This window comes from Amblyraja radiata, chromosome 30 (genome assembly GCF_010909765.2).
Source record: "Amblyraja radiata isolate CabotCenter1 chromosome 30, sAmbRad1.1.pri, whole genome shotgun sequence".
NCBI lineage: Eukaryota > Metazoa > Chordata > Chondrichthyes > Rajiformes > Rajidae > Amblyraja > Amblyraja radiata.
Genome location: NC_045985.1, coordinates 5,650,256 through 5,722,344, shown reverse-complemented (window position 1 = coordinate 5,722,344; position 72,089 = coordinate 5,650,256). Strand labels below are relative to the sequence as shown.

General features: G+C 46.8%; 1 protein-coding gene across 1 annotated transcript; it reads left to right on the top strand.

Annotated features, from left to right (window-relative positions):
• The first annotated feature begins 15,389 nt into the window (after positions 1-15,389).
• On the top strand, positions 15,390-63,707 carry LOC116989925 (nuclear factor 7, brain-like). Its single transcript, XM_033047480.1, has 8 exons — positions 15,390-15,477; positions 45,577-46,118; positions 46,202-46,297; positions 46,796-47,029; positions 48,779-48,801; positions 48,897-49,015; positions 58,428-58,492; positions 63,603-63,707. Exons 1-8 carry the CDS (start codon positions 15,390-15,392, stop codon positions 63,705-63,707), a joined length of 1,272 nt encoding a protein of 423 aa, XP_032903371.1.
• The last annotated feature ends 8,382 nt before the right edge of the window (positions 63,708-72,089 follow it).

The window sequence follows — 72,089 nt, the reverse complement described above, 5'->3', positions numbered from 1 at the left end:
GTCAACCACAATGAAGCTATGTTCAAAAAAGCACCGCAGTGCCCGTACTTCCTCAGAAGACTAAGGAAGTCCGGATTGTCCCCAACGACTCTAACCAGCATCTACAGTCTTGGGAACAGCTCTGCACCAAGTCCGCAAGAAACTGCTGAGAGTTGTGTATGTAGCCCAGTCCATCACACAGACCAGCCCCCCCAGCCACTGACCCATCTACACTTTTGGTCTCCTAATCTGAGGAAAGACATTCTTGCCATAGAGGGAGTACAGAGAAGGTTCACCAGACTGATTCCTGGGATGTCAGGACTTTCATATGAAGAAAGACTGGATAGACTCGGCTTGTACTCACTAGAATTTAGAAGATTGAGGGGGGATCTTATAGAAACTTACAAAATTCTTAAGGGGTTGGACAGGCTAGATGCAGGAAGATTATTCCACATGTTGGGGAAGTCCAGAACTAGGGGTCACAGTTTAAGGATAAGAGGGAAGTCTTTTAGGACCGAGATGAGAAAATCATTTTTTACACAGAGAGTGGTGAATCTGTGGAATTCTCTGCCACAGAAGGTAGTTGAGGCCAGTTCATTGGCTATATTTAAGAGGGAGTTAGATGTGGCCCTTGTGGCTAAATGGATCAGGGGGTATGGAGAGAAGGCAGGGATGGGATACTGAGTTGGATGATCAGCCATGATCATATCGAATGGCGGTGCAGGCTCGAAGGGCCGAATGGCCTACTCCTGCAACTATTTTCTATGTTTCTATGTTTCTCGCTGCCGTGGGAAATTAGCCCAACATAATCAAAGACCATTCCTACCCTGGTCATTCCCTCATCTCTGCTATCCCATCGGGCAAGAGATGCATAACCCGTGATAGCATCTAGATCGGACTTCTTCCCCGGCTGTTATCATTCACGATCACAATCACAATAATACTTTATTAGCCAAGAATGTTTTCCAACCTACGAGGAATTTCATTAGCCAAGTCATTCATACAAATAAAAAGCAACGGAATACACAAAATACATTTTAACATAAACATCCACGACATTGACCCATCCACGATCCTCATTGTGATGGTAGGTGAACAAATAGTGCAAATCTGTTCCCTTCTTTGCTCTCGGGGGCTTCCAGCCTTCCGTTGACGGGATGATCTTGACTCCAGTTTGGGCCCTCCACATCGGGGTGATCAGCTCCTGCATCGGGGGGGGATGTCAGCTCCCCCACACCAGCGATCGGACCCCCCGTCAGGACTGGTCGAGCCTCTGATCAAGAGAATGAAGAATTTAATAATGTTTATATGTTTCTATAAGAAACCCTCTCATCCTTCTAAATTCCAGTCAACACCAGACTAGTCGACCCATTCTTTCATCAGAGGACAGTCCCGCCATTCCGGGAATTAACCTGGTGAACCATATTCGGGTTTTCTGATGAAAGATACGAAATGCTGGCCCATCTCAACTGGTCAGGTGGCATTCCTGGACAACATGGTTGGGTGACGTTTTGGGTGGTGACCCATCTTCAGACTCGAGTCAGATGAAAGATCCTGACCTGAAAGGTCACCCATCCATGTTGTCCAGATATGCTGCCTGACATGCTGGGGAACACCAGCATTTTGTGTCATACATGTCGTGCTTGCGAATGGCTCGATTGTACTTTTGTATACTATGAGTTGATTTAATCAGATAACACACAAAAAAGAAAGCTGATCTCTAAATGCTGGTGCATGTGACAATAGTAAACCAATATCAAACTGAACTAAACAGATGTCAAAACAGTCATGTTTACACCTTGCTGTGAGCAGATCATAGAAACATAGAAACATAGAAAATAGGTGCAGGAGTAGGCCATTCGGCCCTTCGAGTCTGCACCGCCATTCAATATGATCGTGGCTGATCATCCAACTCAGTATCCTGTACCTGTCTTCTCTCCATACCCCCTGATCCCTTTAGCCACAAGGGCCACATCTAACTCCCTCTTAAATATAGCCAATGAACTGGCCTCAACTACCTTCTGTGACAGAGAATTCCAGAGATTCACCACTCTCTGTGTAAAAAATGATTTTCTCATCTCGGTCCTAAAAGATTTCCCTCTTATCCTTAAACTGTGACCCCTTGTTCTGGACTTCCCCAACGTCGGGAACAATCTTCCTGCATCTAGCCTGTCCAACCCCTTAAGAATTTTGTACGTTTCTATAAGATCCCCCCTCAATCTTCTAAATTCTAGCGAGTACAAGCCGAGTCTATCCAGTCTTTCTTCATATGAAAGTCCTGCCATCCCAGTAATCAGTCTGGTGAACCTTCTCTGTACTCCCTCTATGGCAAGAATGTCTTTCCTCAGATCCCATGTCAGATCCCACAGATCTCCATGTTTTAAAGCATTCAGGGGGAACCTTGTGGTCTGAGGCAGAAAATGGCTGATCGCTGCTTAGCCTCCCTTCATGTCCCTCGTTGACGATGGCAAGAAATCACACCCAGACACAAAATGCTGACGTAACTCAGCGGGACAGGCAGCATCTCTGGAGAGAAGGAATGGGCGACGTTTCAGGTCGAGACCCTTCTTCAGACTGATGTCAGGGGATTGGGAGATACAGAGATAAGGAAATGTAAGGTGTGAAAGCAGGGCAAAGGGAATGGAGACCAAAGAAAATGTAGGATAGATCATTGTTAGTTGGGAGAACGTGACAACAAAGCAATCAGAGATAAAATGTAGTCGGAGACAGTAAGACTGGTCGGATGAACTAGGAAGGGGGATGGAGAGGACAAGAGTACAAGAAGGATGGAGAGAGAGGGAAAGCAAGAGTTACTTGAAGGTAGAGAAGTCAATGTTCATACTGAAGGCAAAAAATGCCTCCCCAGCCTGTCTGAATGACTACCGTCCGGTGGCCCTTACCTCGGTAGTCATGAAATGCTTTGAGAGGCTGGTGAAGAAACACATCTGCGCCTTCCTCCCTCGGAACATGGACCCGTTGCAGTTCGCATATCGTCCGAACAGATCCACGGACGATGCGGTCTCCCAGGTCTTGCACACCGCTCTCTCCCATCTGGACAGCCAGAAGGGGGGCTACGTGAGGATGCTGTTCATAGACTACAGTTCAGCCTTCAACACGATAGTCCCCACCAGACTGGCCGGGAAGCTACTGGAATTGGGGCTCAACACCTCCCTGAGTGCCTGGGTCCTGGACTTTCTCACCGCCAGGCCCCAGGTAGTCAAGATGGGAGGGAATACATCGAAGTCCCTCACCCTGAGCACAGGATCGCCCCAGGGTTGCGTCCTCAGCCCCCTATTGTACTCCCTGTACACACATGACTGTGTGGCTAGGTTCAGCTCCAACTCAATAATTAAGTTTGCTGATGACACTGTGGTGGTGGGCCTGATCTCAGACAACGACGAGAAGGCCTACCGGGAGGAGGTGGCTGGTCTAGCACTCTGGTGCCAGGATAACAGCCTCCTCTTGAACATCAAAAAAACGAAGGAGCTGATCATGGACTTTAGGAGGGCACATCATCTGAGGACGTACACTCCATTGAGGATAAATGGGGATCCTGTGGATAGGGTGAACTGTTTTAAATATCTGGGAGTCCACATCTCCGAGGATATGACATGGGCATCACACGCCTCAGCACTCGTGAGTAAGGCAAGGCAGCGCCTTTACCCAGCCGCCGAAAGGACTCTCCCGACGCCGGGGCAAGACCACCCGGTGAGAACGGCCAGGGACATCGGGCCTCCGTAGAGGCAATTGCGGTGGCCTCAATAGGCCTGACTTTGGGGTGAACATGGGGTGGGGCCTGGACATTGTGCCTTCCTCCACAGTGCTACCCACTGTGGGGGGATGATTTGTTTGTCTAATTGTAGTCCTGTAGGTCTGTGTCCAAGATGGCTGCCGTGAAGAGAGAGTGGACGCTGGCGCGCTTTGGCTGCCGCTGCTCTCTCTTTACACTGTGTTTTTGATTTTCTGTTTTTGGATTGAATTCTGTCCCCATTAAAGGCGCCCATTAAATAAAATTTATTATTATTATTATTACCACCTCAGGCAATTGAGGAAATTCAGAGTGTCTCCGAGGATCCTCCAGTGCTTCTACGCAGCGGCGGTGGAAAGCATCTTGTCCGGGAACATTACCATCTGGTTTGGGAATTGCTCTGCCAAGGACAAGAAGGCTCTGCAGAGAGTAGTGCGTTCGGCCGAACGCACTATGGGAACTTCACTTGCCCCCCTGCAGGAACTATACATCAGGAGGTGCAACTCCAGAGCCAACAATATCATGAGAGACCCCTTCCACCCCTGCAACGGACTGTTCCAGCTGCTACGGTCAGGCAAACGCCTCCGTTGCCATGCGGTGAGAACGGAGAGGTTGAGAAGGAGTTTCTTCCCAGAGGCCATTCGGACTGTAAACGCCTATCTCACCAGGGACTAACTCTACTGAACGTTTTTCCTTCCATTATTTATTATGTAAAAGAATATATGTGTGTTTATGATTGTGTTTATAGTTTGTTTGGTTGTTTGTCTGTTTGTCTTTTTGCACAAATGTCCGTGAGCATTGCCACTTTCATTTCACTGCCCATCTCGTATGTGTATGTGACAAATAAACTTGACTTGACTTGACTTGAAGGTTGACACAAAATGCTGAAGTGACTCAGCAGGTGAGGCAGCAACTCTGGAGAGAAGGAATGGGCGACGTTTCGGGTCGAGACCCTTCTTCAGACTGATCTGAAGAAGGGTCTTCACCCGAAACGTCACCCATTCCTTCTCTGCAGAGATGCTGCCTGTCCCGCTGAGTTACTCCAGCATTTTGTGTCTATCTTGTAACCTCATCGAATCCATGATGCTGCCAGATTTAGGATGGCCATTCTCTGTCAGATGGCTAACGAGACGGCGAGGTGGAGAAATGTAGAACAAATGAATGAAAGATATGCTAAAAATTACTATGATTGCGTAATCTGGGGATGGTTTGATTGTAATCGCGTCTAGTCTTTCCACTGACTGGATAGCTGGTAATTAAAAAGCTTTTCACTGTACCTCGGTACACGGGACAATAAACTAAACTAAACTCAACTAAATCTTGGAGATCAGTCTGAAGAAGGGTCTTGACCCGAAACGTCACCCATTTCTTCTCTCCAGAGATGCTGCCTGTCCCGCTGAGTTACTCTAACATTTTGTGTCTATCTTCGGTTGAAACCAGCATCTGAGGGCCCTTCCTACACATTCGGCTGAGGTCATCCCTGACTGTGCAGCGGATGCAAGAGAGGAAGGAAGAGAAGGCAGCCACAATATCTGCCCCAGTATCAGATGGTATCTTTCAGGGATTTTGACCTGACCACAATTTCTCGTTTTGACAGCTGGAACACTTGATCACACCACGCTTGGTAATTAATAGCCTCACGAGTGAACACCATACATCATGTTGCTGCAATACTGTCGTGACTATTCACAGGACGATTGCCAAAACACAATCACCCCGCACAGTAATTCAATCCCTGCACACTCGGGACAACTTTAAGGGCCTGTCCCACTTAGGCGACTTTTTTGGCAACAGCCGGAAATAGGCTGGCAACACGTGGTCGCGGGCCTTTCCTGGATTGCAACCTTGACATGAAGGGGAGGCTTGTGTACTGCACTGATCCTGAGAGCTACGTCGGATTTAAAAAACAATTATTATCAAAAAATGTATTCAATTATTTTAAAAATATATAATAATATTTACACGACAATAAAACAAGCCAGAACCCAGCACCATAATACAATACAAACATATATCCATAGTAAACTACTATACAACTATGATACAATCCATTTGAGGATACATTCAACACCCTGCGGAGCCCAGCGGTCCCGGAACTCCCTCAGGGTGCCCGTGTACAGGGCATATTCCCTTTCTAACCCCACCCGGGCACGGACGTAACCCCGGAAAAGGGGCAGACAGCCGGCTCGGGTAGAGCCCTCCACCGCCTGGTGCCTTGCCCAGGAGCAACCCAAACAAGACATCTTCAGCCCTACCCTCTCCCCTACGCACAGGGTGTCCTAAGATGAGGATGGTGGGTGAAAAGTGCAGCCAGAAGGCAAGGAGCAGCCCCTTTAGGTATTCAAACAGTGGCTGCAGCCTCACGCACTCCATGTACACATGGTACACAGACTCTTCCAGCCCGCAACAGTGGCAGGCGACTGGCGAGTCTGTGAACCGCGAGAGAAACAGGTTGCAGGGAACACCTCGGTGCAGTACCCTCCACCCCAGGTCCCCAATGTAGAGGGGGAGAATCCCTGCGTAGAGGGACCCCCACTGGGGGCCCCCCTCGCAACTGGAAGGCAACACCGACTGCCACTTGGTGTCTGGACGCGGACCAGGGTGAACGTCGGATGGGGATTGGCATCCTTGGCAGGGTCAACCAAACCGGACATCTAAATGGTGTCAAGTTGCGAAAAGGGGAAGTACAACGGGATCTGGGGGTCCTTTTTCATCAGTGGATGAAAGTAAAGGGCCTGTCCCATTGTACGAGGTAATTCAAGAGTTCTCCCAAATTCTCCCCTGATTCGAGCTCATGTAATGTACGTAGCGGGTACGTAGGAGATCGTGGGTGTCACGTAGCGGCTCGTACGAGTAACGGTAGGTACTCGGGAAATCTGGTAAACTCCTGACGTTTTTTCAACACTGTGAAAAATGTCCACGAGCATATCAGAACATAGCACAAACTTCACGATAAGTCAGACACTTTCTTGACTACAGTCTAATAAATGCGAAAAAATGTATACTAAAATTTTGGAAAGAACCCGTAGCCCCCACAATTAACATGTGGATTACAGAAATGACTGAGACGTTGCATTTGGAAAAAATAAGATTTGTCTTAATTGACAAACCAGAATTATTTGTTAGAATATGTTTTCCATTTATTGAATTTTTGAAAGAGTGAATTGGTTTAGCACAGAATCAGTGTTGAAACATGAGTTTGGGATCGGATGAATAGTTGTACTCAACATTTCCTGGATCTATCTCCACAATCTTGTTATCGATAGTTTCCTTTTGAGTCTCCTTTTTTTCTCTATTAGTTTCTCTCATATTTTCTCTCTCTTTATCTTTATTCTTTAAAAGAATTCTTAAAAAAAAAGAAGCTATGTAAGAAATCTGTAATTAATTTGTCGTTTACTATTATTTGTATACATGCATCTTATAAAAATATTTTAAAAAAATAAAAAATGTCCACAAGTAAAGAAATACTCTTGATTAAAAAATTGTTATTTTTTACTCGGACGAGCCCCTACGTACCTGCTACGTACATTACACGAGATCGTATCAGGGGAGATCTCGGGTGAACTCCTGAATTACCTCGTACAGTGGGACAGGCCCTTAAGCATACAGGTACATCAGGCAGTGAAGAAAGTTAATGGCATGTTGGCCTTCATAACAAGAGGTGTTGAGTACAGGAGCAAAGAGGTCCTTCTGCAGTTGTTCAGGGCCCTAGTGAGACCACACCTGGAGTATTGGGTGCAGTTTTGGCCTGTTGGCCTTCATAACAAGATGAGTTGAGTATAGGAGCAAAGAGGTCCTTCTGCAATTGAACAGGGCCCTAGTGAGACCACACCTGGAGTATTGTGTGCAGTTTTGGTCCCCTAATTTGAGGAAGGACATTCTTGCTATTGAGGGAGTGCAGCGTAGGTTTACAAGGTTAATTCCCGGGATGGCTTGACTGTCATATGCAGAGAGAATGGAACGGCTGGGCTTGTATATTCTGGAATTTAGAAGGATGAGAGGGCATCTTATTCAAACATATCAGATTATTAAGGGTTTGGACACGCTAGAGGCAGGAAACATGTTCCCGATGTTGGGGGAGTATAGAACCAGGTGCCACAGTTTTTTTTTTTAAGAATAAGGGGTTAGCTATTTAGAATGGAGATGAGGAAACACTTTTTCACACAGAGAGTTGTGAGCCCTCTTGTTATGAAGGCCAACATGCCGTTCGCTTTCTTCACTGCCTGCTGTACCCGCATGCTTACTTTCATCGACTGATGAACAAGGACCCCCAGATCCCGTTGTACTTCCCCTTATCTCAACTTGACACCATATTTTTTTCACACAGAGAGTTGTGAGTCTGTGGAATTCTCTGCCTCAGATGGCAGTGGAGGCCGGTTCTCTGGATACCTTCAAGAGAGAGCTCTTAAAGATAGCGGAGTCAGGGGATATGGGGAGAAGGCAGGAACGGGGTAATGATTGTGGATGATCAGCCATGATCACATTGAATGGCGGTGCTGGCTCGAAGGTCCGAATGGCCTACTACTGCTCCTATGGTCTATTGTCTATTGTCTCGGGTGAGGAGGCAGATGAAGGAGTCCTTGGTCCTCCAGGTTGGGGGTTGGGCGTGAGGTTGACTATCCCACCCTGGAAAAAATGTGGATTACAGAAAGATTGATGAATGAAAACCAAATGATACACTTGGTCGAAGAAGGTGCCCCAGCGATGGGGAACATGACGCTTCCCAGCCAAACCCGCAAGAGCGCTGGGAAGCTGACACACACCTTCTGACGCCAAAGAAATCCATCCTTGTGGGGACATGGAACATCCCAACCATCTTCCAGGCCGGTAAGGTTGCCCCAATTGCCAACAAAATGGTGAGCTACAATCTCTTTGTCCTTCCGCCTGGCTGAGACAAGATGGACACAGTCAGAGGACATCAAATTGCTCAGCGGGCAGTCCATTATCTACTCCGGACAGGAAGAGGAGACAATGGAGTTGGGTTGGACGCACCCTCAGGAAACCTGCCACAAACATCACCCGGCCAGCCCTGAAATGGAACCCCCAAAGACAAAGGAACTAGAGGTGGCCCCAGGAACAGCTGGAGAAGAGGTGTCCAGACAGAAATGTCTGAGAGTGGCTCAACTGGGGAGATCTCGATAGAATTGCCAATGACCGAGTGAGGTGGAGGACATTTGTCAATGGCCTCTCCTCCCTAGAGGAGCAAAGGGCTTAAAGGAAGATGAAGACATGGTCTCGGCGTGCCGCCTGTATTGATGTGAGCTCTTGCCTCAAGTGTCGTGGCCTTTGTCTTGTCGCCGCTTGGTTTTGAAATGCTCAAAACCTCTCGGCGACAGCTAGCTTAACATTGCGTGACTTCTCCTGGCGTAGGTGCCATCGCCAGGATGTCGCCAGGCTGATGCCATCTGACATTGCCCGTTGCCAGGTGCTGACTTCGGTGAATGAAGCCGACATCATGCCACGTCAACCAGCAACAGTATCGGCGTCACGAGAAGTCACGTTGTGTCATTTGAAAAAAAAGTCCACTGCTCCATCTGTCATCAGTTGACGCCGTCAGTGTCAATAGGCAATAGACAATAGACAATTGGTGCAGGAGTAGGCCATTCGGCCCTTTGAGCCAGCACCGCCATTCAATGTGATCATGGCTGATCATCCCCAATCAGTACCCCGTTCCTGCCTTCTCCCCATATCCCCTGACTCCGCTATCTTTAAGAGCTCTATCTAGCTCTCTCTTGAAAGTATCCAGAGAACCGGCCTCCACCGCCATAGTCAGAGGGTGGTGAATCTGTGGAATTCTTTGCCACAGACGGCGGTGGAGGCCAAGTCAGTGGATATTTTTAAGGCTGAGATTGATAGGTTCTTGACTAGTACGGGTGTCAGGGGCTATGGGGAGGAGGTTGGAGAACCTGGGTTGGGAGGAAATGAGAGATCAGCCATGATTGAATGGTGGAGTAGACGTGATGGGCCGAATGGCCTAATTCAGCACATATCATTTATGAACTTTTGAGTTTAGAGTTTGGAGATACAGCGTGAAAACAGGCCCTTCTGCCCACCGAGTTCACACTGACAAGCGATCCCCGCACACTAACAATATCCTACACAAGGGACAATCTACAATCTTTTTACCTCAGCCAATTAACCTATCCACATGTCTATGGAGTGTGGGAGGAAACCGGTGATCCCAGGGAAAACCCAGGCAAGTCACGGGGAGAACGTACCAACTCTGTGCAGGCAGCACCCGTAGTCAGGATCGAACCCGTGTCTCTGGCGCTGCGAGACAGCAACTCTACCGCTGCACCACCGTGCTGCGGCAACTTATGAACTTATAGCAAAGCCATGCCTTGGGATGGGAATATGCAGGGTCTGTTGGGAATGCGATGGAGAATGCAAGGGGCCGGGACTGGAGATGAGCTGGCAGATGGTGCAGGAGGTCACACAGCGAGGGAGGAATGTACCGAACAGTGAAAGGCTCGGACAGAGTGGATGTGGAGAGGATGTTTCCACTAGTGGGAGAGTCTTGGACTAGAGGGCACAGCCTCAGAAATTTAAGGGCGTTCCTTTAGGTAGGAGATGAGAAGGAATTTCTTTAGTCAGAGGGTGGTGAATCTGTGGAATTCTTTGCCACAGAAGACTGTGGAGGCCAAGTCAATGGATATTTTTAAAACAGAGACAGATAGATTCTTGATTAGTATGGGTGTCAGGGGTTATTGGGAGATGGCAGGAGAATGGGGTTAGATAGAAGAGATATGATTGAATGGTGGAGTAGACTTGATGGGCCGAATGGCCGAATTCTACTCCTATCCCCAATGTCCAAGGGTGGTGGGTATATGGAAAAGCTGCTGGGAGAGGTAGTTGATACAGGTATTATCACTACATTATAAAAACAATTGACTAGGTACATGGATAGAATAAATATAATTTAGTTTATGTCATCTGTACCAAGATACAGTGAAAGGCGTTTTTTTATTGGATCCAATCCAAACGGGAGAAATTATTATTACAGTCAAGCCGTCCAAAGTTTACAGAAACAGGATAAAGAAATAACATTTAGTGCAAGATAAAGTCCGATTAGAGATAGTCCGCAGGCCTCCAATGAGGTAGATGGGAGGTCAGGACTGTTCTCTAGTTGGTGATAGGATGGTTCAGTTGCCTGATAACAGCCGGGAAGAAACTGTCCCTGAATCAGGAGGTGGGCGTTTTCACACTTCTGTACCCCTTGCTGATGGGATCGGGGAGAAGATTTCAAATCATATCATATATCGTTGTGAATTTTCTTTGACTTAGTAAAGGGCCTGTCCCACTGTCACGACTTAATTCAAAACTTCTGCCGAGTTTAAAGGACCTAAATTTAAAAAATCAAGATCGTACTAATCTACGAACTCCTACGACCTTCCACGACTATGTTCACGAGTCTGTCTACGAATTCCCACGACTATTTCGATGCCCTCCTTACGAGTAAAAAGTTGCAATTTCTTTCATCCCGACCATTTTCTTTACTCGTGGACATTTTTTACCGGGCTGGAAAAAACGTCCCGACTTACCTGATGCCACGAGTACCCACGGCTGGCATGACGGGCCTCTACGATATATCTACGGACTCCTACGACCTCCTACGGACTCGTTACGAACATTCTGCGAGTTTGAATCAAGGGGAAAACTCGTGAATGAATTCGTGAATGACTCGTGAAAGTGGGACAGGCCCTCATTCATCTGAAAAGGTGGATGATTTCGGGTTTGTGATGAATGACATCTTCGATTAAATTCAATACAATTTGGGCAGCGCAGGTCAGTAACAGACGGGTGTAATGAATGTGACCAGATAGACGATGCCTCTCTGTCCCACTGCCTTCCCTGTCCATTGTTCGATTTAAATCTTTTTATTTGAATTTCACAGCAATTTGCATACTTACAATGATAACAGACAGTGACAGTCAAGGCATAATTGTGCAACAGTATGTAAGCAGACCCTCAAAGCCCTTACCCTTACCCACCTTCAACCCACCCGAATCAGGTCGGAACCAAACGGGGACAAACAACACTCACATACATACACATCCACACAAATATGGTAAGGTAAACGAAACAAAAAGCACAATTTTTTAAAATAAATAAATAAATACATAAATAAATAGATAGATAGATAAATGAATAAATAAATAAAGGGGGTCACTAATAACAGTAAATAAGTAAGTAATTAATTAAATAAGTGTGGGGAGGGCGTTTAATGGAACCGGGAACCCCCCCGGGCGATGTTACAACTGTCCCGCGGCTCAAACACCGCGGCCCGGGGTGGTCGAAGCTGCCGCTCACCAGTCCTGCTGACGCAGCCGCTGGCCCGCGGCCGAACCCCGGACTCAGGCCACCGCCGCCAGAACACCGTGCAAGCCACCGGAGCATCGTTCCAGCCCCGAGGGTATCGCCTCAGCGCAGAAGGAGAAGAGGAGGGAAGAGACTGGAGACCTAAGACTTTTGCCTCCATCACAGTGAGGAGATGTTGGGTGGACTCACTGTGGTGGATGTTAATATGTGTTTATTGTTGTTTTTTATTGTATTGTATTGTATGTATGACTGCTTCAATTTCGTTCAGACTTCGGTCTGAATGACAATAAAGGCTATCTAATCTAATCTAATCTAATTAAGGGGAGAGCAGCTGCAGTAGAGCAGAACAATGGTGGAGAGCACTCAGTCCTCTTCCGAGTCCGGGGACAAGTTGAGAGAGTTAACAAGTTCCAAGAAAGGGTTCCATGTATCTAGGAATGTCTTGGTAGAGCCTTTGAGAGAGAACCTAAGTTTTTCAAGCTTTAAATTGTAAAGCACCTCCTTAATCCAGCGGGCGTGTGTCCCTGTCCATTGTTAACCGATCCACTCCCTCTAGTTAACCTGGTGGAATGTTCAGCTGCCAGCCTCTGTGCCAAACAGAGGAATTATCAGCTATCGAAGAACTGGGTGAAACATTAACTCAAACAACTCTTAACCTGATTCTGGACACAAAGGAAAGGCCAATTCCTTACGGGCTATCTCCGTCTCCTTGGCAACTGTGAGGAGGAAAGGAAAACCACAGGGAAATTTATTTCCCTAAGCCGTAAGGACAGAGTGAGCAAGGTTAAACACCGTTTCCAAAGCCAATTCTTTATTCCTCCAGGGTTTGGTTCATAATCATAATAATACTTTATTAGCCAAGTATGTTTTGCAACATACGAGGAATTTAATTTGCCATACAGTCATACCAATAAAAAGCAACAGAACACCCAAAATACATTTTAACATGAACATCCACTACAGTGACTCCTCCACATTCCTCACTGTGATGGAAGGCGAAAGTAAATGCAATCTCTTCCCTTGATTGTTCTCCCGGGGTTGGGACGATCTTTCTCCCGTAGCCGGAGGCAGGCATCCTCGTGGGGGCGAGCAAGATCCTGCATCGGGGGGGGGGGGAATCTCAGCTCCCCCGCGCCGGGCGGTCTAACCCGGGTCGGGGCAAGTCAAAACGAGACTGCGAGCTCCTCGATGGTGAAATCCGCGGACGTCAATCCCAGGCAAGGGATCGGCTCCGATGGTAAGCCAACATCCACGCAGTGGCGCTCAGACTCAGTCACGAGCGAGGCCTCCAGCTCCACGATGTTAGGCCGCAGAGCGACCGGAGATACGACCCAGATAACAATCGCAAGCCGGCAATGTAAGAGATTGGAAAAAAGTTTCTCATTGTGATACTTCTGATTGTTCTCTGGATGCTTTCAAGAGAGAGCTTGATAAGGCTCTTAAAGATAGTGGAGTCAGGGGATATGGGGAGAAGGCAGGAACGGGGTACTGATTGTGGATGATCAGCCATGATCACATTGAATGGCGGTGCTGGCTCGAAGGGCCGAATGGCCTACTCCTGCACCTATTGTCTATTTTCTACTGAGTCTGAAAACCGTGTCCACCAAGTTCAAGAACAGCTTCTTCTCAACAACTATCAGGCTCTGGAACACGATGAAACACTGCCTAAACAATGAACTGTGCAGGAAGGAGCTGCAGATGCTGGTTTAAACCGAAGATAGACACAAACAGCAGGAGTAACTCAGCGGGACAGGCAGCATCTCTGGAGAGAAGGAATGGTGACGATTCGGGACGAGACCCTTCTTCTGACTGAAAGTCACGGGAAAGGGAAATGAAAGATATGGATGATGATATAGAAAATAGACAATAGACAACAGTTGCAAGAGTAGGCCATTCGGCCCTTCGAGCCAGCACCGCCATTTAATGTGATCATGGCTGATCATCCACAATCAGTACCTCGTTCCTGCCTTCACCCCATATCTCCTGACTCCGCTATCTTTAAGAGCCCTATCTAACTCTCTCTTGAAAGCATCCAGAGAATTGGCCTCCACGGCTGAGGCAGTGAATTCCACAGACTCAGAACTCTGGGTGAAAAAGGTTTTCCTCATCTCCGTTCGAAATGGACTACCCCTACTTCTTAAACTGTGACCCCTGGTTCTGGACTCCCCCAACATCGGGAACAAGTTTCCTGCCTCTTGCGTGTCCAAACCCTTAAAAATCTTATATGTTTCAATAAGATAGCCTCTCATCCTTCTAAATTCCAGTGTATACAAGCCCAGCCGTTCCATTATCTTAACATAGATAGATACAAGAACAATGAATGAAAGAATTAATGAATTAAGAACTGTGTATGTCTTTGGTTGCACTAAAGGGCCTGTCCCACTTGGCAATTTTTTTGGTGACTGCCTGCATCATTGGCTGACGTATCAGGTCACCGAAAAATTTGTGGCGTGATGCGGCGTGATGACGTGTTGATGCGTGTTGTTGTTTCAATACGCTGGATTTTGAAATGTTCAAATTCTTTTGGCGACGCTGATATGACGCCGGCAGTCGCCGAAATAAATCGCCAAGTGGAACAGGCCCTGAAACTTTGGGCTTAATTACGCTAGCTTTAGAAAATGAAAAACTTTTGATTCTTGAACCCAGCCCGATGGAATTTCCCATTAGTTGCTTGTCTTGAGGTTTTCCCATTTCCACACTCCCAGGAGTCTTTCATTCTCATTGTGATTAGTCAATTTCTTGTTTTGATGACCAAATTAAGTCATTTGCAGCAACCTTCGATAACATCACTGTAAATGGTATCATGGAAACAACACAGGAACTGTGAACTTGCTGAGAGAATGGAGCAGCTGGGCTTGTATACTCTGGACTCTGGAAGGGCGGGAGGGGATTTTATTGAAATGTATAAGATTATTAAGGGTTTGGTCAAGCTAGAGGCAGGAAACATGTTCCCGATGTTGGGGGAGTCCAGAACCAGGGGCCACACATTTTAAGAATAAGGGGTAAGCCATTTAGAACGGAGACGAGGAATCACCTTTTCACACAGAGAGTTGTGAGTCTGTGGAGTTCTCTGCCCCAGGGGGTGGTGGAGGCTGGTTCTCTGGATGCTTTCAAGAGAGAGTTAGATAGAGCTCTCATGGATAGCGGTGTTTAGGGATATGGAGAGAAGGCAGGAACGGGGTACTGATTGTGGATGATCAGCCATGAATGGCAGTGTTGGCTTGAAGGGCCCAATGGCCTACTCCTGCACCTATTGTCTATTGTCTATAGTTATACGGTAAGTTTCTATGAGATTGCCCCTCATCCAGAGCCACCGATTCTTCCTCCCACCCTTCCTGGCTCAATGCCTTGCCCCGAGCGCAGGCTACAAGATGCCAGCTTTGAAATGGGCATCGATTACGACGGGCAATTTTCCACCAAACACTTTCATCGTAGGCCAGGCCTAACCTCATGATTCACAATCACGATCACAACCACAATAATACTTTATTAGCCAAGTAGGTTTTGCAACATACGAGGAATTTCATTAGCCAGGTCAGTCAAACAAATAAAAAGCAACAGAACACACAAAATACATTTTAACATAAACATCCACCACAGTGACTCCTCCACATTCCTCACTGTGATGGAAGGAGAAAAAAAGTTCAATCTCTTCCCTTCTTTGTTCTCCCGTGGTCGTGGGCCTCGAGCCCTCCGTTGATGGGATGATCTTGAGTCCCGTAGCCGGCGGCGTTTGGGGCCTCCGCGTCGGGGCGATCAGCTCGTGCATCGGGAGGTGGGGGGATGTCAGCTCCCCCGCGCTGGGCGATCTCACCCCGGGGCGGGGCTGCTCGAGATTCTGCATCGTTGGAGCTCCCGACTCGGCCTCTCCCGAGACTGCGAGCTCTCGATGGTAAAGTCCGCAGGCCACGGTTGGAGCGTCGATCCCAGGCAAGGGATCGGCTCCGATATTAAGTCCACGCCCCGCGGTGGGCCTCATAGTAAGTCCGAGGAGGCCTCCAGCTCCATCGATGTTAGGCCGCAGAGCGACCGGAGATACGACCGGAAAAACATCGCATCTCCGGCAAGGTAAGAGATTGAAAAAAAAGTTTCCCCGGTCCCCGATCCCCACCCCCTCCCCCCACATAAAAAAAACGGGGAACATTTCCACAAACTTTTGAAACACACTAAAAAATAAAAATAAAAGATGAAAAAACAGAAGACAGACTGTTGGCGGGGCAGCCAATCCTGCAGCGCAGATGCTGCAAATCCGAAATAAAATCCGGTGGATAAAGATGTGACCTGATGCCTCTACTGATCACTGAGGGTGACATAGGCTGTGTTGTTTGTATTTTCACCAGCGTGTGTTATTATAATTTATCACCCATTGAGTTCCTTATAACCATATAACCATATAACAATTACAGCACGGAAACAGGCCATCTCGACCCTTCTAGTCCGTGCCGAACACGTATTCTCCCCTAGTCCCGTATACCTGCGCTCAGACCATAACGCTCCATTCCTTTCCCGTCCATATAACTATCCAATTTATTTTTAAATGATAAAAACGAACCTGCCTCCACCACCTTCACTGGAAGCTCATTCCACACAGCCACCACTCTCTGAGTAAAGAAGTTCCCCCTCATATAACCATATAACCATATAACAATTAACAATTACAGCACGGAAACAGGCCATCTCGGCCCTACAAGTCCGTGCCGAACAATTTTTTCCCTTAGTCCCACCTGCCTGCACTCATACCATGTTACCCCTAAACCTCTGTCCCTTAATTCTCAAGTCATGTCCCCTTGTTTGAATCTTCCCTACTCTCAGTGGGAAAAGCTTATCCACGTCAACTCTGTCTATCCCTCTCATCATTTTAAAGACCTCTATCAAGTCCCCCCTTAACCTTCTGCGCTCCAAAGAATAAAGCCCTAACTTGTTCAACCTTTCTCTGTAACTTAGTTGCTGAAACCCAGGCAACATTGTTCCCTATTTATGCACTGATGGTTCTCTCTCTTTGCTCAGTGAAGCATTTCCACATGTTGAGCCTTGTTCACTTAATTATCAGGAATCGAGTCATAGTTTTTTTGTGTTCTTGAAGGCAGTGCGGTGGTGCAGCAGTAGTTTTGCAGCCTTGCATTGGCAGAGACCTGGGTTCGATCCTGACTACTGATGCTGTCTGAACAGAGTTTGTACGTTCCACCCGTGACTGGGTGAGTTTTCTTTGGGTTTGTAGGTTAATTGTAGGGTTTGCGGAACCGTGGCGGTGGCAGCGGAGACCCGACTCGGCCTCGGAGCTGTGGCGGCGGCAGCGACCACCCGCGGAGTTTGACCATTCTTCCTGTCCCGCTGAGTTACTCTAGCTTCTGATCGGGGTTCAAATGTAAACTTTTTTACAAGATATGGGTTTGGTGTGGAAAGGGTTGAGTAGTTCGCAAAAAATGTCTAATTTGTAAATATCTAAAAAAATGTGAGTTAGGTAAATTAGGAAAATAGACTATAAACAATAGACAGTAGGTGCCATTCGGCCCTTCGAGCCTGCACCGCCATTCACTGTGATCATGGCTGATCATCCACATTCAGTACCCCGTTCTTGCCTTCTCCTCATTTCCCCTGACTGCTATCTTTAAGAGCCCTATCTAACTCTCTCTTGAAAGCATCCAGAGAATTGGCCTCCACCGCCCTCTGAGGCAGAGAATTCCACAGATTCACAATTCTCTGGGTGAAAAAGTTTTTCCTCATCCCCATTCTAAATGGCCTACACCTTATTCTTAAACTATGGCCCCTGGTCCTGGACTCCCCCAACATCGGGAACATGTTTCCTGCCTCTAGCGTGTCAAATCGCTTTAATAAACTTAAATGCTTCAATAAGATCTCCTCTCATCCTTCTAAATTCCAGTGTGTACAAGCCCAGCCGCTCCATTCTATCAACATATGACAGTCCCGCCATCCCTGGGATTAACCTTGTAAACCTACGCTGGGCTCCCTCAAGAGCAAGAATGTCCTTCCTCAAATTTGGTGAGCAAAACTGCACACAATACTCCAGGTGTGGTCTCACTCGGGCCCTGTACAAGTGCAGAAAGACTTAGTTGTGTCTATCTTCGGTTTAAACCAGCATCTGCAGTTCCTTCTTGCACAAATAATGATATCAGTCTTTGTAACACGAGGGTTTGACTGCAGGGATGAGGAAGTTGTATTGTAATCATAGAGAGTAGAGAGGAAACCACACCCAGAGTGTTGTGAGCGGACTTCACTCCTTGCCTTATACAGGATGCTGCTACCTTAGAGGAAGTGCAAAAGTTCACTGGCCTAGCTGCAGTGTGGGCAGGTTCGCTGTAAGTGAAGACTGTGAATTGCCGCTCTAGTGGGCCGAGAACGGATGTGTAAGTGAGATAACACAGAACCAGTGTGAATGGGTGATTGGTGCCGGCTGAAGCGTCTGTTTCCATGTGGTATTTCTAAACTAAACTAAAACTGAATGGAGTCAGGCAGAAGAAGAGGAGATAGACACAAAAAGCTGGAGCAACTCAGAGGGACCGGCAGCATCTCTGGAGGGAAGGAATGGGTGGCGTTCATGGTCGAGAGCCTTCTTCAGACAGGAAGAAGGGTCTCGTCCCGAAACGTCACCATTTGTGTGATGCTGGTTTATACAATAATAATAATAATAAATTTTATATTTAATGGGCGCCTTTCATACAAAATCTCAAGGACACCTTACATAGTAAAACATATAATCAGAATAAAATAAGTAATAAAGACATCACAGAGACACAAATTAAAAACAGAATTCATTCCAAAAACAGAAAATCAAAAACACAGTGTGAAGAGAGAGCAGCGGCAACCAATTCGTGCCAGCGTCCACTCTCTCTTCACGGCAGCCATCTTGGACACAGACTTACAGGATTACATTAGACAAAAAAATCATCCCCCCACAATGGATACCACTGTGGAGGAAGGCACAATGTCCAGTCCCCATCCCCAGTTCACCCCAAAGTCAGGCCTATTGAGGCCACCGCAATTGCCTCTACGGAGGCCCGATGTTCCTGGCCGTTCTCACCGGGTGGTCTTGCCCCGGCGTCGGGAGAGTCCTCTCGGCGGCTGGGCCACCTGGAACGGCCGCTTCCTAGCTTGAGACCGCGGCTTCCGGAGCCGACAAGGACGCACCGAGTTGGAGCACCTAGGCTCCCGATGTTAAAGCCGGCGCCGCCCTCTCCGCTCCGCAGACCCGCAGCCCGGGGATGTTGCTCTCGCCGGTCCAGCTCACCAGAGCTCCAGCGCGTCGCTCCAGCGCGGCGACCCAGGCAAGGCATCGCCCGCTCCACTCCGCTCCGCGATAGCGCTCCAGCACTGTGCCGCCACCGAGGCCAAGCTGCTGGGCGGTGCCCGCCAGGAAACGGCGCTCCAAGCCCGCTGGTAGGCCACGAGGACGGGTCAGCGGGCAGCCCGGAGAAAAAGCTGCCACACCGACCAGGTAGGGACCTAGAAATAAAGTTGAGACCTACCCCCCACATTAAAAAGTCCATATCCCCTACAAACGAAAAACAGGACTCACTAAAAACTATAAAAAAAACGAATTAAAACGGACGGCTGCTGGCTAGCAGCCGTTCACCAAGATGGCTCCTCCTCCTCCAATAGACCAGTGGTTCTTAACCTGGGGGTCATGACCCCCTATGTGGGTTGTTTGGGGCTTTGGCGGGGGTCATGAACGGGACACAAATAACACATCAATTTGTTGAGCCCATGTTTAGGAACCTAACAAAGGTACACACCACATACAGTACTTTGTTCGCGTATGCGCGTACTAGGGCCAAAACAGCTAAGAACCACTGCAATAGACCATAGACAATAGGTGCAGGAGTAGGCCATACGGCCCTTCGAGCCAGCACCGCCATTCAATGTGATCATGGCTGACAATCCACAATCCAAAATCCTGCCATCTTCCCATATCCCCTGACTCCACAATTTTCTAGCTCTCTCTTGAAAGTCTCCAGAGAACCGGCCTCCACCGCCCTCTGAGGCAGAGAATTACACAGACTCACAACTCTCTGTGTGACAAACTGCTTCCTCATCACCATTCTATACGGCTTACCCCTTATTCTTAAACTGTGGCCCCAGGTTCTGGACTCCCCCTACATCGGGAACATATTTCCTGCCTCTAGCGTGTCCAAACTCTGAATAAACTTAAATGCTTCAATAAGTTCCCCTCTCATCCTTCTAAATTCCAGAGTATACAAGCCCAGCCGCTCCATTCTCTCAGCAGTGGACCTACGCTGCACTCCCTCAATAGCAAGAATGTCCTTTCTCAAATTTGGGGACCAAAACTGCACACAATACTCCAGGAGTGGTCTCACTAGGGCCATGTACAACTGCAGAATGACTTCTTTGCTGCAACTCCCCTCGTTATGAAGGCCAACATGCCATTCGCTTTCTTCACTGCCTGCTGTACCTGCATGCTTACTTTCATTGACTGATCAAAAAGGACCACCAGATCCCGTTGTACTTCCCCTTTCCCCAACTTGACACTATCTTTTTCACAGAGAGTTGTGAGTCTGTGGAATTCTCTGCCTCAGATAGTGGTGGAGGCCGGTTCTCTGGATACTTTCAAGAGTGAGCTAGATAGGGCTCTTAAAGATAGCGGTGTCAGGGGATATGGGGAGAAGGTAGACACGGGGTACTGATTGGGGATGATCAGCCATGATCACATTGAATGGCGGTGCTGGCTCAAAGGGCTGAATGGCCTACTCCTGCACCTATTGTCTATTGTCTATTGTCTATTTAGATGTCAAACTGGAAGTCAGTGTAAAGACCTCAAAACTGGAGTGATGTGATCCACTTTCTTGGTCTTAGAGAGGACTCGTGCTGGTTTAAGGTGTTTTACCTACAGGGAGATGTTGAAAATACTATTTTTCTCTAAAACGCTGGGGGTTGTGGGGAGCTCAGGTAGAAGTATATAAAGCTGGCAGAGGCATCAGTCGGGTGCATGGTCAGAAACTTTTTTCCAAGGGTGGAAAATAAAATTCTTGAGGGCACAGCACTAAATATAAATCCCATTATCCTGTGATATACACACTGTGGATGGCCTCATTGTAATACTCATACTCATGCTTACTTTATTAGCCAAGTATGGATTGCAACACACGAGGAATCTGATTTGTCACACAGTCATACTAATAAAAAAGCAACAGAACACCCAAAATACATTTTAACATAAACATCCACCACAGTGACTCCTCCACATTCCTCACTAACCATATAACCATATAACCATATAACAATTACAGCACGGAAACAGGCCATCTCGACCCCTCTAGTCCGTGCCGAACACATAATCTCCCCTAGTCCCATATACCTGCGCTCAGACCATAACCCTCCATTCCTTTCCCATCCATATAACTATCCAATTTATTTTTAAATGATAAAAACGAACCTGCCTCCACCACCTTCACTGGAAGCTCATTCCACACAGCTACCACTCTCTGAGTAAAGAAGTTCCCCCTCATGTTACCCCTAAACTTCAGTCCCTTAATTCTCAAGTCATGTCCCCTTGTTTGAATCTTCCCTACTCTCAGTGGGAAAAGCTTTTCCACGTCAACTCTGTCTATCCCTCTCATCATTTAAAAAACCTCTATCAAGTCCCCCCTTAACCTTCTGCGCTCCAAAGAATAAAGCCCTAACCTGTTCAACCTTTCTCTGTAACTTAGTTGCTGAAACCCAGGCAACATTCTAGTAAATCTCCTCTGTACTCTCTCTATTTTGTTGACATCCTTCCTATAATTAGGCGACCAAAATTGTACACCATACTCCAGAATTGGCCTCACCAATGCCTTGTACAATTTTAACATTACATCCCAACTTCTATACTCAATGCTCTGATTTATAAAGGCCAGCACACCAAAAGCTTTCTTTACCACCCTATCTACATGAGATTCCACTTTCATGGAACTGTGCACAGTTATTCCCAGATCCCTCTGTTCCCCTACATTCTTCAATTCCCTACCATTTACCATGTACGTCCTATTTTGATTTGTCCTGCCAAGATGTAGCACCTCACACTTATCAGCATTAAACTCCATCTGCCATCTTTCAGCCCACTCTTCCAACTGGCACAAATCTCTCTGTAGACTTTGAAACTCTACTTCATTACCCGCTACCCCACCTATCTTAGTATCATCTGCATACTTACTAATCCAATTTACCACACCATCGTCCAGATCATTGATGTACATGACAAACAACAGTGGACCCAACACAGATCCCTGTGGCACCCCACTCGTCACTGGCCTCCAACCTGACAAACAACCATCCACCATTACTCTCTGGCATCTCCCATTCAGCCACTGTTGAATCCATCTTGCTACTCCACCATTAATACCCAACCATTGAACCTTCTTAACCAACCTTCCATGAGGAACCTTGTCAAAGGCCTTACTGAAGTCCATATACACAACATCCACTGCTTTACCCTCATCAATTTCCCGAGTAACATCTTCAAAAAATTCAAGAAGATTAGTTAAACATGACCTTCCAGGCACAAATCCATGTTGACTGTTCCTAATCAGACCCTGTTTATCCAGATGCTTATATATATTATCTCTAAGTATTCTTTCCATTAATTTGCCCACCACTGACGTCAAAGTAACAGGTCTATAATTGCTAGGTTTACTCTTAGACCCCTTTTTAAACAATGGAACAACATGCGCAGTACGCCAATCCTCCGGCACTATTCCCGTTTCTAATGACATTTGAAATATTTCTGCCATAGCCCCTGCTATTTCTACACTAACTTCCCTCAATGTCCTAGGGAATATCCTGTCCGGACCTGGAGACTTATCCACTTTTATATTTCTCAAAAGTGTCAGTACTTCCTCTTCTTTAATCCTCATAGTTTCCATAGCTACTCTACTTGTTTCCCTTACCTCACATAATTCAATATCCTTCTCCTTGGTGAATACCGAAGAAAAGAAACTGTTCAATATCTCCCCCATCTCTTTTGGCTCTGCAGATAGTTGGCCACTCTGACTCTCTAATGGACCAATTTTATCCCTCGTTATCCTTTTGCTATTAATATAGCGGTAGAAACCCTTCGGATTTACTTTTACCTTACTTGCCAAAGCAACCTCATATCTTCTTTTAGCTTTTCTAATTTCTTTCTTAAGATTCTTTTTACATTCTTTATACTCCTCAAGCACCTCATTTACTCCATGCTGCCTATAACTATTGTAGATCTCCCTCTTTTTCCGAACCAAGTGTCCAATTTCCCTAGTAAACCATGGCTCTTTACAATTTTTACGATTTCCTTTCAACCGAACAGGGACATAAAGATTCTGTACTCTTAAAATTTCACCTTTAAATGTACTCCATTTCTCTTCCACATCTTTCCCATAAAACAAACTGTCCCAATTTACTCCTTTTAAATCCTTTCGCATCTCCTCAAAGTTAGCCTTTCTCCAATCAAAAATCTCAACCCTAGGTCCAGTTTTGTCCCTCTCCATAATTATATTGAAACTAATGGTATTGTGATCACTGGACCCGAACTGTTCCCCAACGCATACCTCTGCCACCTGACCCATCTCATTTCCTAACAGGAGGTCCAGTACCGCCCCTTCTCTAGTAGGTACTTCTATGTATTGTTGCAAAAAACTATCCTGCACACATTTTACAAACTCCAACCCATCCAGCCCATTTACAGAATGTGTTTCCCAGTCTATGTGTGGAAAATTGAAATCTCCCACAATCACTACCTTGTGCTTACTACTAATATCTGCAATCTCCTTACATATTTGCTCTTCCAATTCTCGCTCCCCATTTGGCGGTCTATAATACACCCCTATAAGTGTTGCTACCCCTTTCCCATTTCTCAGTTCCACCCAAATAGCCTCCCTAGACGAGCCCTCTAATCTATCCTGCCAAAGCACTGCTGTAATATCTTCCCTGATAAGCAATGCAACACCTCCACCTCTTGCCCCTCCAATTCTATCACACCTGAAGCAATGAAATCCTGGAATATTTAGTTTCCAATCACAGCCCTCCTGCAACCATGTTTCACTGATCGCCACAACATCATACTTCCAGGTGTCAATCCAGGCTCTAAGTTCATCCACTTTTCTTACAATGCTCCTAGCATTAAAATATACACATTTAAGAAACCCACCCTCTCTTATTCTCTGATTATTTTCTTTTTCTTCTCTCTCCCCTACATTTTGGGTCAGAGTGCTACCATTCTCTGCCCCCTGCTTCACACACTGACTGCTAGCTTTCCCAATTTGAGTCCCTCCCCCCAACCATACTAGTTTAAAGTCTCCCCAGTAGCCTTTGCAAATCTCCCCGCCAGGATATTGGTCCCCCTTGAGTTCAAGTGCAACCCGTCCTTTCTGTACAGTTCGCACCTTCCCCAAAAGAGGTCCCAATGATCCAGAAACTTGAATCCATACCCACTGCACCAGTCTCTCATCCACGCATTTATCCTCCACCTCGCTCCATTCCTACTCTCACTGTCGCGTGGCACAGGCAGTAATCCTGAGATTGTTACCTTTCCAGTCCTTCTCCTTAACTCTCTACCTAACTCCCTAAATTCTTCTTTCAGGACCTCTTCTCTTTTTTTACCTATGTCGTTGGTACCTATATGCACCACAACCTCAGGCTCCTCTCCCTCCCATTTCAGGATTTCTTGGACACATTCAGACACATCCCTGACCTCACTGTGACTGAAGGCGAAAAAAAGGTTCAATCTCTTCCCTTCTTTGTTCTGGGGCCTCGAGCCTTCCGTTGACGGGATGATCTTGGTTCCCGTAGCCAGCGCTTTGGCCCTCTGCGTCGGGGCGATCCAGCTCGGGGGGGATGTCAGCTCCCCCGCGCTGGGCGATCAAAACCCGGGTCGGGGCTTGTCGAACGCCGTGCGGTTTAGGGGCTCCCGACTCGGTCTCTACCCTAGGCTGCGAGCTCCTTGATGCTAAAGCCCGCCAGCCACGGTTGGAGCGCCGATCCCGGGCAAGGGATCGCAGGCTCCGATGGTAAGTCCACGTCCCCGCGGGTGGGGCTCAAAGTCAGTCCCGAGCGAGGATGCCAGCTCCACCATGTTAGGCCGCAGAGCGACCGGAGATACGATCCGGAAAACAATCGCATCTCCGGCAAGGTAAGAGACGGAGAAAATGTTTCCCCCCCGACCCACCCCCCACATAAAACAAAGCAGAGAATATTCACACAAACACAAAAATAACAAAAAAAAGACAAAAGCACAGACAGACTGGTGGCGAGGCTGCCATCGCGGCTCCACCTGGTGGGGTAAATGTATAGTCTTTCCGCTGACCTAGCACGCTATTCACTGTACCTCGGTAAACGTGCAATAATAATGAACTACACATCACTTTAAGTTGAGAGGGGCAAACTTTACAAGAGATATGCAGGGCAAGTTTGGCTGGTGATCAAGGTGGATATGATAGTGGCATTCAAGAGATTTTGGATAGACCTATGGATAGCCATTCAATGGAGGGTCATGGATTATGTGCAGGTATATAAAAGCTGATCGGCATCATTTTCGACCGCCAATGTGGGCTGAAGGGCTCGAAGGGCCGAATGGCCTACTCCTGCACCTATTATCTATTGTCTATTGTTCTTGTGCTGCACTGTTCTAGCTTCATGTTCGATATTCCCCATCTTCCCCTGGTCCATTTCCCTCTTTGCTTCATCTCCTCCCGCCCCAACCCCCCCCCCCCCCCTCCCATCTTCATAACAAGAGGAGTTGAGTATAGGAGCAAAGAGGTCCTCCTGCAGTTGTACAGGGCCCTAGTGTGACCACACCTGGAGTATTGTGTGCAGGTTTGGTCTCCAAATTTGAGGAAGGACATTCTTGCAATTGAGGGAGCCCAGCGTAGGTTCACCAGGTTAATACCCGGGATGGCGGGACTGTCATATGCTGAGAAAATGGAGCGGCTGGGCTTGTATACTCCGGAGTTTAGAAGGATGAGAGGGCATCTTATTGAAACATATAAGATTATTAAGGGTTACACACTAGAGGCAGGAAACATGTTCCCGATGTTGGGGGAGCCCAGAACCAGTGGCCACACAGTTTAAGAATAAGGGGTAAGCCATTTAGAACGGAGATGAGGAAACACTTTTTCACACAGAGAGTTGCGAGTCTGCGGAATTCTCTGCCTCAGAGGGCGGTGGAGGCTGGTTCACTGGATACTTTCAAGAGAGAGTTAGATAGCAGGAACGGGGGACTGATTGTGGATGATCAGCCATCCAGTGTTCAGTGTTAGCTGTGAGGAGGATGCTCGGAGGCTGCAAGGTGACGGATAGGCTGGGTGAGTGGGCAAATGCTTGGCAGATGCAGTATAAAGTGGATAAATGTGAGGTTATCCACTTTGGTGACAAAAACAGGAAAGTAGACTATTATCTGAATGGTGCCCGATTAGGAAAAGGGGAGATGCAATGAGACCTGGGTGTCATGGTACACCAGTCATTAAAAGTAGGCATGCAGGTGCAGCAGGCAGTGAAGAAGGCGAATGGTATGTTAGCATTCATAGCAAAAGGATTTGAGTATAGGAGCAGGGAGGTTCTACTGCAGTTGTACAGGGTCTTGGTGAGACCACACCTGGAGTATTGCGTACAGTTTTGGTCTCCTAATCTGAGGAAAGACATTCTTGCCATAGAGGGAGTACAGAGAAGGTTCACCAGACTGATTCCTGGGATGTCAGGACTTTCATATGAAGAAAGACTGGATAGACTCGGTTTGTACTCGTTAGAATTTAGAAGATTGAGAGGGGATCTTATAGAAACGTACAAAATTCTTAAGTGGTTGGACAGGCTAGATGCAGGAAGATTGTTCCCGGTGTTGGGGAAGTCCAGAATAAGGGGTCACAGTTTAAGGATAAGGGGGAAATCTTTTAGGACCGAGATGAGGAAAACATTTTTCACACAGAGAGTGGTGAATCTCTGGAATTCTCTGCCACAGAAGGTAGTTGAGGCCAGTTCATTGGCTATATTTAAGAGGGAGTTAGATGTGGCCCTTGTGGCTAAAGGGATCAGGGGGTATGGAGAGAAGGCAGGGATGGGATACTGAGTTGGATGATCAGCCATGATCGTATTGAATGGCGGTGCAGGCTCGAAGGGCCGAATGGCCTACTCCTGCACCTATTTTCTATGTTTCTATGTTTCTATGATCACATTGAATGGTGGTGCTGGTCGAAGGGCCGAATGGTCTACTCCTGCACCTATTGTCTATTGTTTATTGTCTATTGTCTATCTCTTCTTGGCCATCTCCATCCCTCCATCCCCATCCACTCCCACTCCTCTGCATGCACTCTCTCTCACTTGGGCCATTCACAACGGCCAATGCATAGATTACACAAGTGTGCCCGAATTAATAATTTCCAGGGTTATGTTAATGTCCTGGCATCACATCACTCCAGTCCTCAAACAACTTCACTGGCTTCCCATCTCCCACCGGATCACCTACAAAATCCTGATCCTCACCTACAAAGCCCTCCAACATCTGGCCCCCCCATATCTCACTGGCCTCCTCTCCCCCTACCAACCCTCACGGTCCCTCAGATCCACATCAGCCGGTCTCCTCTCCATCCACAAGTCCAACCTCCACAGTTTTGGGGACAGAGCCTTCTCCAGGGCAGCTCCCAGGCTCTGGAACTCCCTCCCCCAACTGATCCGCAATTCCGTGTCCCTCACCATCTTCCAGTCCCGCCTCAAGACCCATCTCTTCACCTCTGCCTATCCTTAGCCCCACGTCCCCCTCCATTTTCATCTGTGTATTAATTGCCTCATATTGTGTTTTGAATTGAATTCTGTCTTTACTTTGTGTACTAGTCATGTCTCTTCTATTTATTTCATTCCCCTTACATGTTTTTCCTCTACTTGCTAAATTTTTGTAAGGTGTCCTTGAGACTCTTGAATGGCGCCCATAAATAAAATTTATTTTTATTATTATTATCCTGCTAGTTTCAATGTTCGGATTTCTTTGTTATCAACTCCAGCACAGCCAACAATGGACCATTGTGGGCTCCTTGGCCATCGGTTCTGCACCTTTTCATCCCTCCAGATTCCCTCTCCCCTGACTCTCAGTCTGAGGACAAGGCTCGACCTGAAACGTCACCTCTTCCTTCTCTCCTGCGATGCTGAAATCCCATCACCCCTTTGCTCCACATGGAAAACAACTCCTAGCATCCATCCATCCAGCCAACTGAGACAAAAGCACACTGGATAGCCAGCAAGTGGTCACAGGAGTGGAAGGCAACCTCATCTCCATTACACAGCTACATCTCTTCACCAGATAAAAGTTGTCCAGGGTCTGACCTCCCGAGAGGAGCGTGTGTGAAGCTCAACAGACTTGGTACTGGAGTTGGGCGTTTCAATGCCAGCGTGTGGTGATGGGGGCTCCCTCCACCAGAGCCCAGCCTGTGAATGCGGAACAGAACAACAGATGATAGACAATAGACAATACACAATAGGTGCAAGAGTAGGCCATTCGGCCCTTGGAGCCAGCACCGCCATTCAATGTGATCATGGCTGATCATCCCCAATCAGTACCCCGTTCCTGCCTTCTCCCCATATCCCCTGACTCCGCTATCTTTAAGAGCACTATCTAGCTCTCTCTTGAAAGCATCCAGAGAACCGGCCTCCACCGCCCTCTGAGAATTCCACAGACTCACCACTTTCTGTGAGAAAAAGTGTTTCCTCGTCTCCGTTCTAAATGGCTTACCCCTTAACCAGTCAACCATGTCATGTCTGGGTGCCCGCTCTACCACCCACCAAACGGAGCTGTGTCAGGGCCTGGCAGACAGACATTGATGCCAACAGAGACAACATCCTGGCTACTCAACACCTGGTTTGAGATCTATCTATTACTTTGGTTTATGTTTCATTCGCAAGAAGAAGAGAAGAGCGATGCTGCCTGACCCGCTGAGTTACTCCAGCACTTTGTGTCTATCTTCGGTGTTAACCATCACCTGCAGTTCCCCTCCTGTACATTCCAGTCTGCTCGCACTGCTTGTTGGAGAGATAAGAAAGGAATTTTCATGTGGCAACAAATAAAAGTGCCGGCTGGTCTCAAGTCACCAAAATACTGCTTAAACAGGTTAAACTTCTTCTGAGACCTTGTCTCCGGTGCAGCGTAGGTTCACGAGATTGATCCCTGGGATGGCAGGACTGTCAAATGAGGAAAGATTGAAAAGACTAGGCTTGTATTCACTGGAGTTTAGAAGGATGAAGGGTAATCTTATAGAAACATATAAAATTATAAAAGGACTGGACAAGCAAGATGCAGGAAAAATGTTCCCAATGTTGGGCGAGTCCAGAACCAGGGGCCACAGTCTCAGAATAAAGGGGAGGCCATTTAAGACTGAGGTTAGAAAAAACTTTTTCACTCAGAGAGTGATAGGGGTCGATAGGGGTGGGATTCGTCTCCATCACACTGAGTTTGAACAATTTACAAGCCTTTATGTTTTTTAAACCATAAAAGAAGAAGGGAAGTGGCAAGATAGACACAAAATGCTGGAGTAACTCAGTGGAACAGGCAGCATCACTGGAGCGAAGGAATGAATGGGTGACGTTTCAGGCCGAGACCCTTCTTCAGACCGAGTCAAAGTCAGTAGTCACTGACAGGACAGGCAGGATCAGCAGGAAGGAATAGGAGACGTTTCAGGTCGAGACAGCTTCTTCAGACTCGACCCAAAACGCCACATGCTGCCTCACCCACTGAGTTTCTCCAGCATTTTTGTCAACCTTCGATTTTCCAGCATCTGCAGTTCTTTCTTAAACATGTCTTTAAACCATATCGGGTGGTGTCAAATTATAGCTGCTATTGGTGTTGAAGCGGGTTGGCATGGGATGGCAGATGGCACTAACTTTGAAAGCTTACAAGCCTTTTAAATTTTCACAGTGGATAATAGCATCGTAGGCCAAAATGACCAATTAGTTTAAGGTAAGCATTAGTCATCGATGCATCATCCGCCTTGCATGACATTGCAATATTGATAAAGACAGACATACTTTGCACATAATTCAATTGATTCGTTCTCTGCAGGTGATGACACAACCCATTGGATGTAAACAGATCTGACAAAGGAACACATTGCATGGGCCAGATTGTGGACAAAAGGGGAAGGGAAAGAAGGAAGTTTGTGGAATGTGCAAGAGACCTCGTGGGAATTCCCAAAAAGTCATTTTACTGGTGATCTCATTTCCCATTGAGTGTCAGAGATGTTTTGATCACCAAAGTGAAACTCCTGAGGTTTGAAAACCTCCTTCTTTTGACCAGTGGTAGCAGAGGATAATAGACAATAGACAATAGGTGCAGGAGGAGGCCATTCGGCTCTTCGAGCCAGCACCACCATTCAATGTGATCATGGCTGATTATCCCCAATCAGTACCCCGTTCCTGCCTTCTCCCCCTATCCCCTGACTCAGCTATCTTTGAGCCTCTTGAAAGTATCCAGAGAACCAGCCTCCACCGCCCTCTGAGGCAGGAAATTCCACAGATTCACAACTCTCTGTGTGAAAAAGTGTTTCATTGTCTCCGTTCTAAATGGCTTACTCCTTATTCTTAAACAGTGGGCCCTGGTTCTGGACTCCCCCAACATCGGGAACATGTTTCCTGCCTCTGGTGTGTCCAAATCCTTAATAATCTTATATGCTTCAATAAGATCACCTCTCATCCTAAACTCCAGAGTATACAAGCCCAGCCGTTCCATTCTCTCAGCATATGACAGTCCCGCCATCCCGGGAATTAACCTTGTTAACCTACGCTGCACTCCCTCAATAGCAAGAAGGTCCTTCCTCAAATTAGGGGACCAAAACTGCACACAATACTCCAGGTGTAGTCTCATTAGGTGCCTATACAACTGCAGAAGGACCTCTTTGCTCCTATAATCATCTCCTCTTGACTCAGGAACAAGGTTCAGAAAAGATTTATGAGGATGTTGCCAGGACTAGAGGGTGTGAGCTTTAGAGAGAGGTTGAGTAGGCTGGGTCTCTATTCCTTGGAGCACAGGAGGATGAGGGTTGATCATATAAAGGTGTATGAGATCATGAAAGGAATAGATCGGGTAGATGCACAGAGTCTCTTGCCCAGAGTAGGGGAATCGGGGACCAGAGGACATAGGTTCAAGGTGAAGGGGAAAAGATTTAATAGGAATCTGAGGGATAACCTTTTCACACAAGGGTGGTATGTGTATGGAACAAGTTGCCAGAGGAGCTAGTTGAGGCTGGGACTATCCCAACATTTAAGAATCAACTAGACAGGTACATGGATTTTCTGTGTTTTACTTGTATCTTGCTTTAATAAAGGGTTACTTTTGTTCTTCAAGATGTGATTTTTCCATTCATTGATCCGATTCCTTGAATCCTACATATATTTTGTTCTATATTGCTGTTTGTACGGAGTTTGCACGTTCTCCCTGGGACTGTGTGAGTTTCCTCTGGGGCTTCTGGTTTCATCCCACATCCCGAAGATGTGCAGGTTTGTAAGTTACTTGGCCCCTGTAAGTTGCCCATAGTGTATAGGGAGTAGATGAGAAAATGGCATAACATGGCAATAGTGTGCGGGTGATTGCTGGCCGGCATGGACCTGGTGGGCCGATGGGCCTGTTTCCACAAGGTGTCACTAAACGAGCATAGTTAGAGATAGGATGGAAATAGGCCCACCAAAGATAAAATGGTAATGGGACAACATGGAACTAATATCGGTGATCAATGGATGAAGAGAGTTTTATTGTCACGAGTCCCAGACAGGACAATGAAATTCTTACGTGCTGCAGAACAACAGAATATGTAAACATCGTACTTGCGGTGTGGACTCTCCAAGACAGACGTGAAGCTCACCGTTTGACCTGTTTTTACAAAAGGTTAAATGGTCAGCTAGACGACAAGACCTACACCAAACCCAAACCAATTAGGAGCAGACGTGGGCATTCGATCCAATTTGTGATCCCAGCTACTAAGACAGATGTGTACAGCAATTCGTTCTTCCCCCGCACAATTAAAGCATGGAATAATCTCCACCCAACTATAGTTACCCAACCAGATGCAACTAAATTTAAAGTAGCTCTTTCTTCCCAATAACCCTTTCTGGCTTAAGTCCTCCCTTCACCCCCTCCAGTTTAAATTCCATTTAGAATATTTTGGAGGACCAAGAAACCAAGAACCAAGAACCAAGACTCGATGGGCCGAAGGGCCTGCTTCCACACTGTATCTGCAAACTAATCTAAACTAGTTTAGCCTACATATGCAGCCCATTTCATTTTAGAGTCATAGAGAGTTAAGAGCCATACAGAGTGGAATTAGGTCTTTCAGCCCAACTTATCCGCCACGACCAATATTTTCCATCTGTCAACAGACAATAGACAATAGGTAATAGGTGCAAGAGTAGGCCATTCCGTACATAGTCGCATCTGCCAGCTTTTGCCCCGTATACCTCTTATCCTATCCATGTACCTGTCCAAATGTTTCTTGAACGTTGCGATAGTACCTGCCTCAACTACCTCCTCCGGCAGCTCATTTCATGCTCCCAAGTTCCTGGCATATTTGCTCTTCTGGTTCCTGTTCCCGGGATGGCGGGACTGTCATATGTTGAGGGAATGGAGCGGCAGGGCTTGTATACTTTGGAGTTTAGAAGGATGAGAGGGGTTCTTATTGAAACATACAAGATTATTAAGTGTTTGGACACGCTAGGGGCAGGAAACATGTTCCCGGGGTACTGATTGGGGATGATCAGTCATGATCACATTGAATGGCGGGTCTGGCTCGAAGGGCCGAATGGCCTACTCCTGCACCTATTGTCTATTGTCTGTTGACTGTTTGGGGGCCTGTAGCACACTCCCTAGAAGGTGATCATCACTTTCTTGGTCAGGCAAACTTTTATTAAGCATCACAGAGTACGTTTCCTCTCAATATTCTCGATCAAATGTGTGTCACACCCTGTAACAACTCTCAAGAAATTGTAATTGCTAGTGTATGATTTTCACAAGTGGAAGAAGTGAATGGAATCAGACTGTGAGTGACAGGAACAGGTTCTTCCCCACTGTTATCTGACTATTGAATATTCTCCTGTCAACTAGGTCTAGTCCCGACTCCAAGCGCAGGCTCGGCGATCGTTTCACTGAACACCTCCGCTCAGTCTGCCTAAACCTACCTGATCTCCCGGTTGCTCAACACTTCAACTCCCCCCTCCCATTCCCACACTCACCTTTCTGTCCTGGGCCTCCTCCATTGTCTGAGTGAGGCCCAGCGCAAATTGGAGGAACAGCCCCTCATATTTCGCTTGCACTCCCAGCGGTATGAACATTGACTTCTCGAACTACGAATAGCCCCTGCTTTCCCTCTCTCCCTCCATCCCCTCCCCCTTCCCAGTTCTCCCAACAGTCGCACTGTCTCCGACTACATTCTATCTCTGTCCCGCCCACTCCCCTGGCAACAGTCTGAAGAAGGGTCTCGACCCAAAACATCACTCATCCCTTCTCTCCAGAGATGCTGCCTGTCTACCACATGATCACCTGTTGTTCTTAGAGATACAAGTTATTATATAAATGCGACCTAGATAAAGAGGTCAAAGGGGCTTTTGACACTTTGGCCTTCATCTGTTAGCGTATTGAGTGTAGAGGTTGGGAGGTCATGTTGCAGTTGTATAAGACGTTGGTGAGACCGCATTTAGAATATTGTGTTCAGTTCTGGGCACCATGTTATCGGAAAGATATTGTCAAGCTTGAAAGGGTTCAGAGAAGATTTACGAGGATGTTGCCAGGACTAGAGGATGTGAGCTGCAGGGAGAAGTTGAGTAGGCTGGGTCTCTATTCCATGGAGCGCAGGAGGATGAGGGGAGATCATATAGAGGTGTACAAAATCATGAAAGGAATAGATCGGGAAGATTCACAGAGTCTCTTGCCCAGAGTAGGGGAATCGGGGACCAGAGGACATAGGTTCAAGGTGAAGGGGGAAAAGTTTTAATAGGAATCTGAGGGGTAACTTTTTCACACAAAGGGTGGTGGGTGTATGGAACAAGCTGCCAGAGGAGTTAGTTGAGGTTGGGACTATCCCAACGTTTAAGAAACAGTCAGACAGGTACATGGATTTTCTGTTTTAGTTGTATCTTGCTTTTCTAAACAGTTCTTGGTTTCCTGGTCCTCCAAAAATATTCCAAATGGAATTTAAACTGGAGGTGGTGGAGGGAGGACTTAAGCAAAAAAGGGTTCTTGGGAAAAAAGAGCTACCTTAAATTTTAGTTGCGTCTGGTTGAGTAACTATGACAGGGTGAAGACTATTCCATGCTTTAATTGTGCGGGGGAAGAATGAATTGCTGTACACATCTGTCTTGGTAGCTGGAATCTCAAGTTGGATCGAATGCCCTCGTCTGCTCCTAATAGGTTTGGGTTTGGTGTGGGTTTGGTCATTTATGTCGAACTGACCATTTAACATTTTGTAAACACAGGTCAAACGGTGAGCTTCACGTCTGTCTTGGAGAGGGTTCCACCCCGACCAGTGAATTCAGAAGTTTGGTAACACTCGCTTCTCTCTCATAGGTATTAGTAACAAATTTGTGCTCTTCATGATGTGCTTTCTCCATTCATTGATCTGAATCCTTGAATCCTGCATATATTTTGGTGCTAAATGCTTAGCGTTTTTTTAGCCAGAGTAGCAGAATCAGGAACCAGATGACATAGGTTTACAGTGAAGAGGGAAGATCTTAATAGGAACCTGAGTATCAAATTTTTTACACAAAGGGCGGGACAATAGACAATAGACAATAGGTCCAGGACCAGGGGCCACAGTTTAACAATAAGGGGTAAGTCATTTAGAAACATAGAAACATAGAAACATAGAAAATAGGTGCAGGAGTAGGCCATTCGGCTCTTCGATCCTGCACCGCCATTCAATATGATCATGGCTGATCATCCAACTCAGTATCCTGTACCTGCCTTCTCTCCATACCCCCTGATCCCTTTAGCCACAAGGACCACATCTAACTCCCTCTTAAATATAGCCAATGAACTGGCCTCAAATACCTTCTGTGGCAGAGAATTCCACAGATTCACCACTCTCTGTGTGAAAAATGTTTTCCTCACCTCGGTCCTAAAAGATTTCCCCCTTATCCTTAAACTGTGACCCCTTGTTCTGGACTTCCCCAACATCGGGAACAATCTTCCTGCATCCAGCCTGTCCAACCCCTTAAGAATTTTGTAAGTTTCTATAAGATCCCCCCTCAATCGTCTAAATTCTAGCGAGTACAAACCGAGTCTATCCAGTCTTTCTTCATATGAAAAAGAACGGAGATGAGGAAACACTTTATCACACAGAGAGTTGTGAATCTGTGGAATTCACTGCCTCAGAGGGCGGTGGAGGCCGGTTCTCTGGATACTTTCATGAGAGAGCTAGATAGGGCTCTTAAAGATAGCAGAGTCAGGGGATATGGGGAGAAGGCAGGAACGGGGTACTGATTGTGGATGATCAGCCATGATCACATTGAATGGCGGTGCTGCCTCGAAGGGCCGAATGGCCTACTCCTGCACCCATTTTCTATTGTCTATTGTCTGTTGCCTGTTTGGGGGCCTGTAGTGCACTACCTAGAAGGTGATCATCCCTTTTTTGATCCACTTTGATCAGGCAAACTTTTATTAAGCATCACAGAGTACATTTCCTCTCAATATTCTCGATCAAATGTGTGTCACACCATGTAACAACCCTCTTTGATGCCGGAACTATCACTAATTATTCTGGAAATTGTAATTGCTAGTGTATGATTTTCACAAGTGGAAGAAGTGAATGGAATCAGATGGTGAGTGACTCAGGAACAGGTTCTTCCCCACTTATCTGACTGTTGAATATTCTCCTGTCAGCTAGGTCTAGTCCCGACTCCAAGGCCGGTTCTCTGGACACTTTCAAGAGAGAGCTAGATAGGGCTCTTAACGATAACGGAGTCAGGGGATATGGGGAGAAGGCAGGAACGTGGTACTGATTGGGGATGATCAGCCATGATCACATTGAATGGTGATTGGATTGGATTGGATTGGCTACAATTTATTGTCATTGCACTTTTCAGTACAACAAAATGGTTTAGCCTGCAGTCATAACATAGAATAAATAACAAAACAAACACTCAACACAGTTTAAAGTCTTAAGTCATTGTCTCTTCCCTCCTTGCTCTCCCTCTGCGCTGAGGTAATCCAGGCCTCTGATGTTGTGACCCCGCCGGGTGATGGTAATAAGTCCCGCGGCTGAATCCGCAAACGGGCCGGTTCAAACTCCGCGGCCCGGAGCGGTCGAAGCTGCCGAAGCTGCCGCCCTCCAGCCCAGCGGACGCAGCTGTAGTTGCGGGAGCTCCGGAAAAACAGGTCACCAACCTGGGACCTGCGAGCTCCCGATGATGTCGTCCACTGGCCCGCGGCCGAGCATCCGAGGCTCCAAAGTCGGGTCGCCCGCAACCACAGCCCCGAAGTCGGCCAGACTCGCGTTGGCAAGTCCTGGCTCTGCCTCCGCAGCCTCGAGGTCGGTCCCAGTTGGAGGCCGCCAGCTCCGCGATAGGACTCAGCGCACACGGACACGGAGACGGGGGATACGGCAGGAAAGGTCGCATCCTCCCCCCCCGAAGGAAGAGTCAAGAAACATACCACACCCCCCCCCCCCCCACACATACACAACTAAATAAACCGAAATAAACTGTAAAAACAGGACAAGAGAAAACAAAAAACAGAAAAGACAAACGGACTGCAGGCGAGCCGCAGCTGCAAGGCAACGCCGCCAGTTCCGGTGCTGGCTCGAAGGGCCGAATGGCCTCTACTCCTGCACCTATTGTCTATTGTCTATTGACTTTCTCCAGCACTTTGTGTCTATCCATCCGCCTCTACCTCCCTGAACCACATGTGCCCCTCCCCCACCCACCTACGTTCTCGGGGCAGTTCACAGTGGTCAATTAACCCACAAACCAGCAAGTCTTTGAGCAGTGGCAGGAAATTCGAGCACCCTGGGGAAATCCACATGGTCACATGGAAATAAAATTCATGCAGACAGCACCCGAGGACAGGAACGCAACTTGGGTTGCTCGAGGTTGTGTTGAGTTAGGTTGAGTTGAGTTTATTGTCACGTGTACCGAGGTACAATAAAAAGCTTTCGTTGTATGCTAACCAGTCAGCGGAAAGACAATACATGATTACAATCGAGCTGTCCACAGTTTACAGGAACATGATGAAGGGAATAATGTCAATAACGTTTTGTACAAGGTAACATCCGATCAAAGATGGACATAGGGTCTCCAATGAGGTAAATAGTACCTCAAGACCCATCTCTAGTTGGTCTGAAGAAGGGTTTCGGCCCGAAACGTTGCCTATTTCCTTCGCTTCATAGATGCTGCTGCACCCGCTGAGTTTCTCCAGCATTTTTGTGTACCTTTGGTGATAGGTTTGTGTTTTGGTTGCCTGATAACAACTGGGAAGAAACTGTCCCTGAATCTGGAGGTGTGCGTTTTCGCACTTCTGTACATTTTGCCCGATGCCCAAGGCTGGTCCTTGATGACGCTGCTGGCCTTGCCGAGGCAGCGTGAGGTGTAGATGGAGTCAATGGAAGGGTAGGTTGGTTTGTGTGATGGCCTGGGTCCACGTTTGTCTGCAACTTCTTGTGGTAAGGGAGTGTTTTTAGAAGTTCCTTAAAATAAAATAATTCAGCATTTATACTGCTTTTAGTTCCGAGATACAGCGCGGAAGCTGGCCCTTTAGCCCACTGAGCCTGCGCCGACCAGCGATCCCCGTACACACTAATACTGTCGCCGAGAAAAGTCTCCAAATGGGACAGGGGCTGCAGCAACTGAGAGTTAACGATCTGCCTTGCAAAGCCTTATCTAAGTTGTCATCAAGAGATAAGATTCACATTTCACAGTGAGAAGAAGTGAATCAGGTTTTGGGGGGGATATTATTTCAACCCTGGGAAATCCCAGTGAGATGAGAAACCCTGGGAAGCAGCAAGGAAGAGAGTGTGGGTGGTGTACCAAGTGCTCACTTCCTCTGTTTACCTGGAACACACAGCAAAAGGCTCCACATCAGTATAGATTTCAAGCCCTCGCTTGTACACTATGGAATTTAGAAGGTGGGAGGGGATCTTATTGAAACATATTGTTCCCGATGTTGGGGAAGTCCAGAACAAGGGGTCACAATTTAAGGATAAAGGGGAAATCTTTTAGGACCAAGATGAGAAAAACATTTTTCACACAGAGAGTGGTGAATCTCTGGAATTCTCTGCCACAGAATGTAGTTGAGGCCAGTTCATTGGCTATATTTAAAAGGGAGTTATATGTGGCCCTTGTGACTAAAGGGATCAGGGAGTATGGAGAGAAGGCAGGTACAGGATACTGAGTTGGATGATCAGCCATGATCATATTGAATGGCGGTGCAAGCTCGAAGGGCCGAATGGCCTACTCCTGCACCTATTTTCTATGTTTCTATATAAGATTATTAACGGTTTGGACACGCTAGAGGCACGAAACATGTTCCCGATGTTGTGGGAGTCCAGAACCAGGGGCCACAGTTTAAGAATAAGGGGTAAGCCATATAGAACAGAGATGAGGAAAAACATTATCACACAGAGAGTTGTGAGTCTGAGGAATTCTCCGCCTCGAAGGCAGGGAGGCCGGTTCTCCGGATGCATTCAATAGCTAGTTAGATAGAGCTCTTAAAGATAGCAGAGTTAAGGGCCTGTCCCACTTACGCGACCTTTACAGGCAACTGCCGCGACCCATGATAGGACTCGGAATTTTCAACATGTTGAAAATTCTGCCGTAACCAGAAAGACGATACGACTCTTTGGAGATCTCTCACGACCATAGGTGATCTCTCACGACCATACAGGCGACCCCTGGCGACATGTCGCAGGTGACCTCTCACGACCATAGGAGACCTTTCATGACATCTCATGACCATAGGAGACCTCTCACGACCTCTCACGGCCCACCACAGGTCGCGGCAGTCGCCTGTAAAGGTCGCGTAAGTGGGACAGGCCCTTAAGGGAATATGGGGAGAAGGCAGGAACGGGGTACTGATTGTGGATGATCAGCCATGATCACATTGAATGGCGGTTCTGGCTTGAAGGGCCGAATGGCCGCCTCCTGCACCTGTCTATTGTCTATTGACTGGGTTCCTCTGTCAAATGTAAATAGTGCCGGGGGCTAAATCTGCAGTCTAAACGTCTCATTAAATTGTTCCTTTTTTGGATGTTACTGTTCGAGGTATAATTTGGGAAAGGCATGATGATGATTCTTCTTTCCCTTATTGTGAAAAAACCTCCGCAATTAGTAACATCCATCGAAGGAAAAATGCATTCACTGAGTTGATTCAGACCATGTCAGTGATATAAATAAAATCTGTGGGAAATGCAAAATGTTGACAGACGTTTTCTTGGCTAAAGTCCATCAGATTCAATTATTTAATACAATCATTACACAAGTTGTAATTAGAGGAAGCCTGCCAATTTAAGGAAGCGCTGGGTATACGGACATATTGTGGCATCAAGGGCATTAATTGTCTTTGTGCTGTTGGAGAAAGTAGGAGGACTTTCAATGCCTGAAGATTGGTGTCAAGTCAAGTCAAGTCACATTTATTTACAGTGGCTTGCAAAAGTATTCATACCCCTTGAACTTTTCCACATTTTGTCACGTTACAACCACAAACGTAAGTGTATATTATTGGGATTTTATGTGATAGACCAACACAAAGTGGTGCATAATTGTGAAGTGGAAGGAAAATGATACATGGTTTTCAAATTTAAAAAAAAAATAAAAAACTGAAAAGTGTGGCGTGCAAAAGTATTCAGCCCCCCTGAGTCAATACTTTGTAGAACCACCTTTCGCTGCAATTACAGCTGCAAGTCTTTTGGGGTATGTCTCTACCAGCTTTGCACATCTAGAGACTGAACTTTTTGCCCATTCTTCTTTGCAAAATAGCTCAAGCTCAGTCAGATTGGATGGAGAGCGTCTGTGAACAGCAATTTTCAAATCTTGCCAGATTCTCAATTGGATTTAGGTCTGGACTGGGCCATTCTAACACATGAATATGCTTTGATCTAAACCATTCCATTGTAGCTCTGGCTGTATGTTTAGGGTCGTTGTCCTGCAGGAAGGTGAACCTCTGCCCCCAGTCTCAAGTCTTTTGCAGACTCTAACAGGTTTTCTTCCAAGATTGCCCTGTATTTGGCTCCATCCATCTTCCCATCAACTCTGACCAGCTTCCCTGTCCCTGCTGAAGAAAAGCATCCCCGCAGCATGATGATGCCACCACCATGTTTCACAGTGGGGATGGTGTGTTCAGGGTGATGTGCAGTGTTAGTTTTCCGCCACACATAGCGTTTTGCATTTAGGCCAAAAACTTCAATTTTGGTCTCATCTGACCAGAGCACCTTCCTCCACATGTTTGCTATGTCCCCCACATGGCTTGTGGCAAACTGCAAACGGGACTTCTTATGGCTTTTTTTCAACAATGGCTTTCTTCTTGCCACTCTTCCATAAAGGCCCGATTTGTGGAGTGCACGACTAATAGTTGTCCTGTGGACAGATTCTCCCACCTGAGCTGTGGATCTCTGCAGCTCCTCCAGAGTTACCATGGGCCTCTTGGATGCTTCTATAATCAATGCTCTCCTTGCCCGGCCTGTCAGTTTAGGTGGACGGCCATGTCTTGGTAGGTTTGCAGTTGTGCCATACTCTTTCCATTTTCGGATGATGGATTGAACAGTGTTGCGTGAGATGTTCAAAGCTTGGGATATTTTTTTATAACCTAACCCTGCTTTAAACTTCACCACAACTTTATCCCTGATCTGTCTGGTGTGTTCCTTGGGCTTCATGATGCTATTTGTTCACTAATGTTCTCTAACAAACATCTGAGGCCTTCACAGAACAGCTGTATTTATACTGAGATTAGATTACACACAAGTGGACTCTATTTACTAATTAGGTGACTTCTGAAGGCAATTGGTTGCACTGGATTTTATTTAGGGGTATCAGAGTAAAGGGGGCTGAATACTTTTGCACAACACACTTTTCAGTTTTTTATTTGTAAAAAAATTTGATAACCATGTATCATTTTCCTTCCACTTCACAATTATGCGCCACTTGTGTTGGTCTATCAGGTAAAATCCCAATAAAATACATTTACGTTTGTGGTTGTAACGTGACAAAATGTGGAAAAGTTCAAGGGGTATGAAAACTTGTGCAAGCCACTGTATATGAATAATGGACACTTCCATTAAAACATACAGCCACCTGAACAGATATTCTACAACAAGCACCCTCTCATCACTTTGTACCTATGATGATACGATAACGGCAAACATGTTCTCTCTCTCTCTCTCTCTCTCTCTCTCTCTCTCTCTCTCTCTCTCTCTCTCTCTCTCTCTCTCTCTCTCTCTCTCTCTCTCTCCTCTCTCACCCTCTCGCTCACCCTCTCTCCCTGCCCTCCTCTCTCTCTCTCTCTCTCTCTCTCTCTCTCTCTCTCTCTCACAAAATCACACTCTAGAACATACAGAGAGACATTGAGGCATAGATCTCGATGCAGTCTAGTATAGATCTCCAATGTGACGTTATCTCTTTAAAACGTTATGGCCACTGGTAGTTGATATATATTAAAATCCCCCCCCCCCCTAATTCATCAATATTAAAAACTGTAAAAAGTGATGTTAAGAAAAGTACAATTAAGTTGTATTCCAGAAATAACATTTACTGAACCGAGTTCAACGCATATACTAAAAAAATCAGGATAAAATCACGCAGATCATAACAATCTGAATTAAATAACAAACTGAAGGTGTTTCGCAGTTCAGGCACCATTTCGACAGTCACAGTGCTCCTTGGAATATAGACAACTTTTCAGCTTGCTGGCCGTTCATCAGAACTCACGTTATCGACCTAAAATATTGATCCGCTTCATCGGGCCATTGACAATTACCGATCTCTGATTATTCCCACAAGCAACCGTATTTATTTCCCCAGACAGAGTGAGTGGGTTCTACAACAGGTTGTCGGGCTCTTTGGCCCATCTCGTCCATGCAAACCAAGTTGCCTTGCGGGTGCACACTTGCGTCTGGCCCGAATATATCCATACCTTTCCTATCTACGTGCCTGTCAAAGTATCTCATCAATCTGGTATTATAACTTAGTTCTGCAGTTCGCATGCACCAAACCTTACGTGGAAAAAGTGGTCCCTCGGGTCCCATTTAAATTTCTCCCCTCGCACCTCAAATCTGTGCCTTCTAGTTTTAGACGTCCATAAAAATGTTGTCCACCCGATATAATATGGTGCAATTCAGGGATATGTGCTTGTTGTCCGCCCGCTTGAGCCTGAGGCCGAGCGGTTTCTCCCCCGGTCCCGCGGCTGCGCTGCCCGCGTCTCCCCCCGACCCCCGGGGACTCTCTGATTCTCTGCTTCTCGCCCCCAGTCTCCGTCACCAGCTCATAACCATTCAATCTTTTGTTTCTGAAGAGTGTTTTTAGTTTGAATAGAGTCTTACATTTTTTCAGCTCATCATGGCAGTTATTCCAGAGACTAACACCCTTTGCTGTAACACAATGGAGTTTTGCATTAGTTCTTATTGCCGGCTTTTCGAATATATAGGTTCCTCTCAGGTTGTGTTTGCTTTCTCTCCGTTGGAACAACCCTTGGATATTACAAGGCAATTGCTGATTAGCTGCTTTGAACATAATTTGGATAGTTTTATAATCTGTCAGATCTTGAAATGTTAATGTTTTTAGTCTGATAAATAATGGTTTTGTTGATTGTCTGTAGGTGGTTTTATGTATTATTCGTATTGCTCTTTTTTGGAGGATGAAGTTTAGATGTGTATTTGTTTTGTATGTGTTCCCCCATACCTCCACACAGTAGATCATGTATGGGAGTATGAGGGAGCAGTACACCGGTTCTTAAACATGTTCTCCAGAGATGTTGCCAAACCCATTGAGTTATTTTAGTATGTTGTGTCTTATAAAGGAAGACGTTGTCTGTTGACAAATAAAGATAATTTTACAATGAAAGGAAGCCCTTTATCGGAGAATGTTTTTTTTGGTGTAATCGTAAATATTACTGAACAAGATAACGAAACTTGTCCATTTGTCGATATGGTCATTTGCTAAATCCAATTCCGATTCTTCTCTTCCCTTTAAGTCTTTTCACCCATTCATTAAGTAGAATATTGACCCAACGAAACCATAGTGTTGCAAGGTTACGTAGAGTAGCAGCAATTGTGAAAGATAAAATATGAGCCTTGACTATAGTCCACGGAGGGAGCAGGGCTAAAGTACAAATGTGTAAGAAAGAACTGCAGATGCTGGTTTAAATCGAAGGTAGACACTAAATGCTGGAGTAACTCAGCGGGTGAGGCAGCATCTCTGGAGAGAAGGAATGGGCGATGTTTCGCGTTGAGACCCTTCTTCAGACTGATGTCAGAGGAGGGGGCGGGACAAAGATAGAATGTAGTCGGAGACAGTAAGACTGGTGGGAGAACTGGGAAGGGGAAGGGGATGGGGAGAGAAAGCAAGGTTTCGCTTGGGTAGTTTATACCCCAGCGGTATGAACATTGAATTCTCCAACTTCTGATAGCCCTTGCTTTCTCTCTCCATCCCATTCCCCTTCTCCCACTAGACTTACTGTCTCCGCCTACATTCTAGCTTGGATGCTGTCTGTACGGAGTTTGCACGTTCTCCCCGTAACGTGCGTGGGTTTTCGTCGAGATCTTCGGTCCCTCCCACACTCCAAAGACGTATAGGTTAATTAGTTTTGGTAAATGCAAAAATTGTCCCTAGTGGGTGTAGGATAGTATTAATGTGCGGGGATCGCTGGTCCTGCTGGGCCGAAGGGCCTGTTTCCGGGCTGTATCTCCAAACTGAACTAAACGTACAAACTCCGTACAGACAGCACCCGGCTCTCTGGCGCTATAAACACCGTAAGGTAGCAATTATACCGCTGGTCTTTATAAAAGCTGCAACTATCACCATTTATTAATTATTAATTAAGGCATTTACATGATGGAAAGGATTTAATTTCAATCATTCATTTAAGGTGCAATGGAGACACTTGAATTTGCGTCTCTGGATGTGCCTCTGGATTCCTCGTTCAGTAACATCATCTCTGCTTCGCCACCGCACCTGTTGTTGCCACAGATAGGCCCCTGACCCGCTACGTTCGTCCAGCAGTTTGCATCTGCAGTCCCGTGTGTCTCAACTCGCAGCCGTCTCTCATTGAATACCAATTCTGCCCACCGCCGCCCTAATTCCCCTGTTCCTTATCCTCTGACTCTTACCCTGCACCTGCTCTCACATCACCCCCCCCCCCCCCCCCCCCCTCATCACCCGCACCTATGGTGATAGCTTCACTGGATGTGAAAGTGGATATGAAGTACTAGGCAACGATGCAGAGGAGGTTTACCAGAATTAGGATTTCATTAAGAGAATGGAGAGGTCAGACCGACTATGGAAAGTTTTCTCTGGACCGCCGGAGGTTGAGGGGAGACTTGATGGAAGTCTATCGAATTATGAGAGGGGTGGGCAGGTTACACAATCAGAACCTTTTACCGAGAGGGGAATATTTAATAGTAGAGAGCATAGCGATAGGGTGAGAGCGGCAAAGTTTAAAGGGGATGTGCGAGGCAGGTTTCTACCCCAATGATGGTGAGTTTCTGGAACGCGCTGCCAGGGATGGTGGTGGAGGCTGATACGAGACAGGCGGTGAAGAGATGTTTGGATAGGCACGTGAGTATGCAGGTAATTGAAGGATATAGATTATGTTCAAGCAGGTAAGAGTTGGTCTTGGCATTATATTCAGCACAGACACTGTGGGCCGAAGGGCAGCTCCTATGCGTACTGTTCTTTGTTCCATACGGATTGTATCCACAAGGGCCACATCTAACTCCCTCTTAAATATAGCCAATGAACTGGCCTCAACTACCCTCTGTGGCAGAGAGTTCCAGAGATTCACCACTCTCTGTGTGAAAAATGTTTTCCTCATCTTGGTCCTAAAAGATTTCCCCTTTATCCTTAAACTGTGACCCCTTGTTCTGGACTTCCCCAACATCGGGAACAATCTTCCTGCATCTAGCCTGTCCAACTCCTTAAGAATTTTGTAAGTTTCTATAAGATCCCCCCTCAATCTTCTAAATTCTAGCGAGTACAAGCCGAGTCTATCCAGTCTTTCTTCATATGAAAGTCCTGACATCCCAGGAATCAGTCTGGTGAACCTTCTCTGTACTCCCTCTATGGCAAGAATGTCTTTCCTCTGATTAGGAGACCAAAACTGTACGCAATACTCCAGGTGTGGTCTCACCAAGACCCTGTACAATTGCAGTAGAACCTCCCTGCTCCTATACTCAAATCCTTCTGCTATGATGGCATACATATCATGTATTTTGTACAGATGACAATAAATCCGACTTGACTTCACTCTAAGTTTATATTTAAACATCGTTTTACACCCCAGTTAGTTTCTTTTTTCTGTCCTGCTCTAAACTGTCCCATAACATTCCCTGCGTTTACATTTATATACCGGTCTGTTTAACATCTCATTAAACCCTCCATGGGTATTTGAGGTCAGGACACGGTCACCCTGAAAACCTATAGCAAATGTTCTGGAGACTGCAGCGTACGCGGTGGATATGCGCAGGTTCAACAGCTCCTCGACACTGAAAGCGTTTTGAACCGCGAGGGACTGGGAGTTAAAATGGCTTCGAAACACCAGGTCGAGAGTTTGGCAGAGGAGACACTCTGTCCCATCTGCCTGGATTTATTCACCGACCCGGTTATCCTGGGGTGTGGGCACAACTTCTGCCGCTCCTGTATCACACAGAGTTGGGACACGGACGGGAGAAACTCCTGCCCGGAATGTAGAGAGGAGTTTGCTGACCGCACCCTCAAAGTTAATCGGGCCTTGGCGAGACTGGCTGAGAAAGTTCGAACACTGAGTCTGAATACGGAGGAGAAGGAAAGTAAACATCACTGCGATGAACATCAGGAAGAACTGAAGCTGTTTTGTGAAACGGACAAGAAACTGATCTGTGTGATTTGTGCAGCTGGGCGGGAACACAAGTCTCACAGCTTCATACCGATTAAAGAAGCTGTTGCAATCTACAAGGTAAAAGCAAACCGACTACGATCACTTGCGCGAATGTATAGTTGAATGTTTATTGTCTAACCCCCTTTCTCTCTGATTCCCAGGATCAGGTTAAATCATCCATACAATCTCTGACAACAAATAAATCAGCCATCCAGGAAATGGAAGAGCAACAGAAGCTGAAGATTTCCCAAGTCCGGGTGAGGCCTTGCTGTGTGGCATTTCTGATCGTGTTGTGTAGTTTTGTATTTTGGTTAATGCACTACAGCGTAGCGTGGCAGCAGTTAGTTGCGCTGTTTCACCGTGGTTCGACCCTGAGCTCTGCTACTCTCTGCGTGAAACCGCCATGTTCTCGCTGTGGCGAGGATGGGCTCCGCCCTCATCTACATAACACGTCCATTTAATTTGTGTAGGAAAGAAATGCAGATGCTGGTTTAAATCGAAGGTAGAACCAAAATACTGGAGTAACTCAGGCTGAAGAAGGGTCTCGACCCGAAACATCACCCATTACTTCTCTCCAGAGATGCTGCCGGACCCGCTGAGTTACTCCAGCGTTGTGTGTCTACGTCGATTTAGTTATCTGCTGTAATTAACCTACTGAAGGCGGGATCTGGGTATCGGTGGGAGTTAATGTGAACGTGAGGAAGAGTATATTTCATGGAAAAGGATTCGGACAATCTACATGTTTCATTTGACAGGAGCAATCACAAAGCCTCAGGTCTCACGTCACATCTCAGTTTGATGAACTGTTCAGGATTCTCGTGGAGAAAAAGCAGCGCATTCTCAGAGACATCAAGGAGGACGAGGAGAAGATTCTAAGTCCAATGGAGAAAAATCTTCAAGACATTCAAGAGAATTTAAACTCTATTGAGGAGGAACTCTCAAAGCTGCAGGGGCGAATGGAACAAACAGACAGCGTGTTATTTCTGAAGGTCAGGGGTTATGTTTCAATCTCGTTCAATGAAATTGCAGTCACAACATTGGGAGCGATATATTTGCGCAAATGCAACTTTTATCAATTGCTATATTTATCCAACGTCCCCATACAAACAGGCTCTGCTATCTCATAATTCATAGTAGACGAATTAGACCATTCGGCCCATCAAGTCTACTCCGCCATTCAATCATGGCTGATCTTTCTCACCCTCTCATCTCCATTCTCCTGCCTTCTCCCCATAAAACCTGAAACCCGTACTATTCAAGAATACATCTAGACCTGCCCTAAAATGTCCGTTGACGACATTTGCAGCCTCCTATGGCAAGGAATTCCACGGATTCACCACCCTCTGACTCAATAAATTCATCCACATCTCCTTCCTAAATGTACATCCTTTTATTCTGATATGCCCTCTGCTCCTAGTCTCATTCAACAGTGGAAACCCCCCCCCCCCCCACCCACATCAAATCTATCCAAGCCTTTCACTATTCAGTAAGTTTCAATGGGGTCCTCATCTTTCGAAACTCCAGCAAGTACGGTCCCAGTGCCATCAAACACTCATCATAAGTTAACCCACTCATTCCCGGGACCATTCTAATAAATTCTGGTCCTCACTCTCGGCCTCCTCCATGGCCAGAGTGAGGACCACCGGAAATTGGAGGAGCAGCACCTCATATTACATTTGGGCAGTTTGCACCCCAGCGGTATGAACATTGACTTCTCTAATTTCAGGTAGTCCTTGCTTACTCCTCTCCTTCTCAGCTCTCCCTCAGCACACTGGCTCCACCTCTTCCTTTCTTCTCCTCCCCCCTCCCCCCCCAACCCCTCACATCAGTTGGAAGAAGGGTTTCGGCCCGAAACGTTGCCTATTTCCTTCGCTCCATAGATGCTGCTGCACCCGCTGAGTTCTCAAGCATTTTTGTCTACTTTCATTCTAGTAAAGCTCATTTGGACCCTCTTCAGCACCAGCACATCCTTCCTCAGACAGGGTGCCCACAATTGCTCACAATACTCTAAATGCTGTCCGACCAGGGCCATGCAAAGCCTCAGCATTACATCCCTTACGTTACATTACTATCTGCATCGACCAGACCCGTGGGCACGAATTCCACATTCTGCGGGGATGTCATTGAAACTGACTGAAGAGTGAAAGTCTTGGATAGAGTGGATGTGGAGAGGATGTTTCCACTAGTGGGAGAGTCTAGGACAAGAGGTAATCGCCTCAGAATTAAAGGCCGTTCCTCGAAGAAGATAAGGAGGAATTTTAGTCAGAGGGTGGTGAATCTGTGGAATTATTTTCAACAGATGGCTATGGAGGCCAAGTCAGTGGATATTTTTAAGGCAGATATATTTCGATTCTTGAATACTACGCGTGTCAGAGGTTAAGGAGACACGACAGGAGAATGGGGGATAGGAGGAGAGAGAGAGATGGGCCAGCCATGATTGAATAGTGGAGTCGTCTTGATGGGCCGAATGGTATAATACTGTTCCTATCACTTATGACCTCATGACATTATTCAGCAGAAAATTCACAACACGTCCAGACTTTCCTACACATTGCCTCCTCTGAGTTATAGCATAAATGTCACAAAGATTCATCATACCTCCTGCATTGGTTCCATCAGTGTAATGTCCTCTGTGTGACAATGTGAGCGCGAGTCAGAAAATGGTAATTTTCAACTATGTGAAATAACTTGCGTGAAGTTGCTGTTCCCTCAGTCAATTTCTGCTTTATTTATTTCAGGAGGAAGCTGGTCGCAAGAGGAGGTAGGACATGCTCTTCAATTAAACTCTGCACGGATCTGTAAAGTCACATAAACATGTCGACGCGCAGGTTATAACCGGTTATGTAATATTTGCAGAATTAGTGATGAAGACCACACATTGTCACTGAGAGATGGTGCCATACTGGATGAAAAATTCGATCACCCCTACTGGTTGAACGCAGTGTTGAAAGATATTGTTGTTGTCAATCACCAAGGTAAAACATATGGATTCCTTACTTCTTATGTGGGTGACATATTTAAGTTGTAAATAGATGCAATGCTTGACTGTAATGATGAACTGAAGGGGAACTAAAGTTTTATACCAGCACCAATCTCACCTGTTGGGAAGCTTCACAGTCAAGTGGTCAGCTGGAGATGTCAGAACCCTGAAAACATCCAACACAGGAGCACAATACAACCAAGACACAGACTGCTAGATGAACTAAAACATCTTAACCCCATCCGCAGAAACACGTCACGATACGAGTTTGAATTCTACCAGGTAGCCCGCAAAGTAAACGTGACTTAATTAAATCAGAGGTATTGAAAACTTGTAGGAATTTGATGACCAAGATTGTCATAAAAAACGCGGGTTCCATCAGAGAAGGATATATGTGTCACTGGTCCTGCTTGTCCTGTCAGTGACTACTGACTTTGGTTAACTCAGCTCTGCCCCCCTGCTGGAGATACGGACATCATTGTCATTAACTCTCCACTACATTGAGGCATTGTATGAATGAGTCGTGTCAGACAAACTAGTATTGACCTCAGCCAGGAATTTTGTCTCAGACGAAAACACCCAGTTACTTGTTCAGTTGATATTAAATGGATTTAACTGAATCTAGTTAGAAATTTGTCCCAAAAAGTTAATCTTCAAGTGGAATTGGTAGTAAAGAAAGCAAAGTCAAGAGGGCTTGTATACAAAACGGGGATGTAATGCTGAGACTCTATGAGGCGCTGGTAAGGCCACATTTGGAATATTGTGTGCAATTGCAGACACCATAACTGAGGAAGGATGTGCTGGCTCTGGAGAAGGGCCTGAGGAGGTTTACAAGAATGATCCCAGGAATGAGTAGGCTAACCTATGATGAGCTTTTGTTGGCACTGGGCCTGTTTTCGCAGGAGTTTAGAAGAATGAGGGGGGACTGCATTGAAACATACAGAATAGTAAAAGGCTTGGATAGAGTGGATGTGGAGAGGACGTTTCCACTAGTGGGAGAGTTTAGGACTAGAGGTCACAGCCTCAGAATGAAAGAACTTTCTTTTAGGAAGGAGATGAGGATAATGTTTTTGAGTCAGATGGTGGCAAATCTGTGAAATTCTTAGTCAGAGAAGGCTGTGGAGCCTAAGTCAGTGGATATTTTTAAGGCAGCGATAGATAGATTTTTGATTAGTACAGGTGTCAGATGTTTTAAGGAGAAGGCTGGAGAATGGATTTAGGAGGGAGAAGTAGATCAGCCGTTATTGAATGGCGGAGTTCTTGATGGGCCAAATGGCCTAATTCTACTCCTATCACATGATATCTATATTACTAAAAGTAAGATCTTGACCGCTTTTGACACTGCGATGTGATTTCTGAGAAAACGCCGCCACTTACGGCCGTCATTCTTGGCCTCCTCGCTCAGAGCCCCCCTCCGCCGGACTGGACTAGAAGATTTTCCCATCGATGAAAAATCAGAGGAATATATTTTTTTAAATCGTCATTCTCTCCGCTGCCCCTGCTGGTGGGAGGGGGGAGGGACTATAAAACCTGGATGTGGTGTGACTCACTCAGTCTCTGCAAGATGGAGGAAGCGAGAGGCTAATGTCTCTCTGAGCTCTAAATAACACTGAACAAATGTCTACTCAACTGTGAGGGTCCTTAGTGTGATTTGAAAATGAAAATATGGTTGGTTTGAAGTAAAAAGGCACTGCAAATGGTTGTTTGAGGGGTTTGGGTTGAAGTAAAAAGGCACTGCAAATGGTTGTTTGGGGGGTTTGGGTTGAAGTAAAAGGCACTGCAAATGGTTGTTGGTCTAAACTTGACAACTTCCTGTTTGCACCATATTGATTTTAGATAAAATGCTACCACTTATGGCTGTGTTTTTTGGCCATCTTACTCAGTCCCCCTCTGCCCATCAGGTGCAGAGGATTCTTCCCTTCAATGGAAAATAAAAGTGTTATTAGTGTTTTAAAATGTTGAGAATCTCTCTCCTGTCAATCACGCCATGAAGGCCACACCTTTTCTGGTGGGAGGGGGAGGGATTATAAAACCCGGAAGTGTGGCTCAGTCTCTGCATGATGGGGGAGGGAGAGGTCGTGACTCTGTCTGAGCTGGGAGTCAACTGAACACACTGAATGTCTACTGACCTGTGAGTGTGGTGTTTTGTGTGGTTTTATGGTGGTTTCACCCTGCTTGAAATGGAATGAGACTGCTTTTGAATGTGGTGGCCTTGCACCCTGCATGAAATGGTATGAAACTGCAGTTGAATGTGGTGTCGTTGCACCCTGCATGAAATGGTATGAAACTGCACTTGAATTTGGTGGCCTTGCACCCTGCTTGAAGTGGTATGAACATGCATTTGAATTCGGTGGCCTTGCACCTTGTTTGAAGTGATAGTAAACTGAACCTGAATTTGGTGGCCTTGCACCCTGCTCGAAGAGGTAAGAAACTGCACTTGAATTTGGTGGCCTTGCACCCTGCTTGAAATGGTAGGGAAATGGATGTGAATTTGGTGGCCTTGCACTCTGCTTGAAATGGAATTTCAAGGAATAACCGTGAGTCAACTGCCAGCCCGCCAGCCGTGAGTGAGCTGCCAGCACATCAGGCTTGAGGGACTGGGCTGCCACCCCAAGAATCCATTTGGCCCACAATGTCCATACTAGCCCTCTGGAGACCAGTAGTCCTTGCAGCCAACAGCACCCATACCAGCCCTCCGGAAAGCCCCCCCCCCCTCCCTCCCCCCACTGTCCACTAATATTGGAATTGGTGGAGAGGTGGAATATTGCGTCAGGGGACCATCCCTCCCGTGTGAACATAGAAACATAGAAACATAGAAACATAGAAATTAGGTGCAGGAGTAGGCCATTCGGCCCTTCGAGCCTGCACCGCCATTCAATATGATCATGGCTGATCATCCAACTCAGTATCCCGTACCTGCCTTCTCCCCATACCCTCTGATCCCCTTAGCCACAAGGGCCACATCTAACTCCCTCTTAAATATAGCCAATGAACTGGCCTCGACTACCCTCTGTGGCAGGGAGTTCCAGAGATTCACCACTCTCTGTGTGAAAAAAGTTCTTCTCATCTCGGTTTTAAAGGATTTCCCCCTTATCCTTAAGCTGTGACCCCTTGTCCTGGACTTCCCCAACATCGGGAGCAATCTTCCTGCATCTAGCCTGTCCAACCCCTTAAGAATTTTGTAAGTTTCTATAAGATTCCCTCTCAATCTCCTAAATTCTAGAGAGTATAAACCAAGTCTATCCAGTCTTTCTTCATAAGACAGTCCTGACATCCCAGGAATCAGTCTGGTGAACCTTCTCTGCACTCCCTCTATGGCAATAATGTCCTTCCTCAGATTTGGAGACCAAAACTGTACGCAATACTCCAGGTGTGGTCTCACCAAGACCCTGTACAACTGCAGTAGAACCTCCCTGCTCCTATACTCAAATCCTTTTGCTATGAAAGCTAACATACCATTCGCTTTCTTCACTGCCTGCTGCACCTGCATGCCCACTTTCAATGACTGGTGTACCATGACACCCAGGTCTCGCTGCATCTCCCCTTTTCCTAGTCGGCCACCATTTAGATAATAGTCTGCTTTCCTGTTTTTGCCACCATAATGGATAACCAGGGCCGGTTTTAAGCCGATTTGACCGATTGCCCCCAATTGGGCCCCGCGCCTAATGGGGGCCCCGCACTAATGTTCCGTATTTCGTACGGAAATACGAATTCTCTTTATTAAATAAAGATTATATTTTTTAATTCGCCATGCGGATTTTTTTTTTAAACGACCATGTATAACAACCGCTGCACGGCCATCAGACACAAACGATTTGTTAACTAGTACTGTTAGCACTTCTTAACATGAAGTTGTTAACAAGTTGTTATATCAATCTGCATCCATCCACATTCCTCAGTAAATTTTATTGTGTTTTGAATGAGTATTAATGACGCCGTGTTCCTTTGTATAAAATTCACGCGGCGTCATAAATACTTGTTTAAAACACAATTACATTTACTGAGGAATGTAGATCGATGACACATTGAGAATTTCTTTAAACTCACCATCATGAGTGAGGGCCCCGGACCGCGAGAAGGGGCTTCTTCCTGGTGGGCAGGTTAGTCATTCACCTACCGACCCACGTTGTGTCTCTCTGTGCTTTGCTCTCTCTCTCCCTCCTTCTCTCTCTCCCGCTCACCATCTCGTCTCTCTCTAGCTCTCCCACTCCCTCTCTATCACCCTGTCTCCTCAGCATTCCCGGAATCATTGACGTTTAGCGGTAGACAAAAATGCTGGAGAAACCCAGCGGGTGAGGCAGCCGCCTTGACCGCTGAGTTCCTCCAGCACTCTGTGTTTTTTGTTTGGCTCTGAAGTTGAAGGTGGCTCAGCGGGACGGGCATGGGCTCTGGGGAGAGGGTTGCGTTTCTGGTCGAGACCCGTCTTCAGACAATCACAAGTACTCTCACCGACGAGAGTTCAATTCAGTCTGAAGAAGGGTCTTCTCTCCAGAGTCGCTGCGCTGCCTGTCCTGCTGAGTTACTCCAGCTTTATGTCTATCTTCAATTTCAGAGAAATACAATTTCTCACGGGGGGCTTATACCGTCTCTAAACCCCCCTGGGACCCTCTGAACACCTCTAAACCCCGTCTATCCCCCCCCCCCCTATTTCCCTCTACAACACTTCTGAACACTTCTAAACCTATCTGAAGCCCTCTAAACATCTCTAAACCGTTTAAACCCCTCTAAACTAGGAGGCTACAAGGTGACTTGTATAGGCTGGGTGAGTGGGCAAATGCATGGCAGATGCAGTATAATGTGGATAAATGTGAGGTTACCCACTTTGGTGGCAAAAACAGGAAAGTAGACTTTTATCTGAATGGTGGCCGATTAGGCAAAGGGGAGATGCAACGAGACCTGGGTGTCATGGTACACCAGTCATTGAAAGTAGGCATGCAGGTGCAGCAGGCAGTGAAGAAAGCGAATGGTATGTTAGCATTCATAGCAAAATGATTTGAGTATAGGAGCAGGGAGGTTCTACTGCAGTTGTACAGGGTCTTGGTGAGACCACACCAGGAGTATTGCGTACAGTTTTGGTCTCCTAATCTGAGGAAAGACATTCTTGCCATAGAGGGAGTACAGAGAAGGTTCACCAGACTGATTCCTGGGATGTCAGGACTTTCATATGAAGAAAGACTGGATAGACTCGGCTTGCACTCGCTAAAATTTAGAAGATTGAGGGGGATCTTATAGAAACTTACAAAATTCTTAAGGAGTTGGACAGGCTTGATGCAGGAAGATTGTTCCCGATGTTGGGGAAGTCCAGAACAAGGGGTCACAGTTTAAGGATAAAGGGGAAATCTTTTAGGACTGAGATGAGAAAAACATTTTTTACACAGAGAGTAGTGAATCTCTGGAATTCTCTGGCACAGAATGTAGTTGAGGCCAGTTCGTTGGCTATATTTAAGAGGGAGTTAGATGTGGCCCTTGTGGCTAAAGGAATCAGGGGGTACGGAGAGAAGGCAGGTACAGGATACTGAGTTGGATGATCAGCCATGATCATATTGAATGGCTGTGCAGGCTCGAAGGGCCAAATGGCCTACTCCCGCACCTATTGTCTATGGTTCTATGACTACGTCCAACTGCTGTCTGGTTCGTTGATCGGTTTGCTTGGTGTGAACTATTTTGGGAGAGAAAAATGCTCACGGCAGACCAAACGTGGTAAACAGAAATTGGTCAGATATTGAGCTTTACACAGTGAGAAATCATGTGAAATAATCACTGAATTTTAAATGAATGTACCTGCATGTTATACTGTTTAGTTTGGAGATACAACCAGATAGTCTGGTTGATACAACCAGATTAGTTTGGAGATACAACCAGATCCACTGAGTTCGCACCGACCCGCGATTTTTGTTACAGATTTGACAATTTTGTTTGGCGGCCAATCAATCGTTGTATCTAAGGGGGTTGCATCCAATCACCAACCAGCTTGCTTTAAAATTCCCGTCCAATCACAAATAGATCTCCTCCCGACCAAACAGCCGCTGTCTCCAAGGGCATTGTGTCCAATCACATAATGCAGTTTAATGGTAATTAGCTGCTACGGTAAAGGTTGGAAGCAGCGGAGCTACTGACAGTCAAACGGGAGGGAGCGGGAGAGATTCACACAGTGTAGAATCCATCACACCCTAGTGTACAATTTCATAATATATACTAAATAACTGGGCTGACACACCTTGGCTGGGAATCTGGGGTTCACCAAAATTGTTCCCAATTGGGCCCCGCACCCCATAAGGCCGGCCCTGAGAGTAGGGGCCCCGCCATCAGTTTTCTAATTGGGCCCCGCAATTCCTAGCACCGGCCCTGTGGATAACCTCACATTTATCCACATTATACTGCATCTGCCAAACATTTGCCCACTCACCCAGCCTATCCAAGTCACCTTGCAGTCTCCTAGCATCCTCCTCACAGCTAACACTGCCCCCCAGCTTCGTGTCATCCGCAAACTTGGAGATATTGCCTTCAATTCGCTCATCCAGATCATTAATATATATTGTAAATAGCTGGGGTCCCAGCACTGAGCCTTGCGGTACCCCACTAGTCACTGCCTGCCATTGTGAAAAGGACCCGTTTACTCCTACTCTTTGCTTCCTGTTTGCCAGCCAGTTCTCTATCCACATCAATACTGAACCCCCAATGCCGTGTGCTTTAAGTTTGTAAACTAATCTCTTATGTGGGACCTTGTCGAAAGCCTTCTGGAAGTCCAGATACACCACATCCACTGGTTCTCCCCTATCCACGCTACTAGTTACATCCTCGAAAAATTCTATAAGATTCGTCAGACATGATTTACCTTTTGTAAATCCATGCTGACTTTGTCCAATGATTTCACCACTTTCCAAATGTGCTGCTATCCCATCTTTAATAACTGACTCTAGCAGTTTCCCCACTACCGATGTTAGACTAACTGGTCTGTAATTCCCCGTTTCTCTCTCCCTCCCTTCTTAAAAAGTGGGGTTACGTTTGCTACCCGCCAATCCTCAGGAACTACTCCAGAATCTAAAGAGTTTTGAAAGATTATTACTAATGCATCCACTATTTCTGGAGCTACTTCCTTAAGTACTCTGGGATGCAGCCTATCTGGCCCTGGGGATTTATCGGCCTTTAATCCATTTAATTTACCCAACACCACTTCCCGGCTAACCTGGATTTCACTCAATTCCTCCAACTCATTTGACCCGCGGTCCCCTGCTATTTCCGGCAGATTATTTATGTCTTCCTTAGTGAAGACGGAACCAAAGTAGTTATTCAATTGGTCCGCCATATCCTTGTTCCCCATGATCAACTCACCCGTTTCTGACTGCAAGGGACCTACATTTGTTTTAACTAATCTCTTTCTTTTCACATATCTATAAAAACTTTTGCAGTCATGGGACACAACGGGTCCCACTTAGTCTAGTTATGACCTTATAAGTATTGAAATGTGGGATCAATGTGTTGACCAGGATTGTTATCACAATGTATGGGCGATCTTCAGAGGGAAATCTGTGCCATAACTCTGTCTGAATTGTCAGTGACTGGAGTTTCTGGTGACTCAGTGTTTCCCCCGCTTGGAATCGCTAGGTTCACTGTTATTAACTGTCTATCGTGTTGAGGCATTGCTTGAATTAGATTTGTCAGGGAAACTAGCATTCACCTCAGCCTAGGCTTTTTCTCGGTGGAAAACAACAGCAATTTGTCCAGACAAAGATCCTCTTACGCACATACACCAGAAAATTGAGATTTTGTGCCGAATTTCTCCCCGTATCGAAAGTCTTCCAACACAAGCAACATCCCGATGAATCTTTGTAGGAAGGAAGTGCAGGTGTTGGTTTAAATCGAAGATAGACACAAAATGCTGGAGTAACTCAGCGGGACAGGCAGCATCTCTGGGGAGATTGTATGGGTGACGTTTCGGATCGAGACCCTACTTCAGACTCAATTAATTAATGAATCAGACTCAGAACCGATGAATCTCCTCTGTTCCCTCTCCAGCACAAACACATCCTTCCTTGAGCATGTCGACCTGCACACAATACACCAAGTGAGGCTGACCAGCCTTGATAGCCTTCCACGTGACCCAGTGCACCAACAATTTCATGTCAGTACAAATGTACAGCGCATGCCTACGGCACGGAAAGTGGTTGTTAATATATATCATAACCACCAACAATCCCAGGACAGATCCCTGCTGAAGACCACTGCGTACAGATAGCCACTACCATTCCACACCTTTCATTCACAAAACTATCCCGATGCCAATACCCTCTGCCTCCTTAAACCAAGTCAATCTTGGATCCAATTATCCAGATCATATCGGATATCATATGCCTTCTCTTTCACCACTCGCCCACCATGAGGGAACATGTCCAATTCCCCATGAAAGCCCATACATTGGTTTAACCTGAGTTGAATGAATTCTGGGTTACAGGTCCAGGGCCATTTCCACCCATGAAGCTCCTCTCCTTCAGCGACCCTACAATCGCGAGCCTCCACACATTCTGTGTTGCACAAGGGCCATTCAACCCCGACATTTTTCAGTTGTGGAAGCCGCCCCTCCTTCAGTCTCGCCCTCTGCTGCAGAGAACATGAGCAGAAGGATCACAACTGGCGTCTGAAATCGTCTCTATTCAGTGTGATGATGATGACTCTGCCTCAGGCCTCAACTCCTCCTGTGTGCCAGTTCCATACTGGCCCCAATTCTCCAATATTACATCCGATATCCTGCCAGCCTTTATAAATACTTCCTGTTACCACTTATCTCAATCCGCTACTTGATAATCTGATTCCCTCTCCACCACCTAACAGCGAGATCTCACAAAACCCTGCCCAACCGCTCCAAATGCCCACCCGCAATCTCTCCATCGTCTCTCTCTAAGTCTCTAAGAGAGTCCACGAATGCGGTACAAACCCCCTCGTCAGGAGCTCTAAACGGATTCCCCTCGCAATCTTCCCGTAGGCCTCGAGAAGAAACCCAACAGAGCGTAGCTCGACCAGCTAGGCGAGTCGAGAGGATCAAGCGAGACGCTCGGAGGTCGATGAGGAAAAAGTGCCGACGCCATGCGCCCAGTCCCTAGGGAGATGCTAGCCCTCTCTCCCATCTCTCACCCTCTCTCCCCACTCTCTCCCCCTCTCCCTCTCCGCCCTCTCCCTCTCTCCCTCTCTCCCGCTCCCCCACCCACACACAATCCCAACTCCGCCGTCCGACCCGCTCCTTCAATCCACGAGCCACCCCTTTCCTCGGAGTAAAACACGGAGAAAGATTTGTGTTTTCCATCTCACGTAATTGGGTGAAACCCCGGGCAAGGTTTCAGTTGTCCGCCCGCCTGTGCCCGAGTCTCCCCCCGACCCCCGGGGACTCTCTGATTCTCTGCTTCTCCCCCCAGTCTCCGTCACCCTGGATGTGGAAACAGCGCATGCGCGGCTCGAGGTGTCTGAGGATCGGAAGAGGGTGAGATGGACCGGGACCGAGAGGAGTCTCCCTGACACCGGGAAGAGGTTTACAGGCTGGTGGTGTGTGCTGGGATCGGAGGGATTCACATCGGGGAGACATTACTGGGAGGTGGAGGTGGCGGGGAGTCGGTACTGGTGTCTGGGAGTCGCCGCAGAGTCTGTGGACAGGAAGGGAAAGGAACAGCTGACCCCGGAGACTGGAGTCTGGAGCATCTTGCGGCTGAATGACGTGTTTGATGCAGTCACCTCCCCTCCATCCCCTCTCCCCGCCCGTCCCACACCCGGGAGGGTGGGAGTTTATCTCAGTTACGAGTCCGGGATAGTTTCATTTTACGACGCGGACACCAAGTCCCATCTCCACACCTTCACTGGGAATAAATTCACGGAGGAACTTTATCCTTTGATCAGTACTGCGGATGAAAACCAGTGGTTGAGAATCTGCTCCGGTTCCGCTCCGGGTGTGTAAAAGTGTCGGGTCCCGGGACCGGCGTCAGGAGCGGGGCTCAGGGGCTGTGGGGCAGAAACCCGGTGGACAACAGGTCGGCGCTGAACGAACGGCTCCCATTTAAACCCCAAATTCCGCGTCGTGAAACAAAGCCCAGTGAGCGCGGAAATAAAACCAGGGGGAATGTAAATGTGGGAAGAGTGAAATAAACAGCAACTGAAATCAGAGCTGTCTGTCTGTCGATCCATTCATTTTAACGCGTTAACCGCGTCCGGCAACGGAACAGAAATTACTTTTGTTAAAATATGAAGTTTGAAACAAGCTCCCTTCCCGCGGGTTCAGCAGCAGCCGCGGCCGGCGGGTCCTGAGCTCCGGGCTCCCCCGGATCCCAAAGTCCGTCGTTTGTATCCTTCACATTATGTCTGTAGTATTTCCACTTTCAACACCAGATACATTTTCCTTGGAACGGATGTTTCAAAGAATGGGTGCGTTAGAAATTCCTGGTTCCAGGTGAAATCCCGCAGGAATCAGGCTCCGCCTTCCTGTCTGTAGGATAAGTGGAGCATTGCTTATTCCAGTCGCAGCCGGACCGCTCCCTCGCCTCTCTCTCTCTCGGCAACATCATGTCTGTATCAGCGCTGCTTCCTGCTCTCGTTCCCCACTTTAATGCCTCATCTTCCTCACAGCCAGTTTCTAACCGGCTCCCACTTTCACCGCTTGAGCTCCGACTCTTCCCTTCCCTTTCTCCACTTCTCTGAATCCATGTCAGGGAAAAGGCGAGTGGCCAGAGTCCATTCCCAGCCAGCGGACTCCATCGACTGCGTTGACTGTGCTTCCTCCCAACCTGCTTCTCGTCAAATTTCCTTTCCATTCTCCTTGTATTTTTGCGCCTGTTGCACCAATGAAGGAACAGTGATATTTGAGTTACCAGACAGCCATACAAAGTGAAAAGCAACAAGACACACAGCCACAGTGGAATCCACATTTCTCACTGTGACGGAAGGTAATACAATTCAATCATCTTCCTCCTTTGTTCACCCGTGGTCGGGGCTGTTGAACCCTCCGTGGTTTGAGCTCTTCCATTGGTTATTCTCGGCAAAGGATCGCAGGCTCCGCGATGTTAAAGTCCGCGCCGCACCCGGGGCTTGAAGCTCCGGGCCGGTCTTCAGGAAAGGCCGCACCACTGCACACTGTTAGGCCACATGGGGACAGAGATACGATATGGAGCAAAATCGCATCTCCGTCGAGGTAAGTGACTGTAAAAAGTCCCCACCCACCCCCCACCTAAAACAAACCGAGAAAATTTTAAACATACTTATAAAACATACTTAAAATAATAAAAACTGAGGGGGGACAGACAGACTGTTGGCGAGGCAGCCACTGCGGTGGCGCCACCCGGTGGAATTAGTAGACGTGGATAGATTTCTAAATGCGGAGAGAATCCAGAAATCGGCGGTACAATGGGACCTGGGATTGCTGGTGCAGGATTCTCAAAAAGTTAATCTGCAAGTCAAATCAGTCGCAAAGAAAGCAAACTCAATGCTAGCATTTATTTCAACAGGGCTTGTATACAAAAACAGGGATGTAATGTCGAGGCTCCATAAAGCGCTGGTAAGACTGCAATTGGAATATTGTGAGCAATTTTAGGCCACCATATCTGAGGAAGGGTGTGCTGGGTCTAGAGAGGGTCCAGAGTAGGTTTACAAGAATGATCCCAGGAATGAGTAGGTTCGCCTATGATGAGCGTTTGTCTGCACTGGGCCTGTACTCGCTGGAGTTTAGAAGAATGATGGGGGGCCTCATTGAAACGTACAGAATAGTGAAAGGCTTGGATAGAGTGAATGTGGAGAGGATGTTTCCACTAGTGGGAGCGTCTCGGACTAGAGGCCATGAGCTCAGAATTAAAGGACGTTCTTTTAGGAAGGAGATGAGGAGAAATTATGTTAATCATGGAGTGGTGAATCTGTGGAATTCTTTGCCACAGAAGGCTGTGGAGGCCAGGTCAGTGGATATTTTTAAGGTAGAGATAGATAGATAGATAGATTCTTGATTAGTCCGGGTGTCTGAGGTTATGGGGAGAAGGCAGGAGAATGGGGTGAGAAGGGAGAGATAGATCAGCCATGATTGAATGGCGGAATAGATTTGATGGTCCGAATGGCCTCATTCTACTCCTATCACTTATGACCTCATGAGCCAATGGAAGGGAGGTTGATGCTTCATTGTGGTTGATCCAGGAGATATTGTTGGTGATATATACAGCCAAGAACTCAAACCTCTCGACCAAAGCCCCCTCGCCAAAACATAGCAAACCGTAAAATCTTGCCAACACAGTGTAATCAAAATGTAGTGATTTGCACCCTCCCTCTGTTGTAAGGAATACCACTTGTCTGGGATCCCAGCTGGATAACATGCTTGTTATTTTTTTGTTTGGTTCAACAAAATGCAAATAAATGAAAATGGCGCAATGGTAGAGTTATTGTCTCACAGTGCCAGAGACCTGGGTTCGATCCTGACTACAGGTACATGTCTGTACAGAGTTTGTACCTTCTCCCTGTGACCTGCCTGGGTTTTATCCGGGATCTTCAGTTTCCTCCCACACTCCAAACACGTACAGGATTCTAGGTTAATTGGCTTGGTGTACAGGTAAAATGTAAAGACATTGTCCCCTAGTGTGTGTCGGGTAGCGTTAATGGGCAGGGATTGCTGGTCGGTGCGGACTTGGTGGGCGGAAGGGCCTGTTTCCGTGCTGTATCTGAACTAAACTCAAACATTGATGTTAACTGACGATTCACCTTGTCGTGGTGGAGAAGCTTGTGTGGTCCTGAGATCCTGAGAGCGATGCCGCCTGGAGCTATCGATGCTCCTGGTGGGGCCACCCATGGCGGTAAGGTTGAGGGGGAGGTCTCTGACAAAGAGCAATTCAACCAAGACCTCAACGGTGGAACAGGCTGAGGACGATGGCTGACCTTAGTGGAGCGTCACAGTCACAACGGCTGGGAAGGCGGATGAAGGCTGCAGCAGAAAAGAGTCCCTGGTCGTCTTGGACTCCATGCCACTGGATCCTGACCCAGATCTGTCAAGGACCGTGGGGTGTCTGTCTGTGCACCAGTCTCCCCACGTTAAACAAAGTCACGCACAGGCGTCCTCCATATAGGGAATAGCTCCCTGGAGACACCCATGGCCAGCCATGACTGAAGGGAGCCTTAGAAGACTGGGGCAGCAGGAAGCATTGATGGAGCAAAGAGACCCTTCTGCAGTTGTACAGGGCCCTAGTGAGACCACAACTGGAATATTGTGTGCAGTTTTGGTCCCCTAATTTGAGGAAGGACATTCTTGCTATTGGGGGTGTGCAGCGTAGGTTTACAAGGTTAATTTCCGGGATGGCGGGGCTGTCATATGCTGAGAGAATGGAGCAGCTGGACTTGTACACTCTGGAGTTCAGAAGGATGAGAGGGTATCATGTTGAAACATATAAGGTTCTTAAGGGTTTGGACACGCTAGAGGCTGGAAACACGTTCCCGATGTTAGGGGAGTCCAGAACCAGGGGCCACAGTTTAAGAATAATGGGAAAGCCATTTAGAACAGAGACGAGGAAACACTTTTTCACACAGAGAGTTGTGAGCCTGTGGAATTTTCTGCCTCGGAGGGCGGTGGAGGCTGGTTCTCTGGACACTTTCAAGGGAGAGCTAGATAGAGCTCTTAAAGTTAGCGGAGTCAGGGGATATAGGGAGAGGGCAGGAACGGCGTACTGATTGGGGATGGTCAGCCATGATCACATTGAATGGCGGTGCTGGCTCGAAGGGCTGAATGGCCTACTCCTGCACCTATTGTCAATGGAGTCAATGGCGAGGAGTCTGGTCTGTGTGATGTCATGTTGAATCCTGCATTTACCCTGCTTTATCTGAAGATGGCAGTAAACACTACACAATGTCCGAAGATAGACACAAGAAGCTGGAGTAACTCAGCGGGGACAGGCAGCATCTCTGGAGAGAAGGAATGGGTGACGCTGCGGGTCGAGACCCTTCTTCAGACTGGTTGGGGGATAATGGAAAGGAGACATATAGACGGCGATGTGGAGAGATAAAGAACAATGAATGAAAGATATGCAAAAAGTAACGATGATAAAGGCCATTGTTAGCGGTCTGTGGGGTGAGAACGAGAAGCTTGTGCGACTTGTGTGTGGGAGGGATAGAGAGAGAGAGAGAGGGAGGGAATGCCGGGGCTACATCATGTGAGAAAAATCAATATTCAAACCCCACAAATATCACACACCATTTCTGATTTTCTTACTCCCGGCTCTCTGCCCTCGAAAGCTTCCAACCTTTTCGTTCCCCAGCCCCGCACGGCCCGATTTTACCTTCTCCCCATAATCCACAAACAGGACTGTCCTGGCAGACCCATTGTTTCTGCTTGTTCGTGTCCCACCGAATTAATTTCCACATACCTCCATCCTATCCCCCCCCTGGTCCGTTCACTCCCCCACCTATGTCCAAGACACTTCACACGCTCTTCGTATCTTCAATGGCTTCCGTTTTCCAGGCCCCCACTCCCTCATCTTTACTATGGACGTCCAGTCACTCTACACCTCCATCCCAGCCTATGTGTACTGTGTGTACTGTGCATAATGAAGACAACCAACTCTGAATGTGTGCTGTACCTGTAGATGGCAGTAAACACTACACAATGTGCACTGCACACAATGGGCACAACAAACTCTGAATATGGAACAAAACTGGACAAGGTCCACACAGGATATAAGGCACAATGACCACAGTCTACAGCATGAAATCAGCTCCCAATAAATACAATAACGTTCACACAAAAACAAACATATTGAGCATGTTTAAGAATGAACTGCAGATGATGGAAAAATCGAATGTGGAGAAAAATGCTGGAGAAACTCAGCGGCTGAGGCAGCATCTATGGAGCGAAGGAATAGGAGACGTTTCAGGTCGATATCCTTCTTCAGACTGATGAGGGGGTTGGGATGGGGGGGTGGGAAACGAAAGGAAGAGGAGGAGACAGTGGGCTGTGGGCGAGCTGGGAAGGGGTGGGGAAGGAGGGTGAAAGCAGGGACTACCTGAAATTGGAGAAGTCAATGTTCACACCGCTGGGGTGTAAACTGCCCAAGCGAAATATGAGGTGTTGCTCCTCCAATTTACGGTGGGACTCACTCTGGCCATAGAGGAGGCCCAGGTCAGAAAGGTTAGTTCAAGTTCAAGTTCAAAGCACTTTATTCGTCCCCGAGGGGCAATTTAAAAGGGCGCATTACAGTAGCTTTTTAATAAGGGACACAATCAACAAACATAAGCAGCACGCATACTGCACAATCAACCAGCACACGCATTTCACAAACACACTGCACAATCACACAACACACACCGCACATCAACATTCAACACATAGGAATAGTTTTTAAAGTGCTTCCTTAGTGCTTCAATTAAAAAGTGCATATAGAAGGTTATTATTTCATATGTTCATGAGTCAGTGATCGGCATTAAGAAGCTGGACAGCCCTGGGGATGAAGGTTGCCTTCCTCCTCTGTGTCCGGCAACCCGGACAGCGGAGTCTGCGTCCTGAGGGGAGCCACTCAAACTCAGGAAACAGGATGTGAGAGGGGTCGTGAAGAATCCTGCGTGTTAACTTTACAGACTGTTGGTCGCATAGGGCAGTGAGAGTTCGGACGGGCTGCTCAATGATTTTTGAGCAGACCTTGACCACATTCAACAGGCGGCTTCTGTTTTGCAGGGTGATGGAGTGGAACCAGCTAGTGAAAGAGAAGGTTATTACATTTTCAATGAATGCGTAGTAGAATGTGGTGAGAATGTGTTTGTTAATCCCAAATGACTTCAGCTTCCTGAGTAGGTACTGTCTCTGATGGCACTTTTTAAGGATTTCCTCTGTATTGGAGGAAAACCTTAGCAGGTTGTCGAAGGATGTTCCCAGGTATTTGTATACCTCCACTATCTCCACTGGCTCCTGCTGGATGACAGTGGTGGCTGCCTCAGCCATCTGTCTCTGTTGGGGGGGGGAAAGGTCACAATCATGTCCTTGGTTTTGCTTATATTTAGCGCAAGACAAGACTTTTCACACCATACTATAAAGTCCTGCAGGGCTGAGCTGTGATGTTGTGTATGGCTGGGAAGCAGAGACAGGAGGACTGTGTCATCAGCAAATTTTACAAAATGGCAGTTTGGCTGGGTGGATCTGCAGTCATCAGTGTAGAGAATGAAGAGAAGTGGGGAGAGGACACAGCCTTGTGGAGAGCCAGTGAAGGTGAAGAGGGTGTCGGACAAGGTGTGGTTCACCAACACCCTCTGTGATCTGTTGGTGAGGAAGTCTATAATCCACAAAGTGAGTTTGTGGTTGAGGTGGAAGCGGGTGATGAGCTTCTCAGCCAAAATATGTGTCTGCATGGTGTTGAATGCTGATGAGAAGTCTGCAAACAGAAGTCTGGCTGTGGTCTTGGGGATTTCCAGATGCTTATGGATGGTGTTTAAGATGAATATTTTTGCGTCATCGACACCCCTACCAGCCTGGTAAGCAAACTGCAATGGATCCATCATCGAGCCAGTTGCCTTGGTGATGTGTTCCTTGATGATCCTCTCCATGGCCTTCATGACCAGGGAGGTGAGAGCCACCGGTCTAAGGTCATTCAGGACCTTGGTGGTGCCCTTCTTTGGGATGGGAATCACTGTTGAGATTTTCCACATCGCGGGGACTGTGCTGCTGGTCAAAGAGCCCTGGATTAGATACGGAATGGGAGGGGGAGTCGAAGTGCTGAGCCACCTGAGTGCAGTGAGTTTCATGTTAAAATGTGTTTTGGGTGATCTGTCAGTTTTTATTTGCATGACTGACTTGGCAAATGAAATTCCTCGTATGTTGCAAAACATACTTGGGAAATAAAGTGCTATTCTGATTCTGTTTCTAAATAAATTCCTCTTCATCTCTTCTCTAAAGGTACATCCTTTTATTCTGAGGCTACACCATCTGGTTCTAGACTCTCCCACTAGTGGAAACATCCTCTCAGAATCCACTGTTTCCAGGCCTTTAACTATTCGCTAGGTTTCAATGAGGTTTCCCCTCATCCTCGTACATTTACTCTGGACCTAGTGAGACCACACCTGGAGTATTGTGTGCACTTTTGGTCCCCAAATTTGAGGAACGCCATTCTTGCTATTGAGGGAGTGCAGCGTAGGTTCACAAGGTTAATTCCTGGGATGGCGGGACTGTCAAATGCTGAGAGAATGGAGCAGCTGGGCATATACTCTGGAGTTTAGAAGGATGAGAGTGGATATTATTGTAACATATAAGATTATTAAGGGTTTGGACAAGCTAGAGGCAGGAAACATGTTCCCGATGTTGAGGGAGTCCAGAACCAGGGGCTTTAAGAATAAGGGGTAAGCCATTTAGAACGGAGATGAGGAAACATTTTTCTCACAGAGTTGTGAGTCTGTGGAATTCTCTGCCTCAGGTGGAGGCCGGTTGAATGGATACTTTCAAGAGAGAGCTAGATAGGGCTCAAATATAGTGGAGTCAGGGGATATGGGGAGAAGGCAGGAACGGGGTACTGATTGTGGATGATCAGGCATGATCACAGTGAATGGCGGTGCTGGCTCGAAGGGCCAAATGGCCTACTCCTGTACCTATTGTCTAGTGTCTATTGACTCGGTAGGCCGAAATGCCTGCCCCATACAACACGATCCCACGTTCTGTGTAACAATCTTATTTAAATAAGAAAGTGTTGTTGAGTGAATTGTGGAAAACAAGCAGAATTACCCTACACACTTTCTTCAGTTTCAGGAGAAGATTTTCCAGTAAGACCTCCCTTCTCTCAGCTCAAGCAGTTTGATAAAAGTTCACTGCCAACTCATTTCTTAGAAACAGCTCCCCACACACCGAGACACTTTCTATACCTGGCCCCCTCTGCTTTACTATTCCTTTCACCTCACTGAACCTGAGAGAGTGGTCCACCTCTTTGTTTCACTCCACCACTCTCTGCACCCACTCTCAGCTACACCTGGCCTCCTGAAAGCACAGCTTCCTGGAAACACAAGGATAAACAACTAACGTTACTTTCAAGAGTCAGCAGAAATACAGCACAAACATTTCTCTCCGTTTCACTCCCTCCATCACCTCTGGTGCTCTCTACACATCTTGCCTTCTCAGGTAGACACAAAATGCTGGAGTAACTCAACGGGACAGGCAGCATCTCTAGAGAGTAGGAATGGGTGACGTTTCGGGTGAAGACCCTTCTTATAGACAATAGACAATAGGTGCAGGAGGAGGCCATTCGATGCTTCGAGCCAGCACCGCCATTCAATGTGATCATGGCTGATCATCCCCAATCAGTACCCCGCTCCTGCCGTCTCCCCATATCCCCTGACTCCCTATCTAGCTCTCTCTTTAAAGTATCCAGAGAACCGGCCTCCACCGCCCTCTGAGGCAGAGAATTCCACAGGCTCACTACCCTCTTTCAAGAGAGAGCTAGATAGGGCTCTTAAAAATAGCAGAGTCAGGGGATATGGGGAGAAGGCAGGAATGGGGTACTGATTGGGGCTGATCAGCCATGATCATACTGAATGTTTGTACGTTCTCCCCGTGACCTCAAGGGTGTCCTCCGGGCGCTCTGGTTTCCTCTAATGACGTAAATGTTTTGTAGGCTAATGTGGCTTTTGTAATTTAAATTGTCCCCAGTGTTAGTGTACGGGGATTGCTGGTGGACACAGTTGGGGCAGGTGCTTGTAGCTCAGTGTCACTCATGTTATGACTCATGCTTTGGTAGTTACGCCCACTTGCTTTTACAGCGCTGCTCCCTGCCTGTTTTCCCTTGGAATTAGAGAGAGGCGCTAGCATGCAGTTATCAATGCTTTGTCGTTAATAAAGTCTTTGGACATTTATCATGGTGTAAGACTTCAGTTATTAATACAGCCGAAACACAACAGTGCTCTAACACATTTGAAAGACACTTGGACAGGTACATGGATGGATAGGAAATATTTGGAGGGATGTGGGCCAAACGCAGGCAGCTGGGATCAGCATCTATGGGGCATGTTGTCCGGCACGGGGAAGTTGGGCCGAAAGGCCTGTGTCTGTGCTGTATGAATCTACGCCCATGGATAGGAAAGGTTTAGCCGGATGTGGGCCAAACGTGGGCAGGTGGGACAGGCGTAGATGGGGCATCCTGGTTGGCATGGGGAAGTTGGGCCGAAGGGCCTGTTTCTGTGCTGGTTGGCACTATGGCTCTATGACTTGGTCAACATGGGGAAGTTGGGCCGAAGGGCCTGTTTCCGTGCTGTATGATGATGTGACTCTCTGACTCAATGGCCCGAGCAAGTTGGGCCACAGGACCTGTCACCACTTTAATTAAAACATGCAACCACCTATGCAGGTAGAGAAGAACAAACACCCTCTCATCTCTATGTACCTATGCTAATATTATACTTGTGATCTTTATTCCATGCTACATGGACAGAACGGCAAACACACACACAGGCATGCACACACCAAATAACACAAGAAAACATATTCAGAGACATATTGTGGCACAGATCTCGAGGCTGAATAGCATCGATCTCTAAGGTGAATGGTGGTTGATAAATCTTAGAACCCACTCCAATTTATCATTAGTCAGTACATTCATATTTGATAGAAGCATGAAAAATAGGCGTAGGAGTAGGGAATTCGGCCCTTCGAACCAACACCGCCATTCAATATGATCATGGCTGATCATCTAAAATCAGTATCCCGTTCCGGCATTTCCCCCCCATATCCCTTAATTCCTTTAGCACTAAGATCAAATCTAACTCTCTTGAAACCATCCAGTGAATTGGCCTCCACTGTGGCCTTCTGTGGGAGAGTATTCCGCAGATTCACAACTCAGTTGCCTGATAACAGATGAGAAGAAACCGTCCCTGAATCTAGTGTCTTGTATAGTTGTATCAAATCCTGTATTTCATACCTTCACGGACACAAGCAAATATGCCAAACACGTTCGTCACCACCCTGCCCATCCCTGGTGCAATTGTCATGGAGCTGTGTGTCTGCATTCCAATGCCTCTCTCGTCTGCTAAAAATAACACAGGGCGATACCATTTAGTGTGGAAAAATCTGCCCTGGCCTGTTTTACAAACTTGCATCACTTTTATGTTCAATAAATCAGCTTTTATTCCGCCCATTGGCCCAGTTCATGAAAATCTTGTTCCATCCCAGATAAATATATTCACTCTCCACAATGCCACCGTAAAAACGTAGAAACATAGACACATAGAAAATAGGTGCAGGAGTAGGCCATTCTGCCCTTCTAGCGAGCACCGCCATTCAATATGAGGATGGGAGATCATCCAAAATCAGTACCCTATTCCTGCTTTTTTTCTGCACCTCAGTCCTAAATGGCCTCCCCCGGATTCTTAAACTATGACCCCTGGTTCTGGACTCCCCCAACATTTTTGCCTGCATCAAACCTATCCAATCCTTTATGAGTTTTATATGTTTCTATAAGATCCTCTCTCATCCTTCTAAATTCCAGTGAGTACAAGCCCAGTCGACTTGCATCCTATCTTCCACTAATCCTAGCCCATCATTTAGCTTGTAACATCACAAATATATCCCTTGCATAAGACCGGGATACACTCACACAGACTACAATTACATAAAAAATACACATCCTGCATGTCATAGTCATAGAGTAATAGTCATAAATTAATTGTGTGGAAACAGGCCCTTCAGCCCAACTTGCCTACACCCGGCCAACAATATCCCACCTACACCAGTCCTACTTGCCTGCGCTTGGCCCATATCCCTCCAAACCTGTCCTATCCATGTACCTGTCTAACTATTTCTTATCTGATGGGATAGTCGCAGCCTCAACTATGTTGTTCCATATACCCACATGTGTGAAAAGGTTACCTCTCATTTCCTATTAAATCTTCCCCCCTTCACCTTAAACCTACAGTATATCCTCTGGTTCCTGATTCACCTACCTAGAGACCTGAGTTCGATCCTGACTACGGGTGCTGTCTGTACAGAGCTTGCACCTCTATAAGATCTCCCCTCATCCTCCTGCGCTCCATGGAATAGAGACCCAGTCTACTCAACCTCTCCCTGTAGCTCACACCCTCTAGTCCTGGCAACATTCTTGTATGTCTTTTCTCAACCAATATGCTTGACAATATATTTTTTTAACATGTCATATGTTTCCTTTCTGCCTCCAACTGACACTATTTCTTCTCCACCAAACCCACCTACTGCCTTCCTCTGCTGCCTCTGACATTTGCTCTGCAGCCTGATGTAGACACTGTCTGCAAATTCCTAGCTCTCCAAATAGCGATGTGATTGATCTCGCTATGCATCCTCTACAGGGCATCTTTACCGGATGCCTCTTGCTCTCCATCCTCGCTGCTCAACTTCTGCTGCGAACTCTACATATCTAAGACTTTTACTTTTATAAGCCTCATCCAGCAAGTTCTCCCAAGGCACCGTCAGTTCTATAAAATACACTCTCCGCTGACTAACTGATATAACACTATATCAGGCCTCAAACTACAAGTAATTATTCCCTGTGGAACAAGGAAATTTGGGTTAGGGTTAGGGTTAGGGTTAAATCTACCCGCATCTCCCGATCATTGGCTCCCCGTAACTGGACTAACTCATACCTGTCTGTAAACCTCCCTCCTCGATCTTTATCTTCCCCAGGAACGCAATGAATAGCTACACTCCCATCCTGATGCATACTGAATTCACCTCTGCTCTCCTCCTCTCAATTGCTGCAGCTATGCACTTCAAAACTTGGTTATGCCGCCAGGGACACAGACCCTGAGAAAGACTAACCCCACATACTGATAACAGTCTGAAGTAGGGCTTCGGCCCGAAACATTGCCTATTTCCTTCGCTCCACAGATGCTGCTGCACCCGCTGACTTTCTCCAGCATTTTTGTCTACTGATAATATATGCGTCAAAGTTGTCATCTTTGAATACAAGGGACATGTCGGATCCCCACCCACCCATTGCTTGATGTTCTGCGGTGATGGCAGCACATTATAAATAGCCCTGACAAGGAAACTTACACGACCCGCCTCCATGCACCACTGGTCCCTCCAGCTAAACCTCCTCTTTTCTACACTTTCCCCAGTTTATCCACTGTCCGTGCTTAACCTATGCTTTCACTAAATTTACTGTGAATACTGGAACACTAAATAAATCAACAGCACTCCAAATAAATCTATATGGCTCAGATCCAAGCGTGTTTGTCAGGTCCAAAAACACTACATGCAAATCTCTCCTCTCGAGCTTGGCTGTTGAATCAGGTCCAATATTACACTAATGTGTTCGAAGCAACCTGTGAAACCTGGGATTCCTGCTTTATGCATTGTGGTATCTATTAACCTGTTCCTTTTCAGTTACCAGCCTCTGTGCCGCTATGTTAAACAAAATCTTGCCTTCTACCAACCTCCCCTCTCCCCTCTTCCCCCTCCCCCCAAATCCTTACCCATCGGACTGGAGTATGGAGCATCGGGCGGTTGGATGACGAGTTAGATGCATCCGCCTCCTCTGCACCCCCTCTCCCCGCCCGCCCCATCCCCGGGAGGGTGGGAGTTTATCTCAGTTAAGAATCCGGGACAGTTTACTTTTACGACGTTATCACCAATAGACAATAGACAATAGGTGCAGGAGTAGGCCATTCGGCCCTTCGAGCCGGCACCGCCATTCAATGTGATCATGGCTGATCATCCACAATCAGTACCCCGTTCCTGCCTTCTCCCCATATCCACTGACTCCGCTATCCTGCAGAGCCTTATATAGCTCTCTCTTGAAAGTATCCAGAGAACCGGCCTCTATCGCCCTCTGAGGCAGAGAATTCCCCAGACTCACACCTCTTTGTGAGAAAAATTGTTTCCTCGTCTCCGTTCTAAATGGCCAACCCCTTATTCTTAAACTGTGGCCCCTGGTTCTGGACTCCCCCAACATCGGGAACATGTTTCCTGCCCCTAGTGTGTCCAAACCCTTAATAATCTTATATGTTTCAAAAATATATCCTCTCATCCTTCTAAATTCCAGAGTGTACAAGCCCAGCCGCTCCATTCTCTCAGCATATGACATTCCCGGCATCCCGGGAATTAACCTTGTAAACATACGTTGGACTCCCTCAAT

What these genes read in the sequence shown, in the direction of transcription:
- LOC116989925 (XM_033047480.1), top strand. Translation starts at nt 15,390, where the DNA reads ATGCCTTGCCCCGAGCGCAGGCTACAAGATGCCAGCTTTGAAATGGGC. An exon ending in GAAGCTGGTCGCAAGAGGAG is followed by an intron (nt 48,802 to 48,896) that starts GTAGGACATGCT and finishes TAATATTTGCAG; the next exon opens with AATTAGTGATGAAGACCACA. An exon ending in TGTCTGAGGATCGGAAGAGG is followed by an intron (nt 58,493 to 63,602) that starts GTGAGATGGACC and finishes CTGTACCTGTAG; the next exon opens with ATGGCAGTAAACACTACACA.